Raw genomic sequence first — 65,455 nt, 5'->3', positions numbered from 1 at the left:
ATCCCCATGCCAGAGCAAATACCCCTGACCTCATGCCAGTATAGACAGCCTGCTGTACCCATACCAGTGTAGACCACCCCGTTGATCTCTAGGGCCATGTTGATACTGCTGATACCACTGCCTGCCAGACTGAGAGGCCCATCCAGCCGCTCTTCTGTCCAGGAGGGGCAGGGAGTCACATTTCGGAGAATCAGACTTCAGACTTATAAGCTCCCCCCTCCATCCTTATAGACAGCCCCCATTCCACTTCAGCCCGATACCTATAATCACACAGTTGTCTATTGAGGGATCTTCCTGCCCCACCTCCAACATTTATGTCCTCCCTCAGTGCACAGGTCCGAAGCCCTCTCAGCAACAAGCCCCTCCTCACCCCTCAGGGGAACCTTGCCACGGGGCAGGAAACTGGGGGGAGCTCCAGGTTGAGGTGGATCCATGTGCCCCATCAGCACAGCCCTCTTCTCTGGGGGCTCCTCTGGTGCCAACTTCTCCCTTGCAGGTCCCAAAGCCAAGCCCACAGGCAGTGCCAGTCGAGGGGCTGGAATTCCGCTTTCCTCTGGAAGAACAGGTCATTAGACTCTCCTAGACCAACCAACTCTGCCTCTGCATTTGGTTCTCCCCCCAGGCCTGGGACCAGTGGAGGTCACCCAAGCTGAAGCACCAATTTTGATCCGCCCACCCCCCATCCAAAGTCTCAGCCTCGAAGCTCTGAAGCTGGAGAGCCCAAAGGGCCAATATATATGTCTAGGTTGGTCCAAGATGATGTGGGTCCTTTCCTTGTTCTCAGTTATTAAATAATACAGGTCACAGGAGGCAAAAACTACATGCAAACAGGAGCCCTAGGTGGACAGGTGTGGAATGGAGCTCTTCTAGATAAAGGACCTTTTTCTGAGCTTCAGGTCCACACAGCAGGAACCCGTACCCCAGACCTCCCACGGCTTCACTGACCCCAAACCTCAGTACCCCTAAACCTTAGCGGTCAGCAAACCCCAGTGCCCTGTCAGTCCTTGCTGCCCTCAGACCTCAATGCTTCCCAGACTTCAGAGTCGCCACATTTTAATGTTCTCTATATCTCAGCGCACCCTCTAAGGTCTCAGAGACGCCCAAACCTCAACCTCTCTCCCCTCACACCTTTCTTAATGGGGCTCGGGCTCAGCTGCGCGCAGGCGTGCGCCGGCAGGCCGGAGGCGGAGCCTTGGGCAGGACAGGGGCTGGGCGTGGGCGTGGGCGTGGGCGTGGGCGTGGCGGCGCCAGAACCCGAGATTTGGCCCGGAGTTCCCCGAGGGGTAGGCCCAGCTAAGCCGTAGAGCGGGGCGGCGGTATAAGCCTGACGACGGCCTTCGCGCCGGTTGCTGTCGATGGCTGCCTGGAGCTCCCCCGGGGAGCTGAGCGCCCGCGTCTCGCACTCGTACGGGTACAGGTACTTCATGTACCTAGGGGCGGACGAACGAGGAGGGGTGGGTGGGAGGCTGGACCCAACTGATCAAGCCCACAACGGAACGTCCGCCCCTGGGCCCTCCACGCCCTGTGGCCCCCTTCCCAAGCCTTCCCCCCTCCGCTCGCGCGCCTGGCCTCACTGGGTGCGTAGAGTGAAGGCTGCCGACGTGATGGTGGTGGGCAGGCTGAGGCCGCGCGTGACCTCCCGCCACACCTTGCGGTTGATGACTTCCACCAGGCCGCCTTTGGCTGTCACCAGGCGAAAGAGCGCGTACAGGTCCAGCACCTGCTTTGCCATGATGGGCACACGGTTCACTGGCGTCCCTGGTGGGAGGTGGACAGAGAGTGAGGACACTAAGACTAAGACCCTGTCTGCGGACATCCTCAAGGACTGAAGGAGTCGGTTGCCTGGACGAGGCCAGGGTACAGGGCGGGACCTCTGAGAAAAGGGAAGAGGGAGGGATGGGGAGGTGGGATTCCAGGCAGAGCCCACAGAGCCCCCAAGCCCTGCACTGTAGCAGGAAGGACAGGAAGCTAGATCAGGGGTCGGTAAACTTCTGTAAAAGTCCAGACGGTAAATATTAAAGGCTTTGAGGGCCAAACCGCCTCTGTCCGAACTACTCCACTCTGCCGTTGTAGCTTGAAAGCAGGTATGGAGGATATCTAGAGGAATGGGCCCGGCTGTGTTACAATAAAAACTTTATTTACAGACCCTGAAATTCGAATTTCACACGTCCTGAAATGTTACTGAAATGTTATTCGTCTTTTAATTTTTTCCACTATTTAAAAATGTAAAAACCATTCTTATCTCGCAGGCAGCTAGATTTGGCCAGCCGGCTTTAGTTTGCCGACCCCTGGGGTAGACCGTAGTAAGGACTTCCGGACAGTGCTGAAGAGCTGGACTCCCCTAAGCAGCGGCCGGGGGATGGCTGCCCGAGACCGGCGGATGGCGGATGGAAGGAGAAGCAGCCCCCGCCTCGGCTCGCCAACTCCGCAGCTCACACCGCCCCCGCCGGCCAGTCCTGACAAAGGGGCCTGTCTGCGCTGAGCGATGGGCCCCAGTTAATTCCTTACCGATCCCGTCCCCTTCCGCCGCCGCCTTTGGACCCGAACAATTAGCTGCGGCCTGATTAATGGGGGGAAATTATCGGTCCCGCGGGACCTCCTCCCCCAGCAGAGGGAGCGGAGGGAGGCAGGGACCGGAGGGAGGCAGAGCTCCCGGCCTGAGGGTGATGGAGGAAACGCTGGGACCTGCTCAGACCACCCTACCCCACTTCCCCAGTGGAGGGGAGACCTTGAGGAAGGGGAGGGAGGGGACATTGGGACCAGAATGACTGGGCCTCCCTGGGAAGCAAAAAAGACCTGGGGCCCCACTGAGGGTCCCTGGCTAGAAAGGATCCCAAAAGGGATGCTGGTCCTACAGTGGGAGCCTGGGGGACTTTGACCAGCAGCTGCACTAAGGGAGGGGGGTGCAGTGCAGCTAGTTAATTAGTGGCTTATCAGGCCAAGCTCCGAGTGAGTTAATTAGCTTTGTAGAGAGAGATAATGAGTCAGTCTTCGGACCCATGAATCTGGGGAGAAGCCTAAGTGATGGACTGCCGCTCACCCTGATCTCCTCCTGGACCCTTGCATTTTCTTCTAGCTCTGAGATTCCTGGAAAAGAATTCCCCCTCCTCCACAACCCCAACTCGCATGGTCCCCAGCCTATCCCTTGAGAAGTCCTTCCTTCAGTCTAATCCCAGTCCTTCCTGCTGTGGAGCACATTGGGTGTCCCCTGCCTAAAGCAAGGGGAAACTGAGGAGAGACAAGGCTGGACAAAGGGCCACTGAAAGAGGAACAAGGCATTCCCAGCCCCCCAATCCTGGGGACCCCCCCCAGGCCAACCCCCTACCAATTCCCCCTCCACCCTCCCAATTGATCCCACACTCATTAACCTGCCAGTGGGCTGGCCACTAATTAATCCCTGGGTGGAGGAGGGGGGCAGGGTCAGAGGTTAAAGACGCTATTGAGGGCCCAAAGGATAGGTGTTGCCAAGCTCAGGCCTCTGCAGAGAGGACCCAACCTAGGGACTAAACCCTGGGATCTCCCTTCCTCAAAACTGGTAGGTGGGGGTCCTTCCCTTACATCACCCCACTCACCCCTCTTCTGCATGAAGCTAAACAGGTCATCCAGAAATTCCTTCCTCTTGGGGTCTCCATCAAGCTCGTACAGCTGGGGAAGGACTGAGGTCATTTTTCAGCTCCACTGACTGCCCCCCTCCCCCTGGGACCCCAACTCAGGTTATACCCTGAATAAGGGTTCTCAGCTGAAAGGGTGGGTTGGGTCTGAAATGTGGACTCCCTGGCATTAGACTCTCTCCCCATGAGGGTAGGTAGGGCACTTTTTTCTGATATACACGCAGACCCTCCACTGGCCAGGGGGGCCCTGGGAAGCTCAAACCATCCCTCTGGGGAATAGGGGATGAGAGGAGGCTTAGGAGGCTCAGCCTGCCCTCCAGGGCATACACAGAGCCCCAGGGAGGAAGTCAGGCTAGGATAGTGCGTCATACTGAGGAAACTGACAGCTGTTTTTGAGGCACTCATTCACTCTTGTTCATTCCTGCAAAGGCTTCTTGCTTTTCACATCCCCATGTACCAGAGCTGGGGACGAAGGGCAGAGATACCTCTAACCCATTCCTTGGGCAGAGTGGATACTCAGAAGCTTCTGGATTGAAACCTGGGGCCCCTCAGCCTACCTTCTGGTCTCTTTCCAGGGACAGTGACCTACCCACTACAGAGGCTGCCACAGAGGTAATGGCCCTGCACCACCCAGGACCTGTGGGGTCAGAACTTGAAAGGCCCAGAGGTCATCCCACGCATTTCCAGTCACCTGGAGCCCCATCTCCAGTATCACCTCCCCAATACCACCCAGGAGAAACAATCCCTAGAGTAACACTCATTTACCCAGAATAACAGTCCCTGAGTAACACCAATAGGTAACACTCCATTCCCCCAATAAGAACTCTCAGAATAAAAAAAAACACCCATGAGTAACAAACCCCAGAGATCCACTTTAGACCTACACTCCCAAAAGAACTGAGCCCAAAGTCTTAGATGGATACCCACAAATAACAAACATGCTCTCCAAGTAATAATCCCCAGAATTATACTCAGGAGAAACAGTCACAGAGCCACAGAGCTCTGAATAACTCTCCCAGTTTGACACTAATGCCACAGAGTACTAGCCACAGATGAACACTTCTGGAAAATACCCAAGACCAACATCCTACAAGTAACATCACCAGAACAGCACACCTAGAGTCAGAGCCCTTCATAATACCTTCATAGTGACAGCCTGAAGCAGTGCCTTAGAATAACATTCAGATGGGTTCCACGGAGAGGAAGAACCCCAAATTAAGGCTCTATGAGTAAGATCTGGTCATTCCCAGCTGTACAGGAGCCCTTTAGTCACACCACGGCTGTAGTGGCCATCACAGACTAGGAACTGTCACCCACAGAACTCAGGCCAGGGAGAGGATTTGGATGAGGGCAATGCAAGAGGGAAGAGATGAGGGGGGTATCAGCTTGCCAAAGGAGTGGCAACCTCCAGCCTGCTTCCAAAGACAGAAATAGGCAGCCCAGGAAACCCCCACTGGTTGCTGGAATATGACCTTGCGACTTGATGTGTGAGAAGGTAGGGTAAGATGGTTCTGGCACTGCAATCCCCATTCCTCAGATCCCACTCCCTCAAAAGAATTCTTGAAGCTCCTCACCCCTCCCACCTTTCCTTCCAGCCTCACCAAGAGCCTCCAGTCTGTCATGCCTCCTCCATGTTTCTGGGCGTCTCCTGCACCTTTCAGCCTATGCACTTCTTTCCATGTCTCTGGGTGTCCGGTTCTCCCTCCCTGTCACCATCTATCTTTCAGTCTTCCCCCCTGTCTCTCTCCAGGTCTCTGTGCCTCTGTCTTTCCATCCTGCAGAGGGCAGTGGGGGTGGGTGGGCTAAGAATCACCTGGCTTTGCTTTTCCCAGAGAGGAGAAAGGGGAGAGGGCCTGATATGGAGGGGGTCTTACCTGCTTGAACTGTTCCTCATAGGTCCATTCATGGGGATGAGGTCCAGGGGGTTGGCTGGAAGGTGAGCTGGGGCCCTGTGTCCCTGGACGGCTCTCCTCGGCTGCCTCCTCCTCTGCCCCGGCTTCCTCCCCTTCCTCATCCTCTTCAGCATCCTCCTCTTCTTCAGTCCCAACCTCCCCCAAAGCCCCCTCAGGGGCCTGAAGGGTCCGGGGGCCAGGCAAGGGAGGTAGTGGTGGTGGCAGTGAGTGTGGAGGGGCCAAAGGCCCCACCCCTTGGGCCAGGCGGGCTGCCTGCTGCCTCTGCAGGGCCTCCATTACAGCTTCCAGGCGCAGTCCCCCCGCTGGTGGGGGGGGCTGGCACCAGGCGGGGCCGGGAGGAAAGGGCCGCCTGTGGGGGTGGGAATTATGAGTGTTGTGCCCTGCTGCCCCCACAACCCCCAGCACAAGAGGAGGTGGTCATTGATTCAGGGAAGTGTGGGGGGCCATAAGAAAAAAGGAGAAAGATAGCTTTCCCAGAGATCCACAGAGACAGAGGTAGAAAGAGCAGGAGAGACAAGAAACCAGACCCAAAAGGACAGAAATGGACATTGACAGAGGACAGGTAGAGACAGCAGATCAGAGAGGGTGACAAGGACCAAGAAAGGGGGGGGGGGGGAGAGAGAGAGAGAGAGAGCGAGAGCACAAGCGAGAGCCAAGCAAGAGACAATGACAGGAGAGATATGGAAATAGAAATAGAGATGGGACTGAGAGACAACGAGAGACAGAGGTGGGGAGAGACAGAGATATCAGGCAGAGACAAGAACAGAGAGACAGAAGTGGGGAGAGATGAGATTGATAGAGATACTGGGTAGAGAGGGAAGGTAAGAGACATAGAGGAGCAAGAGATAAATAACAAGACCTGAGTGACAGGCAGTCCAGAGAGAGGGACAGAGACAGAGGGGGAGAGAGAGACAAATAGTGAGACAGTGGTTGACAGAGACAGGGAAAGACCGACGCAGCGGGAGACAGAGACTGAAGAGAAAAAAGATTAGAAAGAAACAGGGTGAGACAGTAAATAGAGGGAAACAGGGACAGAGGCAGGGAAAAACAGACGGAGGGACGGGGCAGAGACGCAGAGGACCAGCACTGAGGAGGCGCGGGAACAGAGGGCGGCGGGGGCAGAGCCCGGGACCGGGCGGGCTGGGGACCGCGACCGCGGGGTCTCGACGCCCACTCTCTGGCTCCCCACGCCCCGCGGCGCACTCACCAGCCTGGCGCGGCCCGGTGCCCCCGGCGTCTCCACGGCGCTCCCTCTGCTCCGCCCGCCTCTCGGGCACCCCCTTGCTCGGCTCGCTTCCCTGCGCGGGGTCCCCCGCCGTGCGCTCCTGCAGCCGTGCGCTCTTCTGGCTGCCGTGCGCTCTTCTGGCCGCCGTGCGCTCACGCGCCGCTCTGCCGGCGGCGGCCGCGGGGGCGGGACCCGAGAGGGGCCGGGCGGGCGGGGGCGCCGGGGGAGAGGCCCCGGGGGGCTCTGCTGCTCCCAGCCCCCCAACAGGTGTTTCCCCCCTCCGTACTGCCGGGTTGGGGGAAGGGGGTGCTGGAGAGCCGCAGGGAATCGTTTAAAGGAGAGTGAGGAGTCTAACACCCTTGGACTCTGGACCAGGGCCCCGTCACACCCACAAGGCGTGCCCCCCAAATCCACACTCAGTGCCCGGCATTCACACACAAATAGCCGTGTTCACACCCTGTCACAAGCTCAGGCACACAGCTGCCCTGTCTCACATATTTGGTTACACGGACATTATAGCGCCAATGGCCTGGGCAGGTTGTGATCATGAGGGGAGTCACTCTGCAAGATGCTGAGGTGAATGTGGAGGGCCTGCACAGAGAGAAAGCTTCTCCCCCTGCCCTGCCCAAGTGCTGTCCCCAACAGCACGCACGCTGCAGATTGCGCAGTACGTGCCCATGGTGGTGGACTCATACATCTGCACTCACACACTCAGGTCTCTGAACTGATTCCACATCCACAGCAGCAGGCTACACACACCACAAGCAGATACATAGTCACTCTTTCTTTTTTCTTTCTTTTTCTTTTTCTTTCTTTCTTTCTTTCTTTTTCTTTTCTTTCTTTCTCCCTTCCTTCCTTCCTTTTTCTTTTTCTTTTTTTTTTAAGCTCTTGTAACCTTCTGTTATGGACATTTTCAAACATATACCCAAGAAGAGTGCATAGTATTATGAACCTCTGGTATCCATCCCACATTTCAACTGTCATTATTACCATTTTGCCAATCTTCACACACATCCTCAACCCTTTTGTATGAGACTCCACAGTGTGTATCTCCAGACCCCTTCAGCCAACTGTTCCAGGCCCACTCTACCCCCAGTAATCCCCCAGATGCTGAGATGCTGTATCTTATTTGGGGGCCCTGAGTGGCAGGCCACAACTTTTCCTCTGAGAAGACTGGACCCCACTTCTCCCAGGCACTCTCATGCCTTCTCCAGTTTCTTCCTGTGCCCAATACGATGGACTTACTAAAAGCATGAGGGCCATCCAGGAGTGATTCCAAGTGTGTGAGTAAACAACCTGTATCTGTTGATTTGACACCTGGCATGAGCGTGAAACTCACTATGTCAGATCCAGCACCAGGGACCATCCCCTGACCTCATACCCAGTGAGGCACACTGTTCCCAGGGCCAAGATTCCTCTAGGAGGCAGAAATTCAGGTGTGACTTTGCCTCCTTCCTCCTCCTCCACCCTCTCCCAATCAGTCCCCTCCTCTCAGACCCAGCTTGCCCTGGCCTGGATCACTAGCTCTTCTCACTTCTCTTCTTGTGCTGGGTGACACCTTGCTGCTCTTCTTGTCCTCTATCCTCCACCCTTGTCCCCTGTCCAGATTCCACTGCAGCACTAAGTCCTTGTTCTCTTTAGCCCATCTCTGGCCATACTAAAACTCAGTACTGCTCACACCTTTGGCTCACTCCAGTGTCCTCCTGCTCAGATTTCAGACCTGAGAGCCAGCCAAACCCCAACCTCTCAAGGATCCTTGGTGATCCAACTGCCCTCAGTATTGATGCCTGCTCCCCCATAGCTTTGTGTGGTGTGAGTTCTCCTGGGGAGAGTCCTGCTCCCTCCTCTGGGCCCAGAGGGGAGAATCTGACTGTGCAGAAGCAGACATACTCTAGGGGCTCCTGGGGAACTCGGACAGAGGGTGGAGCTCTGCAGAACCCCTGTGCCCAGTTTGCTCCCCTTATACCCCACCCCTCACGCCCCCCAACCACCTGCTCAGAGAAGAGTTAGGTGCCTGGAGAGAAATAGATGGTAAGATTTTTCTTGGAAAGATAGGAACTGGCTTAGGGAAATTCCAGTTCTGAGAGTTTGGAGATTGCTTTGCAGAGGGCGGAGGAGGACAGGGGCAAGGGATTGGGCAACTACTCCCAAAAGAAAGGAAATCAATCATCAATCAAGCATAGTAAACCTGTCTTTGGGGTCTGGGCCAGGGGGCTACAACTGGGAAGGGCTGAGAGGAAGCAATAAGCTTCACTGGGACCTGGTTTCTCTCTCTCTTCATCTGTGAAGAGGAAAGGCTGTCTCTTACACCCTCACTTAGCTCCCATCTGATCCTAAACCTCAAAGAGACAAAGACAGACAGACGTAGACCTCCATTCATCCAACACATTTACTGAGCACCTACTTTATGCTAGACACTGTTGGAAATGGGAATAAATAAAACAAAGTCCTTATTATAATGGTATAATTCCACTGGGGGAAATACATAGTATATCAGAGGGCAATAATTAAAATGGGGAAAAATAAAACTGGGTTGAGGGGAATAGAAAGGGAAGGATACATGTTACCTATTACTTTGTAACAAATTACACTTACACTTAGCAAGCTTAAAACAACATTTATTTTCTCGCAATTCTGTGGATCAGGAATTCCAGAGTGGTATGGCTGGGTGGTTCTGGCTCACCACTTCTCATGAGGTTGTAGTAAAAATGTTGGCTGTAGCTACAGCTACATGAAGGCTTGACTGGGATTGGAGGATCCCACTTCCAGGATGGCTCACTCACATGGCTGTTGGTAGGAAGCTGTTCTCCCCAGATGGACCTCTCCATAGGATAGGACCTGTGCCTGAGTGTCTTCCCAACATGGCAGCTGGTTTCCCCCAGAGTGACCCAAGAGAGACTAAAGAGGCAGCAATGCTTTTTATGGTCTAGTCTTGGAAATCACACAGTCACTTCTGCCATGTATTTGTTAAAATTACATAACTAAATCCAGCCCATATTCAAGAGGAAGGGAATTAGTCTTCACCTCTTAAAGGGAGGAGTATCAAAAATTTTATGGAGGCATTTTAAAACCACCACAGAGGGGTGCCTGGGTGGCTCAGATGGTTAAGCATCTGCCCTGCATTGGGCTCCCAGCTCAGCGGGAAGTCTGCTTCTCCCCCTGCTTGCTCTTTCAAATGAATAAATAAGAAATCTTAAAAAAATAAAATAAAATAGGGGCGCCTGGGTGGCTCAGTCGTTGGGCGTCTGCCTTCGGCTCAGGTCATGATCCCAGGGTCCTGGGATCAAGCCCCACATCGGGCTCCCTGCTTGGCGAGCCTGCTGCTCCCCCTGCTGTGCTCTTTCTCTGTCAAATAAGTAAAATCTTTAATAAATAAATAATAAGATAAAATAAAATAAAGTAAAATAAAACCACCACAGAACAGGGAAGGGGACGGTGCCTGGCTGGCTCAGTCGGCAGAGCATGCGACTCTTTTTTTTTTTTTTTTTAAGATTTATTTTATTTATTTTAGAGAGAGTGAGTGAGCAGGGGGAGGGACAGAGAGAGAGACAGAGACTCTCAAGCTGACTCCCCGCTGAGCGTAGAGCCCAATACAGGCCTCAGTCTCACGACCATGAGATCATGGCCCGAGCCAAAATAGTCGGAAGCTTAACCGACTGAGCCACCTAGGCACCCCAGAGCATGCAACTCATGATCTCAGGATTGTGAGTTTGATCCCCATATTGAGTGTGGGGCCTACTTAAATAAATAATAAATTCAAACAAACAAACAAACAAACACCCTTCTGTGTTTACAAAATGTTAAGGGAAGAACCAAGTATTGAAAGAGCGGAGGAAGAGAGCCATAGGTATATCTAGGGAAGAGCACTGCAGCTAGAATAGCAGGTACAAATATCCTGCGGTGGAAGTTTGCTTGGTGTGTCAGAGGAAAGCAAGTAAGCCACTGTGCTAGAGTAAGGTAGCCAGGGTAAACGGTCAGACATTTGGTCATAGCTAACATGGGCCTTGGAGTAGGTCCTGGAGGCAGTGAAAGGACTAAATGAGATGGAAGCCATTAGAAATGTCTGAGCAGAAGAAAAAAACAAAGAAATGTCTGAGCAGAGAGTAGAAGTCTGACTATGGTTATTGTGTGGAGAATCGTCCACACAGGATACAAACATGAGGATTAATTAAGAGTCTGTTGCAGTAATCCAGGCAAGAATACTCCAGGTCCAAGATGGCTTGGACCAGGTAGTAACAGTGAAAGTGGCAAGATGTGGGTAGATTCTGGATATGTTTTACAGATAAAACTGACAGGATCTGTTGATGGCTTGGATATCAGATGTGAGAATGAAAGGTATCCAAGATGGGGTGCCTGGCTGGCTCAGTCAGTACAGTATGTGACTCTTCATCTTGGGGTTGTGAGTTCAAGCCTCACATTGTGTGTAGAGATTACATAAAAATAGAATCTTTTTTTTTGAAAGATTTTATTCATTTATTCATTAGAGAGAGAAAGCGCGCACGAGTATGGGGAAGAGCAGAGGGAGAGGGACAAGCTGACTCTGTGCTGGGCAGAGTCTGGCATGGGGCTTGATCCAACGACCCTGATATCACCACCCAAGCCGAAACCAAGGGCCAGCCATTCAACCCACTGAGCCATCCAGGTGCCTCTAAAAATAAAATCTTTTTTTTTTTTTTTTTAGATTTTATTTATTTGTCAGAGAGAGAGAGAGCACAAGTGGGGTGGGAGAGGCAGGCAGAGGTAGAAGCAGGCTCCTTGCTTGGTGCGGGAATCAAACCCAGGACCGTGGGATCATGACCTGAGCCAAAGGCAGACGCTTAACCAACTGAGCCACCTAGGCATCCAAAAATAAAATCTTTAAAAAAAAAAAGGTATCCAAGATGACTCCAAGGTTCTTGGCAGCTGGGTAAATGTAGGTACTCTGAACTCAGACAGACAGTTAAGAGTGTAAGAGGTGCTGGGTTGGGAGAGAAATCAGTTTGTGCTGCCATTTTATTTTGTTTTATTTTTTAAAGTTTTATTTTTTTGAGAGAGAGAGCACAAGTAGGCAGAACGGCAGGCAGAGGGAGTGGGAGAAGCAGACTCCCCACTGAGCAGGGAGCCCAATGAGGGGCTCAGTCCCAGGACCCTGAGATCATGACCTGAGCCAAAAGCAGATGCTTAACCGACTGAACTACCCGGGCGCCCCTGCGCTGCCATTTTAAGTTTGAGATGCAATGAGACAATCAAGTAGAGATGGAGGCAGTCAGATATCTGAACCTAGAGCTCAGAAGTTTAGGTTAAGACAAAAAAAAAATAGGAGTCAAGACATAGACGGTCCTTAAGATCCATCCACGTTGTTATAAATGGCAGGGTTTCCTTTTTATGGCTGAATAATATTCCATTGTATGTATATACGGACATTCATACATATATGCCATTTTCTTTATCCATTCAGCCTTGCAGGCATTATGCTAAGTGAAGTAAGTCAGATGAAGACAAATACCGTATGTTCTCACTTCTATGTGAACTCTACAAAAATCCAAACTCAGAAACAGAGAACAGATTGATAGCTGCCAGGAGCAGGGGGTGGGTGGGCATGGGGGCAGGGTGGGGGGGTAGTGGAGGAATGAGGAAAGGTGGTCAAAAGGCACAAACTTCCAGTTATAAGATAAATAAGTCCTGCAGATGTAATGTGGAGCTTAGAGCTCTAATACATTATTTAACAGTACATTAGTGTATTAAATACTATATATAGAATTGGAAAGTTGCTGAGAGTAGATACTTAAAGTTCTCACCTCAAGAAAAAAAGAACTTGTAACTATGTGAGGTGATGGATGTTAACTTACTGTAGTTATCATTTCACCATACATATGGGCGTGAATCATTATATTGCACACCTTACACTAACAGAATGTTATATGTCAATTATATTTTGATGAAAGTGTAAAAAAAAAAAAAAAGACATAGATGGTTGAGAACACCTGGGAGGGGTGTAGATAGAGAAGTTTGAGGATTAAGTCTTGGGGAGTCAAAGGAGCCAATTTAGGAGTTAAGGAGATAAGAAAGATAGAGCGAAGGAGCCAGTTTAGGAAGAGTAGTGTACTGGAAGCTGAGTGTTTTAAGAGTGATTAACTGTGTCAAATGAAAGTTAAGACAGAACCATTGGACCTAGCAACTGAGATAGGGAGGAGTCAGGAGCCTACTCCTATGAGGAATTAAGAGAGGACAAGGGGAGCTAGGGCATTCCTAATAGATGTAGTCTCTGAGCCTAGAGGCAGAGCTGGGTTACAGGGTGGGAGAAATCCTTAGAGGCTTGGCTTTGCAACCCAGTGGAGAAGCCCCAGCCAGGACCTGTCATGGCCAACATGGTGGTAGTAGTGAAATGTCGGAATGGCCATCTTGCCTGGCCTCACATTCACTCAGAGCCACAAATTGAAACTTTTGATGTTGTTTCCAAATGGTTATACATGTAGTCTTTTGTGTTGTTGTTCATTAGAATGTTGAGTTTGGGGATGCCTGGGTGGCTCAGTCAGTTGGGCATCTGCCTTCAGCTTGGGTCATAATCCCAGGGTCCTGGGATCTAGTTCCGCATTGGGTTCCTTGCTCAGCGGGGACCCTGCTTCTCTCCCTGCTTGTGCTCTTCTAATAAATAAATAACTTCAGAGAATGTTGAGTTTGTATATAAAAACTGTGTATTTTTGGGGCGCCTGGGTGGCTTAGTTGGTTAAGCGTCTGCCTTGGGCTCAGGTCATGATCTCAGCGTCCTGGGATCAAGCCCCATGTTGGGCTCCTTGCTCAGCAGGGAGTCTGCTTCTCCCTCTCCCTCAAATAAATAAAATCTTAAAAAATAAATTGTATATTTTCATAACCAATTTCGTTCTGTTCTTAATATACCAGGAAGCTTAAGAAGTGACAGTGGCCTGGGTCTTACTCAACCTCAGAACAGGGCCAGGAGGAAGGTGAGGCAAGTGAGGTGCCAGGGTGCAAAATTTAAGAAGGTAAATGCAGTGTCCCTGGGAGTGAGTGCACCTTAGGCCCCTCTTTTCCTTCATTCTAGTGCCAGCCCCACCTACCTCAGACACCACCAGGTAGTGTCCCTGCTCTCCACCCCTGGGGGCTCCTACAAGTCAGGTGTCCTGGAGAAGGAAAACTGGAGAGGAAGAACTTCTCTGGGTAGGGGTGGGCATGATATCCTGGAAACAGACAAAACGATTATTGTGCCTCCTTCAGCTCAAAAGTGAGTATATACTGCCACCCCGTGGCCATCCAGGATCGGATTCCCAGGACTACTTCCAGAATGGCACTGGCAAGAGTAGGCAAGATCAAAACACACACCATCTCCCAGCCCTTAATTTCTTCACATTAGCAGGTTTTCCTACTGTTCCGACACACGAAGAAATGAAACTGTTCAAAAGGTCTTTATTAACAGAGACAGATGGACAGACAGTGCATCAAAGGCAGTGTCTGAAAGCTGTGATGGGGGTGTATGTGTGCAGAAAAGGCCTTCTGTAGGCCAGGGATGGCTCCCTGGACCTAGGCTAACCCCTCTAGGTCCCCTGCCCAGCAGTGGGCCCTGAGCTGAGGCCAGCCTCCCCACCATACTCCTGAGGGATGAATGGGGTTGGGGGCAGGGGTCTTTCAGGATAGGACCCTGACCTCAGCATTCTCCATTCTTATGGTTCCCCAGTTGACTAAGTTGCTGAGCGGGTGGGGGACAGGCCTTGAGAGCACTTGCATAGCAGGGGAAGAGAATGGGGGTAAGGCATATGGTGAGGACAGGGAGATGAAGGGGGCCTCCACAGGCAACCCTTCATCTTCCTCCCCCCTCAACTGCTGCTGGATCGAGGGGTCAGGCCCAGACAGAGGATAATACCCACACCCATCCTTAACTCCCGAGCCCTGACTGGTGGAGGGAAGCTCTGGAAAGGCCTGAGTTAGTGAGTCAAGCCTGTAGTATGTGTGTCTGAATGTGACTGGCTCCCTTGGTATATGTGGGGTTCCCTCTCTGGATGGGTGTGAATGCATGATGCTGCTGTACACATGGGATTCTATCTGCATGTATGTCCCATATGTTCCCATGAGTCTCTCTGTTTGCTTGTATAAGCATGTATGTCCCTGCTCGTACACCAGGAACTTAGTAGTTGCATGTTGTGAATATGTCCCTGTCTTTTCATGTGGGCTCCAGAAAGTGGATGTATGCGGGCCTGCCCGCTCCTGTCTATCCACAGGTCCTCCTTCAGGCCTGGCTGGTCAGGGGTCCTGGCCAAAGAGGTAGGTGGTGAACTCAAGCCTGAGGCCCCGGGCATAGGCGCGAAGAGTATAGAAGAGTGTGAGGAAGTCCTGGGTGCTGAAGACTGTGTCAGCCAGTGCGAAGGCCAGGGTAGATGGGATGACACCCCGGCCATACTCCACCATCCATGTGTTTGGCCCCCATTCCACAGCCGTTGCCTCACCAGGCCCATGCACCACGGTCTCTCCTGGGGAACAGGGAGCACCCACATAAGAAGTCTAGCCCTGCCCTTCCATTGCTGCCACCTCCCTAACCCATGGGCTATCTAGGGGTAGGGAACAGAGCAGGAGCTTCAGGAAAGGAAAAAGCCTTACCTCACTGGCCTCGTCGCCCATCTGGAAGAGTAAGGAGCCAAGATAGCCACTCCTAAGTTTTCTTCTGTGCCATCACCTGGCTCACATCCTCTTTGGGGGGGGGGGGGGGAGCCAGGGAGGGCCACCTCACCTGGCCATGGGCCACTGTATGGGAGTCCTGGAAGTCTGCATTCCCAAGCCTCACTCATGTCAGGCAGAAATTTAGCTAAACTTGGGCTGGGCCTGTTAGATAGGGAGGGGTGATAATAAGACTTGTTTGGTTCTCTGAGAAATGTAGCTGTTCAATTATAATGCCTGTCATGCCTGTAACACTCAACCTCAAACTTATGTGGAAGTCCAAAGCTCTACTTTTTATGTAAAATGTTTCACCATAGAAACAAGGAAGACGATGGTCTGTCTTGTCTTTGGGGATATGACAACCTATCTGATTACCCAACTGTCTCCCCAACAACTGCTGGAATGTTGGATGAATAGAACAGTGTCTTGGTAGATAAAAATTAGACAGGGTTAACAGGAAGCTGTTATGTTTTGTTTCCTTTTGACAGTAGAAAGCAACTGGGGTCCTTGGACCTGCTTCAATGAACGACCTGTGGCTTATCTGCGGGGATAAGGGAACCAGGGAAGAGCTCCCAACGACCTCCATTCCATGCTATGGCTCTCCTCCAACTATGGGCACCCCAGAACGAAGCGACCCACCTCTCTGACTGAGTCCCCCTACCCACCTGGGTAGAAGACCTCACTTTTGGTAGTGCCCTCTCTCCACTGGTGGAAAGTGCCAGAGATGATGGTGTCCGAGATCTCAGCCCAATAGCGCCCTGAGGGACAATCAGATGGACACCGAGTATCAGGGTATCAGCGCCAATACATGGCTTGGCCAAACATCAGAAAGGAGGGCATAAGCCCTTGTACAGCCCCAGCCTCCCAGTTCGGCCCGCCGCCAGCACTGACCCGAGTGGCCGCGAGAGCCCAGGGCGGTGCCGAAGAGCAGCACGTACTCGGACAGTGAGGCGTGCAGAAGGCACATGGCGCCCATCCAGCCGCCCGCGTTCACGAACACCCACTGCAGCTCCTCGTCGGGCAACACGTGGCCTGGGTGCAGCCGCCGTAGTTCCACGATCAGCCGAGAGAAGGCCAGCTCGTGGTCCAGCCCTGGCGGGGGCAGAGAAACAACACAGTCAGAGCCAGCACCACTCCGAACTCGGGAAAGGCGCCTCTGAAACTCCCAGCTCGGCTCGGGCCTCCCCAGGTCCCTGCCCTCCACCCATTCACTCGCCCGGTCATCCGTCGGCTCACCCGCATACTGCCGGGCCAGCTGCGCTATCTCTTCGTGCTGGAAGACGAAGCTTTGCGTGCCCAGCCAGAGCCAGACCACCTGGGCCAGCACAGCTGCAACAGCCAGGAGCAACGCGGCCCACACCCACCGCCGGCCCACTGCCCACTGCATCCCGGCGGGCGGCCTGGCAGAGAAGCGAAGGAACAACCTGGGGCCTGGACCTGTGACTCCCACTGCCTCCAAACCTGCGGCACGCAGACCACTACCGTTCCCCCGCCACAGCCGTGGTACGGCTCGCCCTGACCAATCAGAACAGTCCGGGCACCCGGGCACCGCCCCTCGGGTTGAACCATTTCCTCTCGGGGAGCGGGGAGCGCCAAGGGGTGGGGCGGAGCCTCGCGCGTGATGCGAGGGGGCGGGGCTAAGCCATCCCAGCTCTTCCCTTTAGGGCCTACAGGCGGGGTCTCTCCGAGTGCCATACCACGTGCGGGTGTGAGTGTGGGTGGGGCTAGGTGGCCGTGACACTCAGAATGGACTGGCCCGCTTGGGCTCACAGGTGAAGCAGGCGAGCCCGGAAGCAGAGCCTTTCGGGACTTGTGATCGTTTCCTTTGCTAGCACAGAAAGTGGGAGGAGGCGCTTCTGCCTAGGAACGTTACGGAAGGCTTTCTGGAGGCGGTGACGCCTGAGCAATGTGTTTAAGGGAACTGCGGAGGGCATTCTAGCAAATGAGGCCTCTTCCAAGAGCAAAGGCACCGTGATGAGACAACATGGGGTCTTTTTGGAGCCTACGATTCATTCTTTGTTTTGAAGCACAAAATGTTGGGCGCCTGGGTGGCTCAGTCCTTAAGTGGCTGTCTTTGGCTCAGGTCATGATCCCAGAGTTCTGGGATCGAGCCCCACATCGGGCTCCCTGCTCAGCGGGAAGCTTGCTTCTCCCTCTCCCACTCCCCCTGCTTGTGTTCCTGCTCTCGCTGTCTCTGTCTCTGTCAAATAAATAAATAAAATCTTAAAAAAAAAAATCTTTGAAGCACGAAATGTGAGAGGAGGGCATTGTAAGCCAACAGGGTTACGGGGAGGGAGATGATAAAGGAAGAGAAGCAAAGGAGAAAAGAGGCAGCAAAGTGCAGGGATTAAGAAAGAAATTCTGGAGCTGGACTGGATTAAAAGCCTGGCTCCTGCCACCTACTAGTTGTATGATCTTGGGTAAGTTAGTTAAACCCTGTGACTCAATTTTCTCATCTGTGAAATGGGATGAATAAAAGTACCTACCTCATAGTACATACCTTCATTGTGATGAAGATTAAATGAGTTAATATTTATAAAGCAATTAGTAACTCACAAATGGTGACATATGTGTTTGCTATATAAATAAAACACAAAGGAGAAGAGAACAGGAAGAGCATAGCATCACACATGATAGTGATGGAATGAAGGGTCAACACAGTCAAATGTAATTGAGAGTTCCGATAAAATGATAGGAAATGGTCATTAGGTTTCTCAGTAGGGGCATATAGCAGAGATGATGCTATACATTCACAAATCTATTTCCTTTTGTTCTCGGGCAACCAGATTACATTCCACAGTATACTCTGTAGTTAGATGAGGCCTTATGATTGTGTTCTGGCCAATGAAGTATAACCAGAAATTACGTATGCCACTTCGAGGCAGGTCTGGCTCCTAAAACCTGTGAAATTCTTTACATTCTCACTCTTCCCTCATCTATTATCTTAGTTACAGAGAATTAAGTAGTGGAGAATTCTGAATGCTGCTTCCCCCCCCCCCCCAAATGGACTGTGTTGCTAAGCCACTGAGTTTGGGGGGTGGGGTATCATTTGCTACAGCAACTAAGATTACTTAACCTAATACAGGCCACTAGACATGTTACAGTGTATTGTGCCGGTAAGAGTAGAGGCTGGGAAGATGGACTATTTTTTGAGAAACTTGGCCAAGAAAGGAAAGATAAAGAAGGGATTATCTAGAGGAGACTGCATCACGGAGGGAACGTTTTTGTATTGGCTCTGGCTCCTGCGACACTCCTGAGCTGACCATTCTCTTAACCCTGAGGACCAGGGACTAACCCCAAAATCTGGCCTCTATGCCCCTGTTTAGGCAGAACTCTCTGGGACTGTCTGGGTCTGCAGTTCCCCTGGTCTTTCAGAAGGCTTCTCTAGCACACACTGTTTCTTAAAAAAAATTGATCACAGCCATATTCTCTAGATGTTAAGAAACAAAATTGAACCAAGTAAATTTGAAGATCTAATTGGCTTTATTAAACAATTCATGAATCAGGCAGCACACCATCTAGCAAGTAGAGGGGAGCTCCAAGGAGGAGGTATGCAAAATGGAAGGTTTTTATTTTTATTTTTTTAAAGATTTATTTATTTATTTAGAGTGCCCACGCATGGGAGGGGGAGGGGCAGAGGAAGAGGGAGAGACTCTCCAGCAGACTCCCCGCTGAGTGTGGAGCTGACTTGGGGCTCGATCTCAAGACCCTGAGATTGTGACCTGAGCCAAAATCAAGAGTCAGACGCTTAAGGTGCCCCTGAAGTGGAAGGTTTTTATAGAAGAAGTAGGGGATAAGAAAGTTACTAGAAAAGGATTGATCCAGGCAAGTTCCTTTTGCCTTAGGGGGGAAAGCACGGGATCTTATTATGCAGATTCCCTCGTCTTCCTTTGGGGAAGAGGGCCCAGGAAGGGACTCATTGGTGCTAATCGGAAAATTCCTGACTAACCAGACTACATTTCTGGGGAAGTTGAAACCACAGATTAGGCATTAAGCCCCGGTTTGAAAACTTGACATATGTGACACCAGTTTGGGCCTATAGTTTTCTTTTTAACAAGGTTGTAGAAGAGACCTTGGAGGGGAAGGGCTCGGTAGGCCCCATCTCAGTCATTGTACTCTTCCCCGAAAAAGTGATCTTGGGAGACAGAGGAGAGGTTTGGAAATGTTCCTGAGGAGATGTTTCTGAAGGGCGTGAGGAGTTAGCTAGCACTGATGAGGGAGCAGAAGACAAGCTGAGGACAAAGCACAAGCTGACACCCTGCAAGCCCCCCCCCCCCCGTGGGACATGTAGGACATTCCTCAGACACTGTTGGCTGCCCTAAAGCTAAGGGAAGGAAAAACAAATAGTTAACTTATAGAGATCACAATCCTGCAAGACATGAGTCTCCCTCAATTTACAAATATTTTAGTGACATTTGTAAGAAAAAACATTCTTATCAATAACCTATTTTCCAGAAGGAAGCTCCCAACTGTCTTAATGTTAATGCTTTACTAGAGGAAAAAAACAATCTTAACTTGACAATGGCAAGGCGTCCGGTATCTTGCAGGTCCTCTTTAGCATATGAAAGTTTTTTTAAAAACCTCCCTTTTTCCTTACCCCCAACTCCCAAGTATATAATCAGCCACCCCTCACAACCCCGGTGCAGCAGCTCTTTCTGCCCAGGGTCCTGTCCCCCTGCTTTAATAAAATCACCTTTTTGCACCAAAGATGTCTCAAGAATTCTGGCCGTCGGCTCTGGACCTCACCTACATTCAAAACTACATCAGCATGATCCAAGGAGTGGCACTGAAGCACTGGTGTTCTTGGGAAAATGGGGCTGCCTCCAAAATCCAGTCACTCCAACAACAAAGATGGCTGAGAGAGGAGGAAAACAAATCTTCCATCCCAGCTCCCCTCACCCCCACTCCAAAGAACGAAAAGCCAGTGGTATAGGTAAAATCCTCATTTCTCAGTTCCCTGCCCCCTGCCCCCTACCTAGTAGCCTCTTCAGATTCCAGTCTGAGGACCTAGGGCAGAGATTAGGTAAATGACCAATGACCCAGTTTTTGCATCTGAGCTGCAAAACACCTGGGTTGGCCTGGCCTGGGTTGGGGGAAGGGGCTTTCCTGCTACTGTGGAGCTCCTAGCTCACTAGGTTTCTGTCTTGAGTCTCTAAAATGAGCAGCGAGAAGAGCCTGGAAACTTGGGTTCAAATCTTAGCTAGGCCACTACTCCTCTGGGTGACCTTAGGCTTCTGTTCTTCACTGTGGAATGAGGAGGAGGTTCAAACAATATTTAGATGTCTTTTTAAAAGTGCCAGGGGAGGAATTAATTTGAATTTTATCCTAGTGTAAAGGAAACACCCCTGAACCCACCTAGATGGTGGCTGGAGCTACCTGCAGTTGGGTCCTGTCCACACTTTCAGATTTCTTCTTCTTTTAATAAGAAGGTGTGCTTTCTTTTCTTTCCCTCCTTTTTTTAAAAGATTTTATTTACTGGGCGCCTGGGTGGCTCAGTCAGTTAAGCATCTGCCTTCAGTTCGGGTCATGATCCCAGGGTCCTGGGATCGAGCCCCATGTCAGGCTCCCTGCCTGCTTCTCTCTCTACCTGCCACTCTCCCTGCTTGTGCTCTCTCTCTCACTTTCTCTCTCTCTCTCAAATAAATAAAATCTTTATTTAAAAAACTTTTTTAAAAAATTTTATTTACTTATTTGACAGAGAGTGCAAGCAAGGGGAGCCAGAGGGAGAGGGAGAAGCAGACTCTGCTGAGCAAGGAGCCCAATGCAGGGCTTGATCCCAGGACCCTGGGATCATGATCTGAGCTTAACAGACTGAGCCACCCAGGCGCCCCATACACTTTCAGATTTCTTATAGCCCTCTTACACTGCTCACTTCTTGTGCTTTCAGTGTGAGCATATAAGAGAGAGAATATGGTTACTTAGCCTTTTTTTCCTAAACCTGTTTCTCCTGCCTGGAGGGGACGGGGTATGATTTTGGTGAACTATCCACTCCTCCAGGTAATAACTGGAGGCCAGGGTTCAGCTGAAGCAGATCACTCCCACCCTCACCCCCATGCCATTTTGCTTTTCCTCCACTATAGCCATTGAGGAAGTAAGTGAGGTAATTGTGGATCCAGGGTTATACCCCTACTTGGCCCTAGAGTGTAAGCTGCGGGAGCAGAGACCATGCCTGACTTGTGCAGGGGCATCCATTTGCCCCATATGGAGACTAGGTGTCTGGCACACAGATATTCAGTAAATATTTGCTGAATGAATGACAGAATGAACTACTGAATACAGCAAAGAAATCTTGTAAGCGTCATGGAGCTGAAGGATCTGCAATAAGCGGCTTTTACAGAGATTCTTTTAGGGTAGTGACTTGGCCCAGGGGTGTACTGGGATGACCAAAGTCGCCCCCCAAATTGGTAGGCTTTCCTGAGCCCTGCCCGCGATTGGGCGGGCGGGCCCTTAGGCAGTCACGTGCGGCGGCTGACCAATCATCGGGGGTGGGCGAGGCAGACCCGGAGATGGGTGAGAATCCGCTTTGTCGCGTTCCAGAAGATCCCCACCCACGCAAGTGGCCTAATGTCGCGCAGCGGATCAACCCCTGAGCAGCGCCAGCAGGCGCCAGAGGCAGACGCCACGGCCACAACCTTCCGGGCGAGCGGTAACTACAGGGCGTCTGGGACTTGCTGGAACGCGGAGCCGAGCCCTCCCTTTGCTTAGAAAGTTATCGTCCCTTCCCCCAGATCGGCGCGCCCACCCCGCCAAGCTGGCGCGCCTGAGTTGGGACCCCAGGCTAATATGAGCTGGGAAAGCTCAAGCCTGGGCCTTTGGCTCCTGAGCAGGCAGGGCTGAGAAGGTGCTTCCGAGCTTGGGCCTGCTGGTGGGTGAGACCCAGGGCAGAGAGGGTCAGAGAGTTTTGCTGACCGATCTTGCCTCTCTGTCCCCAGAACATCAGCATATCCGCTACAACCCGCTACAAGATGAGTGGGTGCTGGTGTCAGCTCACCGCATGAAGCGGCCCTGGCAGGGGCAAGTAGAGCCCCCGCTCCTGAAGACAGTTCCCCGCCATGACCCCCACAACCCTCTGTGTCCCGGGGCCACACGGGCCAATGGAGAGGTAAGCCTTTAGAACCTACATCTGCAACTAGGCCAGGAGTACTACTCCCTCTTAGAGCTGCCCCTCACCCACAAGGGGGTGGGCCTCCTGTGTTATGTCCCACCAAGTCTTTCTGACCCCACAGCGGGTCTTCCACACCCTCTTTGTAGCCTGTCCAGCCCCTGAAGCCCGCCACATGACTCGTGGGTAGGGAGCAGCAAATGCTTCTAGCCAATCCTTGTCAGTAGGTGAATCCCTACTATGATGGCACCTTCCTGTTTGACAACGACTTCCCAGCTCTGCAGCCTGATGCCCCCAATCCAGGTAACCTGGCTCTAGCTGCTGTTGGGGGGGACGAGAGGCTGGACCTCTTGGAGGACTTCTGTTACAGAGAGTGACACTCCTTTATCTCAGGACCCAGTGATCATCCCCTTTTCCAAACAGAGGCTGCTCGAGGAGTTTGGTAACTATGGAATTCCTCTCTTACCTTCAGCCCTGGGTTGGACTGAGCACTAGGGTTGAGCCCTGCCCCTAGCACAGCCAAGCCCTATATCTCTGTCATTTCTCCCTTCCCCACCACCCAGTAAGGTCATGTGCTTCCACCCCTGGTCGGATGTAACGCTGCCACTCATGTCAGTCCCTGAGATCCGAACTGTCATCGATGCATGGGCTGCAGTGACAGAGGAGCTGGGAGCCCGGTACCCTTGGGTGCAGGTCTGTGAGGTTGCCCCCCTACCCTGGATGGGCAGGGAGCGGGTGGTGCAGCTTTGGTGCTGGGAAGTGGTATTCCTGTTTTCACAGGGTGTGGTTGGGAGAGGCTGATCTGGTGTCTCTCTGGCTACTAAAGCCCTGTACCTCTACCTGATAGATCTTTGAAAACAAAGGAGCCATGATGGGCTGTTCCAACCCCCATCCCCACTGCCAGGTAAGTGTGTCAGGGGCTCCAGTGGATTTCTGGGGTGAGTCCAAGGCAGTACTGTGGGGAAGGGAAGTGGAGGGACAGAATAAGTAATGTGGAGGCTTGGGGGTGAAGGATCTGCCAGTTTTCTGCTCCTGCCCCTTGACAGGTCTGGGCCAGTAGTTTTTTGCCAGATATTGCCCAGCGTGAGGAGCGATCTCAGCAGGCCTATCAGAGTCAACATGGAGAACCCCTGCTAATGGAATATGGCCACCAGGAGCTGCTCAGAAAGGTGGGAAAAAGCCAGACCCTGCTTTCCCAAGGAACTCCTAACCTCACCCCAGAAGAGAAAGGTGTGTGAAGGAGAAGGGTAGAAGGGAAATAGCAGAGAGACTTGATGGGAAGCCATAGCAATAATCTAAAGGAAAGACGATGGTGGCTTACATTAGGGTGGTAGTGGTGGAGGTGATGAGAAGCCATCAGATTCTGGGTACATTTTTTCTCCTTCTCCTGCCTATTTGCTGACAACAACCCCCTCCCCCCCTTGATGACTTCATCTCCACTCGGTCTGCCCAGGAACGTCTGGTCTTAACCAGTGAGCACTGGTTAGTACTGGTCCCCTTTTGGGCAGTGTGGCCCTTCCAGACACTGCTGCTGCCCCGGAGGCATGTGCGACGCCTTCCTGAGCTGACCCCTGCTGAGCGTGATGGTGAGTCTCCCAGCTGGGGCCCAGGGGCCATGTATAGGATGGGGATGGCTCTGGTAGGGCTACCATCTTGGCCCCAGGCTGAGTCAGGCTCTGGTTCCAGATCTAGCCTCTATCATGAAGAAGCTCTTGACCAAGTATGACAACCTATTTGAGACATCCTTTCCCTACTCCATGGGCTGGCACGGTAAGGCTTTTTGAGCATCCATACCTAGCCCCAACACCATTTCTGAGGTCCTGAGGCCGAGCTCAGTGGACTGCAACCCCAGCAGGCTTTGAAATACTTGTTGGGGGCCGGGGGAGTGTCCCGAGTAGGGATGCTGGGACTGAAGGTGGAACAACAAACTTGGTGAAACTATGTCTCCCAGTGTTTTCATGCCTGGTCTACTCACTGGCAAGGAATGCTGGGAGATGTAGTTTTCAGATACCTAGCCTGGTTTGGGGGTAGGGGCTAAGCTGAAGAGCTAAAAAATGGCCCTCCCCAGTTATGTCTTCTTCCTGTCAGGGGCTCCCACGGGATCAGAGGCTGGCGCCAACTGGGATCACTGGCAGCTGCATGCTCATTACTACCCTCCACTCCTGCGCTCTGCCACCGTCCGGAAATTCATGGTTGGCTATGAAATGCTTGCCCAGGCTCAGAGGGACCTCACCCCTGAGCAGGTCAGATTTCAGAGCACCCTGGGTCCTTGGGTTCCTTTTGTCTCCCATTTCCCCAAGGGAGCCCAATAATCATGACCCGGAAAACCTCTATAACCTAGGCAGGCATTCCTAAGGACTCAGAAGCTGCTCAGCTCTATCCTCTGGTTATTCTGGGGTCCTTATTGCCAGCCTCCTGGTCCGACAAGCTTTCCCCCCAGTGTCTCCTAGGCACTTGTTACTACTGTTCCACTCATACCGCTCCATACCACCATTCTGGGCAGCGCTTATTCTCCCTGATTGCTCCCTGTTCCCTTACAGGCTGCGGAGAGACTAAGGACCGTTCCTGAGGTTCATTACCGCCTGGGGCAGAAGGATAGGGAGACAGCAACCATCGCCTGACCACATTGACCACAGGGCCTTCTGCTTGAGGGAACCAGGGCCTAGGGTTGGGAAGATGTGGGATCAATAAAACTAAACTGTGTTTCTCAAACTTTAATCACATATTCCAATGACAGAGAAGTATGAACTATAATCCTCAGGGATCTCGGTTAAAGGCTGATGGCACAGCACCAGCCGCAACTTTTCTTTGCCTGCAGATGTGCAAAAACTTAAGAGTACAAAAATTACACCCCAAATCTCTGAACAAAATGAATACTCAATGCTGTGTCTGGCCTATAGATTCTCTTATTCCTGGAGTAACAAAGGCATCACAGTTAAAGAAATTTTTTAAAATCCTGAGTTCTTGTCTGTGGCTAAGACTTTGGGAAGGCCAGAGCCCTCTTCACCACCACCCCTAGGATGATATGTCAGCTCAACAAGCCTAGGCCTGAGGGTTTGGTGGGGAGCGGGTGAGCAGGATCCTGGTCCCAGTGGTCAGTGGCCAGACACTGGGCTGCTGGCCAGAACCCTGGCTTTGTGAGTGGCTGCAGCTTGGCTCTGCTCCAGCCCACGGGCTGAAGGGGTGGGTAGGGAACATGTACATGGCTTTGTGTCCTTGACTTCTCTAGACTCTCACATGCAGCATATATGGGCAGGCTCTGCACGCCTGTGTTGCCCATGTGCGCCAATCATTGCAGGGGAAGAAAGGAAGAAAACAGCTCTGGCAGGGAAGGGGCTATCAGAGTTAGGAGCACCAGCCCTTTAAGGAGGGCAGCTTGAGTCTGCCCCCTCCCCTCTGGACCTGTTTCCTTTGGAAGATTGTATGACTGTGTGGCAATAATAGGGCATGCAACCCAGAAGACCTGATGCCACCTAGGGCCTTCCAAACTTTTAGGTGAGGATAGGGCTTGTGAGCAAAGCATGGATGGCCTGAGGCTTTTTATCTTCCATTCTTCTCTCAAGGCATCTGAGTTTGGGAGGGGCTATCATGCCAAGACTAGACAGTGATGACTTGGCCCAGGAGAAGCTTGGCTGCCTGCCTTCTAGTCAAGGGTTTTTTCTTCCTTGAGACTCTGAAGGGGTAGGGTCTAGGACTTGGAGTGTCTGGAAGGAACTCAGACAGACATGGTACACATCTCCCTTGAGACCCCACTGACTGGGGAGTAGATGTGAACCCTGAATGGGGGTGGCTGGTTTCTTAAGGCATACACCTACACAAACGCCTGACCCTACAGTCTTGATTTGGCTGCATTTTGGAATCATTTGGGAGTTTTAAACACTGATGCCAAGGCCAGCTTCCAGAGATTCGGATGTAATTGGTTTGGAGTGTGGCTTGGCAGTTTTATAACCACAATGTCCAGCAAAGTTTGAGAACTGCTGCCCCACACAAGTCCTCCTTATCTGAAGTCAGGGGCACCTTCAGCTTCTCCAGTCACCTGCCCAATGGCTCCTGAGCCACTGAACTTGAGGCTTTGTTTTTGGACAAAGCTGGAAGGAGGAGGGGCCTGAAAACTTCCAGTCCTGCTGTCCCAGGAGGGCAGGGCTGTAGGGAGGACCCAGGAATCCAGCTCCAGACTCTGTCCCCCAGCAGTCTCCTCAGTCCCGGACGGGACAGGAAGTGTCCGGCAGAGGTGGGGTGGAGGTGATTGGCAGTTGGAGGCTCCAATGGGCCCAGACCCCCTCCCTTTTCACCCCAGTCCTTCCATTGGTGCCTGGGCGGAGCCGCCCCCTCTGCGGGGGGCCCCGGGGCGGGAGGGTGTAGAGGCCGGGGCAGAGGGCGAGGGCGGAGGGCGCAGGCGGCGGAGGCCGCAGAAGGTGAGGCCTGGTGGGGCCGGCGGGAGTCCCCGAGAAGGCTTGCCAGGAGAGGGCGGGGCAGGGTGGTGTACGATCTGAAGGGCCTGGACTGGCGCACGGACTGTCAGTGTGTGCGTGTGACTGGTAGGCTGTGGGTGACGGCGTCGGTGTGTGGACCTGAAACTGAGGATCACTTGGGGCAGCTGTCAGTTAATATGACTGCGTGTGTCGGCGCGCATGTGGTTGAGTCTGCGTGTGGCTGTGCAAGTGTGGGATTCTGTGTTTCCCTCAATGTGCAGTTTTTGGTAAGAGACTGGGTTGCGTGCTTGTGTGTGAGAGGGCCTGTGACCATATGGGGACTGGGTTTGGGGAAGGTGTCTGTGGGGTTTAAGACTGTGTGTGCCTGTGTGAGAGTGGGTGCCTGGGTTTGCGTGTGCCATTGTGTGACTTCAGCGTGGCAGGGCGAGAGTGAGAGACTTGTGTTACGTGCGTGTCCTGTGTCCTGTGTCCTGTGTCAGACTGTGTGAGAGTGGAGCTGTGTTGTATCTCAGGGACCAACTTCAGTAGTCAGTGGGACTGACCTTTCTACTTAATGTCCAGCAAAGACAGACCCACCCCAACACACTTGTCTTCCCTTCCTTTCTGTACTCTAGCATCCCTGTCATTGGTCTACTGCTTATTTTCTGTTTCCCTGTCTCAGTTTCCTTTTATTTCTTTTTCTCTCCCTACTACTGTCTTCCTAGAGCTGTCAGTCATCTGTGTCTCCCACAGTTTTGTCTCCCCAGGTATCTCTGTGTATCTGCCTCTCACATCCTCTACATCTCTGTCTCTCTCTGTACCCCTGTGCCTAGCTCCCCTGTTCACCTTTGTCTCTTTGGCTACATGGGGGCCTGGAGCAGTGACGAGATGTGGGATCTGCCATTCTAAGAGCACCCTGGAAGAGGTGACTTAAACCATTATGAGGATTTGCTTTTGGGGAATGCTGCGACCCCATCCGAGGGGCAGAGTGCTAAGTGTCTGTGTGTCTGTGTGTGGTGTGAGGGTATGGGTATGAGTCTGAGTGAGGATGTCTGAGTGTATCCGTGTGACTGTGAGTGGCTATATCTGAGAGTGTGTGTCTGAGGGTAAGTGTGGGTCTTGTATGTCTGGCACCAAGGGACCAAAGGCATTTCCTGATGCTGGGGCCCAAAGAGTGGAGGGGGAGGTGAGAAATGGCTGGAACGTCCAGGGGCGGAGGGACTGGACTCCGGATTTTCTTTATACCCCCCAACCTGGGGCCTCCCTTCCCCTCAAAAAACGGCTAGCTATGCCCTAAGGAAATATTTGCTGGGGAGTGAAAAGAGTGGGGGCATGAGTCTGTGTCTGATTTTTCATTTGGTTATGTCCACGTGTGTTCAAGGGAGTGTCTTTTTGTTGACTGTGCTTAGTGAGTCCAGGCATGAATGTGGCTGGGTGAAAACATAGGGAATCTCTCCCTGACAGGGACATGAGCAGCCCTCCTTTCCCTCTTGCTGGCCGTGGCTGTGCCTGTGGCTTCCCTTCCAGACTGGGGGGAGGCCTCTTCCCTTCCCAGGGCCTCGGGTGGGAGGGGGGCGAAAGGGGAGGAAGGAGGAGGAAAGAGGGAGGTGGGGGCCTAGCTCAGGGCGGCTGAGCTCTAGGGCCCAGAGGGGCGGAGGAGGGAAGGGGAAGGAGGGGATGATTCTGGGGTCCCAGAACTGAGTGGAGCTGAGACGGGTGCTGTAGCTGGTGGAAGTCCTGGAGGCCATGGACACTCAGCCACTGGGATCACCGAGGTAGGGCGGGGCTGAGCAGGGTAAATGTGGCTGGGGTGGGGGTTGGGGGGTGTGTGAGCCACGAGACACATTCAGAGAGATACACAGACACATGGAGGCCCTTGTTCTGCTCTACTTGGGAGGGGTCTGTGCTCTTCCTCTTTTGGAGCCCTTGCCTGCCTGGGCCCTCTCCCTATCTGCTCCTTCTCCTATCCCCATGGCCACTTCCCCACTGCCTTTCTCATCCTGCTCTTCTCCTATCCAGAATCCCTCTCTCCCAGCACTCCCACAAGTGGTGATTACCATACACAAGCGGTGGTTACCTCCTTTGCCTTTCTGGTTCCTGCTGCCATAGCCCAGCCCTTGCCTCCCTGAACTCCCACTACCTCCCAGTCTTGATCTCGGAGCATCTCTTGGTCCTGTGGCCTCTACCCCAGGCCCCTTTCCCTGCAGGCTCCTTGCTCCTCTCAGCTTTCTCTCCACTCCCCGACACCCTGTCTCCATCCCCTGGCTCCTTGCCCACCCCCAGCCTCTGGCAGCAGCCAAGGCATCTGGATCTGCTTAACTCTGCAGCCTCAGCCTGCACCCTAGCCCCATCCAGCCTCACAGGCTCGAGACCAACAAGATTCCAGAGTCAGGCCCAGATGAGTGGCCCAAGGAGCCAGGCCCAGGAGAGAAGAGGCCTGGTAGCCAGAGCAGGGCTAGGCCTCATGGTAGGAAAACAGCGTGGGCTGCGACCCACCTTGTCAGCCCCCCACCCAAGGTTGATGAAGGCTGTCTCAGGTTAACCAGAGGCAATGACTGGCCCTGGGCCAGGTGGAGTGGACACTGGAATTCCCAACAGCTGGGTTGGAGGAGTTAATGGGAATGACTGACTGGTGCCAGCACTTGGTGCCAGGGGTGGGCGCCAAGGGTGGTGTGTGTGTGTGTGGAGGGGGGGGGACTGCTGGCGCAGTCTGTCGCCTCCGGCTTTTGTTCTGGGCCCTAGGCCCAGGACTTTGATGGAGGGTGTGTGTGTGTGTGTGTGTGTGTGTGTTTGCATGTATGCACATGCAGCACTGAGTGTATGGTGGAAAGGGGAACCTTAGATCAGATCCCCAGATATTTTCTGATATCCTTACCCCATTTGGTACCAGTTTTCTTCCTAGAAAGTCCCAGTTTAGAAGAGGAGGAGGCAGGCTTTAGCCTCCCATCTGGGAATGGGGGATTGCTGACCCTGCCTCTCTCCCCACAGATGAGCAGCAGCTGCTCAGGGTTGAGCAGGGTCCTGCTGGCCGTGGCTATAGCCCTAGTGTCCGCCGCCTCTCCCTGTCCCCAGGCCTGGGGCCCCCCAGGTGAGAAGAATCCTGCTATATGACTCTAACTCTGACTTGTGACTTGCCACCCTCACTGTGGACCCTTTCCATGCCTAATCTGTGACCCCCAACCCCTGACATCCAACCTGGCAAGATTCCTTCTCTACCCTGTCTTCTGACCTCTGTCTCTAGATTATAACATGATGCTTTGACCCAATGACCCCACCCAGGGCTTGAAAGTTTGCCACTTACCCTGTTGTGCTGAGTGGGGGCTGGGATGGGAGAAAAGGAAAGGGAGAGCCTTTCCTCAGAAGTGCCCTCCACAGGGTTCCAGTATGGGCAGCCTGGCAGGTCCATGACACTGTGTTGCCCTGGAGTGACTGCTGGGTAAGTGCCCCACCTGCCCATTGGGCTGACACTCATGACCCTTTCTTGACTTGGTCCAGTCCTCGTGCCCCTCCCATCCTTGCCCCCTGTGTCTCTAATCCTCATCTCTCTAGCTATCCTAACCCTCAAACCATCCTTATTCAACAGAAAATTTTAACCAACACGTATTGAGCACCTGCTAAGTCCCTGGTCTATCCTAGGCTTTGGGATCTAGCAGGGCATAAGCCTGGCAAGATGCCTGCCCTTGCAGAGGTTACATTCTAATAGGGCAGACAGATAGTGAGCAAATATGAATCTTGCCAGGGAGTGGTACCTGCAGGGCAGAAAATCAAAAGAAAGTGATGTGGAAGAGGATAACTGATTGGTTACCTTTTCTTGGTAATCAGGGAAGGCTTCTCTGAGGAGGTGACATTGAAGCTAATTTCTAAAGGTCAGGAAAGAGGCAGCCATGCACAGGTTGGGGTACAGGCATTCCTGACAGAGGGAACAGCTAGTGCAAATGCCCTGAGGTGTGAATGAGCTCAGTACTCTTGAACAGAAAGAAGACCAATGTGACTGGAGTGTAGTGGGTGAGGGGGAGAGAGGGAGGAGCTGAAGAAGGAAAGGAAGGCAAGGGCTAGATCACCAGGGGCTTTGTAAGCCCCTGGACTTAAAGGACTTAAAGGACTCTGGGTTTTATTGCAAGCACAGTGAGAAGCCAGTGGAGAGCTGTGGCATGGCTTACACTTTACATCTTCCCTCTATCATCACCTCATCTCACCCCCAGGGCCCCGGTGTCCTGGTTTCGGGACGGGGAGACAAGGCTGCTCCAGGGACCTGACTCTGGGCTAGGGCATGAGCTGGTCTTGGCCCGGGCAGACAGCACTGACGAAGGCACCTACATCTGCCGGACCCTGGATGGTGTACTCGGGGGCATTGTGACCCTACAGCTGGGCTGTGAGTTGGGGAGGGAGTATTGGGTGGCAGTGATGAGGCAAGGGGCTCCTGAGGAAATCCAGGCCCTGAGTAAGCCCTCTAGGATGGGAAGGACCTGGGACTTCTCAGACTCCAGTTGCACCTTCTTCCTCTAGACCCCCCAGCCCGCCCTGTTGTCTCCTGCCAAGCAGCTGACTATGAGAACTTTTCCTGCACTTGGAGTCCCAGTCAGGTCAGCGGTTTACCCACCCGCTACCTCACCTCCTACAGGTGTGTGCATAATTGGGTGTGTATGCCTATACATTTGGGTGTGTAGGCACAATGTGGGAGTGGGAGGCAGTGAAGGAGGTCCTGAGGAAGGCCTCAGAGAGAGGGAGGATCCTCTTTTCCTTCCTGACCTCAGATGGCCCCCTCCCTGCCAGGAAGAAGACTGTACCAGGAGCTGATGGCCTGAGGTAGGACATAAGGGAGAGGCTGGGGGCTCCAGCTAGATCCCACAATGAGCATTTCCAAAGCCCAAGACCACATCCTCCCTCCTAGGATGAGTCCATCCACAGGACCCTGGCCATGCCCCCAGGATCCCCCAGGGGCTGCCCGCTGTGTAGTCCATGGGGCCGAGTTCTGGAGCCAGTACCGAATAAATGTGACTGAGGTGAACCCCCTGGGGGCCAGCACACGCTTGCTGGACGTGAGCTTGCAGAGCATCTGTGAGTACCTGTTCCTACTGCTCCCTCAGCTCCCCACCTCAGAGACCCCGAATGGACTCCGGGGTACAGATATCCCAACACGGAACCTCCACCTGCCAAACAGTTCCCTTCTGACATAGACCTCATTTTAGCACACAGATAGCTACCGTGGAGACTAAGAAGCCAAAGAGATCAGAGCCTAGGAGGCAGGGTTACCTCAGCCTCTGGAGGCTACGGCCACTACCCCTTCCTGGGTGCCTAGCCCACAAGTCCTTCCTGGGTGCCTAGCCCACAAGTCCTTCCTGGGTGCCTAGCCCCAGAGCTGCCCCTGCTTCTAGGGCCTGTGCTGAAGGCAGCCGTGTCTCATGTCCTTCCTGCCCAGTGTAAGCCCTTGCTGGCCCCTCTTTCCTTTTGATCCGTATGTGGGAGGGGGGAACTAAAGCTCTAGCTAAGGGCTAGAGAGGGACAAGCAGACTCCATGCTGAGCACAGAGCCCAACGTGGGCCCAATCCCACGACCCTGAGATCATGACCCGAGCCGAAACCAAGAGTGGGACGCCCAACTCTGACGCCCAACGGCTGAGCCACCCAGGCGCCCTAGCTCATTTTATAATAAGGTTGACAGACAAGTCCTGAGGATCCAAAGGATGATCCAAAGGATGATCCAAAGGATGATCTTTGATTCAAGCTTAAGATTTCCGCAAACCCCTTGGAAGTGCCTCCCTCAGGTACCTTTAGGCATATACCCACCTTCCCTTGGGAGGTGGTGGGGAAGAGATGGGTACCTGTCGCCTGTCCTGACTTTGTGTCTCCACCACCCTCAGTGCGCCCTGACCCTCCCCAAGGGCTTCGCGTCGAGTCGGTTCCTGGCTATCCCCGCCGCCTGCATGCCAGCTGGACGTACCCTGCCTCCTGGCCCCGCCAGCCCCACTTTCTGCTCAAGTTCCGACTGCAGTACCGTCCAGCGCAGCATCCAGCCTGGTCCACGGTGAGGCCTGGAATGTGTCCCAATCTGGGGCTATGGCTTCTGCCTCTGGTTTCATGTTCCTGGTTATTCTGCCTGGCTTTCTGGCACGCTGGCAGGTCACCAAAGCCCTGTCACCTCCTCCAGTAGAGTGCTCTCCATGGGCGAGTCTCTGTGCTGGGTGCTGGGGTTGCAGCAGGGCCTGGGAGGCCTAGCCTCTGCCCTGTGGGGCTGTAACTCTGATGTCTGCCCATCTGTGGGAAGACAGGAGTGGCTTTTTACAAATGACTTTTCTAGGAAAAGGAGTACCTTTCACCCAGAGGCACATTCTCATGGAAACATTCATATACCCAGATGAGGACAGTAGTGAATTTCTACCTCTGAAGATGTTAAAGATTGGCTAGCATCAAGTCTGGGGAGCAGCTGCCTCAGATAATGCCCGATATTTATTGAGCACCACCTGCCTGCCAGGCACCGTCCTACACATTTTACCTGCATTATCTTATTCAGGTATCATCACAAATGAAGAGACCAAGGCACAGAGTGGCCCAAGGTCACTCAGTAAGTGTTACAGCAAAGATGTGAACCCAGGCAGTCTGATGGCACAGCCTGTCTGTGTAACCGTCGTGCACTTTTGTCTTCCAAACACTAGGTGTACACCGGACACCACCAGCCTCCCGATGTGAGGCCCAGACAGCTCCAGCAGTCTGACAGGGACGGGACTGGGAGGAAGGGGTGCTCTCTGCTAACGAAGGTGGGGGGCAGGTAGGCTTGGCATTTACAACCTGGATAACGGGCCAAGGAACCATCTTCATTCCCAGGTGGAGCCGGCTGGATTGGAGGAGGTGATCACGGATGCTGTGGCTGGGCTGCCCCACGCTGTACGGGTCAGTGCCCGGGACTTTCTGGACGCTGGCACCTGGAGTGCCTGGAGTCCTGAGGCCTGGGGGACTCCGAGCACCGGTGAGAGACTGAGCCCAGGGCACGGGCAGTGGGCCCGCCCACCGCATCTGTCGGCCGGATGGGTGTGCGAGTGGGCTGCATGCACATGTCCTGCCACACAGGCGTGGCCGTTGAGGTCCCAGTCTTCAGCCTTGGTTGTCCGCAGCCCCGCCCCAGCTTAAGCCCTGCCCCTCGGCCTCCACCTCCATTAGGCCCCCAGAAGCTGGCTCCACCGTTTCAGCTTCCACCTCCTGGGCACCCCGTGTCCAAGCCAGGCCCTGGTGTCCCCTGGCAGGCCCCGTCTTCCGCCCCCACCCCATGTGGACAGGTCTCCTCAGGTCTCGCCTCCCTTCAGGGCCCCTACCGGAGGAGATACCGGCTGGCGGACAGCCACAGAAGCAGCTGGAGGAGGAGCCTCAGGCAGACAGCCCCGCTCCCCCCAGGCCCTCCCTCCTGCCAGACCCACGGCCACTTGGTAAGCTTGGGCAGGTGAACAAAGGTTGTATAGGATGGGAAAGCCCCGGAGAGAAAGGGTTTGGTCAGGCAGCCTCGCTCTCACAGTGGCATGCGACCCTTTCCCTCAGACCACAGAGACCCCCTGGAGCAGGTAGCAGTGCTGGCATCTTTGGGGATCTTCTCTTTCCTGGGACTGGCAGCTGGGGCCCTGGCACTGGGGCTCTGGTAAGTAACTGCCAATGGCCCCTCAAATTCTGATCCCACACAGATGTTCTGATACCCACAGACCACACCCATTCCCACCCTTCATGATTTCCCAGTGAAACTTTCTGATTCTGGAACAACTCCCCCCTTCTCCCTCCAATCCCCACTTCATTATTTTCACCGATTTCTCTCCTGACCGTTTACTAATAACACTGTTTTGGAGGAGACAGAGATGTACAAATTGTCAGGGAGACAGCTACCTTTTTGTGCTCCAGGCTGAGACTGAGACCAGCTGGGAAGGATGGACCCCAAAAGCCTGGGTTCTTGGCTCCAGTGATTCCAGTGGACAAGCTTCCAGGTGAGTAGGACATCTAGGAGGTTTGGACTCAGGATGTGTACCCTCGTTTTGAGTGTCTGGATTAAGAGCCAGATGCTCTAGTCATTGTAAGGGTGTTGGGAATCAGAGTTGGGTCACCTCATTCATATGATGTCTGAGCTCAGGGATGGACCTTTCATTCTTGAGTCCTTGGGCTCAGAGTTGGGTCTCTTTTCCTTCTCTCACGTGGTATTGGGGTTCCTAGATGGGCCCCCCTCATTTTTAGGGTGTTAAGCTCAGAGCTGGATGTCTGTCCTGATTCTGGGGCTGTCTTGGATCAGAGTTGGGTCCCCTCCCTTACTCTTGATGTATCTGGGCCCAGAACTAGGAATACTTCATCTTCAGGGTGTTGGGGTTCAATCAGAGCTGGGCTCCTCTATTCATTCCTGGTGTTGGGCTCAGAGCTGGGTCCCCTCACTCATTATCAGGGTGTCTGGGCCAAAATCTAGTCCTATTATCTCCCTTGATTTGCCTCCTGCTTCTTCTAGGAGCCCCAAACCTGTAGATGACCCAGGAGGGCTTCAGCTGATTCACCTATAATTCTGTCTTGCTGGTGTGGATGGACAGACAGATAGAACCCAGGCAGGCTAGTAGATCCCCATGGAGGCAGGAGGGCGGGGAGTGGTCTCAGCTGGAGGTTCTGTTTGGAGCCCAGTTCTGTCAGACTCTGTTCCAAACTTGCCAGCTGAAAGGTGCTGGACCTCTCATTTCATCTCAGAATTGGAGGTCCACCTGAGGAATGTGTGTAGATATGTATGTTTGTGTCCATGTGTGCCCATGTGTATGTGAGGTAGGGAACATGTGTTCTCTAAATGTATGCATGTAGGTGCCTGGGGAGTATTTGTGGCTCCTTGGCGCTTGGCCTTGCCCCTGGAGGGGTTTGTGAAGATGTGAATAAAGAGAATGAGGAGGTTCTTCTGTTTATTGACATGTCTCCCAGCTTCAGATTCAGGGCTCACAGGAGAATGCATAGAACTTGGAAACCACAGTCAGAGACTGTTGTCCAATGCTGCTTTATTGTTTCGGCTACTGGGGGCCCTGGTCCATTTTCCCCGTCAGCCCCAAATTCAGGTTAGGCAGAGTCCCCTGGAGCCTCCTCCCTTGGCGCTCAAACCACCGAGCCAGGCTGCGGTTCTGAGGGTGGATGCAGACACTGCGTCGAGACAGGTGAAGCCTGGGAAAGGAAAGGTCCAAAGCCATAGTCCAAGGTCCAAGCCATAGCTTGGGGATGAGGTTAGGGTCCAGGGGTTAGGGTCCAAAGCCATAGTCCAAGGTCCAAGCCATAGCTTGGGGATGAGGTTAGGGTCCAGGGGTTAGGGCAGAGGCTAGATGAAAACCTGAGTCAGCCTCAGAATTAGCAATTGGGGTTGGGGTTGGGATCAGCATCAGGGGTTAAGACTGAGGTCAGACTCAGGGGTCAGTATGAGGGGGAGGGTCAGAGCTCACACGAAGGCCTGGAGGTGACAGTCCCCATCAGCTTCCTGCACCTCCACCCGGATGACCCTCCTCAGGAGCTTGTTCGAGAGCGGCTGGCGGTAGAGCTGAGTACAGCAGGTAATGCTGGTTGGCAGTGGCAGTGCTAGGGGACAGTGGGGCCATGTGTTCAGAGGGCTCCTGGCCCCAAACCCTTCCATCAGACAGCTGGAGGATGGACTTCCTGGGTCCCTTTCCCTCCATCCCATTCACCCAAATCCCTGACCTTCTAGACCCCCAAGCACTCACCTGCTCCAGGGTCTGGGCTCAGCAGCAACAGTAGCAGCAGGAGGCTGCTTGTGGATGAGGGCCCCTTCATGCTGCTCAGCCTGGATACTTCTCTCTCCTCCTCCTCCCCTACCTTTTATCTGGGTGCCTTTTACCTGGGGCACCAGGTGAGTCAGAGGCAGGTGAAGACGTATTGCTCATCCTGTGACATTCCTGGGCCCTAATTGCCACAGACCCCTTCCTCTTCTAGGGCTGCCATTTCCCATGGCTTCTAAGCCCTGGACAGAGAAGCTGGAGAGAGGGGTAGTGCACGATGTGAAGACTGATGGTACAGTGACTGAGTAAGGGCACCTGAGTATCCACAGTGGCATCCAGTGATGGACATTCACACTCACATACCCACAGTCACATTTAGTCACACCTCAATCACTCAGTCAACCTTACACAGTCAGACAACCAAAGTCAGAATCACATAGCCCCAGTTGTACTCAAAGTCCCATTCCCACATAGTTGAGTCTTCACAATCACTCAATCACACAATCATATGAGCACACACAAATTCTGATAGGGGAATTGTGGGCGGGGTGGGAGCAGAGGGAAGGCCAGCACCAACTTGCCTTCATCTTCCCCTCTTTACTTCCTGCCCTAGCCTGCCTGTCTTATCAGGAAAAACTGATGAGTATGGATCCCTAAAGCAAGCTCTTCTGGCCGAGGATGAGTCTTGGCTGGGACAGTAACAACCAGAGTGAGAAGCTCGGTGCTATTGGGGTACCTCTGGGATGCTGAGGTGGGGGCTGCTTTCCCCAGGGAGATGAGACAGGGAGGAAGGATGGGGTGGATAAGGTGGGAAGATGAAAGAAGATAAAGTTCTTTGGTGCCAGGTTGCTGCTGTCAAACAGGAAAAAGACCCAAGAAATCTTACCTTCCTGTTTTTGCCTGGTCCTGTCCCAGAAATGCCAGCCTCTTGCCAGCAGGGGCCTGGGGCTTCCAGAATCAATCCTGGCTTATTGAGACATCAGACTCAAGAGCTCAATTACCTCTCTTTTGTTCAAATTCCAGCCTTTCCCTGCTGCCCACCCAGGTCCGGTAATACACCCCCCACCCCCCACCCAACCCTTATACATTCTGCATCCCATCCTCTTGGTAAAGCCCCAACCTCTCCTCTCCTTCTTGTCTCTTGTCTCCTAATCCCATTCCCAGCCCCCACTCCCTTCTTCCCCTTACCCCCTAAAGCAAAAATCCTCCTCCTCCTCTTGTCCTTTCCAGGAAGCTGGGGACTGCCTATGGTGGGGGCAAGCCGCTAAGTTTACTGCCTCTGGCACCTTGAAGAATTTCCCACTCCTGGTCTGGGGATTTCAATCCTCAAGTCTTGCTCTGTATTTGAAACACAAACTGAGCCATAACCCAGTAATCCAGACCTTATCTGGTTGTTGTAAGGGTGCCTTCTGCAGCCTTCTGCTCTGTGGCCAGCTATTCTCTAAGGGGCAGGCCTTCTCTTGGGATAGGGACTCAAACCTGTCCTGGGCATCTTTCTGCTGCAGGGCTGCTGAAACAATCAGAGGGACCATCAGTTCCAAGAGTAAGAACTCGTCCCCCTCCCATGCTGAACAACTCAAGCTTCTCCTCCTTCCTGTCCAGGGTGAGGCTTGAAGGCCCTTTCCTGGAGTTTGTCTTGTGGATACTCAGGAATTCTGACAGTATCCTGCTGAGGTGTAGGCCCAGGGCTGGACAGGGCACTCCACTTTTGACAGGGTTCTTGATATAGACATTCTGAGGAAATGGCTCAGGAGCCTGGGTCCGTTCTTGAAGGTGGCCACAACCCAGAGGTCACCCATCTTGACTGCTAGTACCAGAGGCCTTGGGTCTCTCTCCCACCCTCCAGTTTGGACTTGTGCCCCAGAGCTTGGGTGCAGCTCTTGGGGTGCCATTTACTTATCACAGATCTCCATCAGCTGGTTGTCTGCCACATACTTTGTGGGCTTTCCTGGACCAATTGGTCTAGATACCTGGAAAGGCAAGAAATGAATTCTTCCAGGTATGCACCCATCTCTCCCCTTTGGCTATTCCAAAGATAGGGCCAAGTCTTCTCCCCAGCCACAATCTGCTGTGGCGGGGGCAGCCCCAGGCTGAAAGTTAGCTTTGCCCCGACCCATAAATTGGGTTGTCTCTTTAACTTAATCTTCGGGTAATTTTTCTGGTGCTGGGCCTAGTCCTTTACTGAAAGCAGGCCCACCAGGAGTCCCTCACCCTCAGTACTTCAGGAGCTAGAGGGTTTCAGGTCAACTAGGGGAACAAGACAGGGGTGGCAGGGAGCCGTGGCCTTTGGGTTCTCCTAGGGACAGAGCAAGAACTGCTAGGTAAGCTGATGCCAAGTATCTTTAAACCTGAGAAAAGACTGGGGGAGCCAGAAGTTGTGGTATTAATTGTAGGAAAGATCTCCAACAGTCCCAAGTAACTCCCCTGTGGCAGGCTGCGGGAGTCAGCGTCTAGGAATCTTCCCCTCCTCTCACAGCCTACTTCCTACAACTCTGGGCTTACAATAGTTTAGATTCACTCTCAGAAGAAGAGGATTCTCCAGATACCTGGCAAAGTCCTGTCTAGGAGGAAGGTGGAACACATCAATGTGGAGATAGGCTGGGAGGAAGACCCGGACAGGGCTACTTAGTTCCTGGCATATAGGCTATTTACAGCGAAGTGGGGGGGGGGGGGGGGTGGGGGGGCGGGGGGCAGTCAATGACAGTAATGGGAGGCCTGACACTGAGGAGGGATCCTTAGTAATAACGGGGGCCTGGATATGGAAGGGCACCCTATCAGGGAGGGAGGCCCTGTCAGTAACGAAAAGCAGGCGTGTAGAGGGGCTCCCAGCCCGAATGGCGGCAGCGGCGGCAGAGTCAGGAGGGCAGCACGGTGGCTTCGGTTTAAATCTTTAATGCACCGGCTGGCTGGGCAGTGGCGGTGGGGGTGCGGCGGGGGAGGCCGCGACCCGAGCGCTGGGGGGCAGGGCCCAGGCCGCTTGACAGACAGCTCATCAGGCCTCGTAGAGGCTCCAGCTTCTGCTCCCGGGGATGCGCCGAGCTGTGGGGCAACCCGACAGTGGCATGAGGCAGGGAGGGGACTCCCGGATTCCCCCCATCCATCCTCCTGAGGCTGAGCCTCGTGTGCCCCGGGCGGGTCCGCGGTGTCGCAGCCCCCTCACCTCCTGTCCCTCCGCCACATGCGCAGCCAGGGGAAAAAGTAGAAGCAACCCCAGTAGATCCTGCGGAGAGAAGGCCGAGCCGGGCCGGGCGGGGCGGGGCTGACCCCACAGACTCCGCCGCTCAGACGCCTCGCCCCTCTCTTGAAGGCTCCGCCCCGCCCTTTAGAGGCGGTTCCCTCCGCAGCCCACGCCCCCTGAGGGGCCCCACGCCTCCCGCCCGCAGAGAACTCGCGCCCTCCCCCCACCCCCGAGCGGCTAGGTTCCTCCTCCGCAGAACCCGCCTCCACTCACTCCTCCTCCGCCTCCAGCGCCACCTCGTATCTCCTCAATCCCGACATGTCCTGGGTTCCGAACGTCTCCTGGGGAGCGGCATGATTGGATCAAGGATACCCCAACCCTAGGTCCCCTTTTTTGTCATTCTCGGGGCCAGTCTGGCCTGTTCTCAGGTAATCTGAGGCAGGTGCCCCCGGGAAGCCTCAGTTGCCACATTGGGACAGGGTAGGATTGAAGAATTGGGAGGCACCAGACGTTAAGGATATAGGAGGTCGGTCACCTCGGGGGCCTGGGGCATTCAGGGGGTCAAGGCGAAAGGCTTTGCGGTCATGGACCTGGGATATTTGGGGCCCTGGGTGAGGATTTCGGGGGTTGGGATCACCTGGAGGGGGGCTGAGGGGTCGGTGCAGCCTAAACTCCCGCCCTCTCTGGCTCCACCCCGGAAACAGACCGTTACCGTTACGTCATAGGGACTCCGTCGCGCTCCAGGGGTGGGGCTTGCCTATTACCCGGAAGAGGCGAAGTCTGAGCGTTTCTTCAGAGGAGGAGGAGTCAAAGTGTCACGCTGGAGGTGGAGCCAGGGTCCATCTGTCACTAAAGGGGCGGAGTCAGGCCCTATTAACTAGGATGCGGACGGAGCACGGGACCCTCTTTTGTGGGGGTAGAGTCAGATTTTGGAGCTCTCTCCCTGGAGACCTCAGCCCCAGGCAGCAAGATAGGAGCTTTGGGACGCTATCCAGTACTGTTTTCCCAGTCTACTTTTCTTTGCCCTCTGCCCTGCTGCCACTTGTATGACTCTGGTCTGGGGAGGACTAGGTCTCCAGAGCGGTCCTAGCCTAGATGGAACAGACTACAGAAGTACTTGATGTGTGAGTGGCTTTGGCCAAGTCACTTAATGGCCAGAGGGTCACAGCCCTTCCTCTCTGAGCTGAAATTTATTTTCCTGTGATTTTTGTTCCCACAGTCATTCAATCAGCAAATATATCAGGCTAGGAATGGGTATACAGCAGTAGAGAAGCCAGATTATTACAGTAAACACAGCACACTGGTTGGAGGCAGTAGAGGGTGCTGCAGTAGAGCCTAGAAAGCGCAATTAACCCAGTGCTGGAGGTTGGAAATAGCTGCCCCAGTTAGTCTGGGGAGGGAGGAAGAGAGCCTTCTGGCTGGATTGTAGGGGAGTGACCAGAAATAAGTGAAGTGAAAGTTCCCTCAGGCTGAAGTGTGGCAAATGGGTACACTACTCTTTCCCCCCATCCCACCTTCTTTCTCCCTCTCATACCTCTCTTCCCCTGCCTGGGCCACAAACAAGATTGCAGACAGATCTGTGGGTACCAGTTGAGCTTTATTGGAAGCATTGTGGTCTGGATGTGGAGGAGAAGCTGCACTCCTGCTACGCCACACTCACCCCTGCTCACACTCACACTCACACTCACACTCCAGGCCCCGTCCCGGCTGGGTCAGGTCTGGTGCAGAGTCGCTGGAGGCCTGGTCCTCCCTTCTGATCCTTGGTTCCCCAGGGCTGCAGTGAGTCACATCCCTTCACTCAGACACAGGGCTCCCTCCAGGGCTGTCAGGGGCTAACTGCCGTGGCGCTTGTTCTAGGGGAGGAAGGAGAGGCAGGGTCATGGGTTAGGGTCTGGGGCAGGGGCTCTGAGGGAGGAGACAGGGCTGGGGAGGGCCGGGCTTGCCTTTGCAGAGTTCTTCTGCAGTCTCCGGATGATGCGGTCCACCCAGGGCTGGTCTGGAGGTGCATAGAACTGGTTACCTCTCAGCACAGTGAACCTGGAATCAGAAGGAATGGAACAGTCCTGGAACCCAGCTTCCTGGCAGGCCTTGGTGTGAGGAGCAGAAACTGAGGACCACATCTGGAAACCTGTTTCAGGGGCTTCCTTGTGGGGAGGAGCTTGGCAAGGAAAAGGGAAGTAAGATGATGAAGCCCAGGTGACAGAGGAGGTGATTGGGAGAGGAAGAGTCTGGTTACTCTTCACCCTCCCCCACAAGACAACAGTACCCTACAGCCATCAATGAGAAGGAGATAGGAACAAAAAGGCACCAAAAATGTTCCTGGGAATTGGGTGTTGGTTCACCAAGAGACAAAGTCCTCAGAGTTGTTGGCATCACTCAGAGGTGGGGATGGGGTGGGTATAAGGGTTAGGGCTTGAGGGACTTTTAGGTGGGAAGACCACAGCCCTGACTAGAATTCAGGATGCCTATCCCCAGTGTCATAGCTCTAGTGTTCCTTTCTTTTCCATCCACGTGCACTGTCCTCTTCTTCCTCTGGAAACCCAGGCTAAAGGAGATAGAGGCTCTAGAGAGAAGGGCAGCCAGAGGCCCCAGGACCCATCCGGGTACTGGCACATTCAGGAACAGCAGGGGCACAGGCACATCTATATCACACGGGTCGCACCGGGGACGTGGCCACACCCACAGCACACAAGTCCATGTACAGATTGCACAGGAATGTGCACGACGCACGGGTATACCGACGGTACACAGGAACACAGTCACAAGGGCACACCCGTGTGGCACATGTACACTCTCGGACCTGGGTGTTGACCTGAACTCACAGTCTCCTGCACAGACTCCCTGATCCCTCTGCCCCTCATCTTACCATTTTACCCCTTCCCCTTTCCAGGGGAGACCACGAAATCAGTATGCTGAGAAGAGGAGTGGTGCTGTGCAGGAGGCCATGGAAGACGGAGAGAGATGGACAAATGGGTAGAATCTTTGGAAGCAGCAAGTGTGTGGGTTGCAGAAGTCCTGCTTGTGTGGAGTCTGCAGGAGACTGTGAGGCTGGATGGCAGAGACTGAGCGGAAGAGTGAGGATGAGGGGGAGGGAGTCCATGGTGGTTCTGTGATGTGTATGTGAGCCTGTGTGAGGCTGTAGCTGTCTCTTGTTTATGGCCACCTGAAGCCTTCATTTTTTATATCCAGAAATTTCTTCCTTTCTGTTGTGTAATAAAGAATTTGACTGGTTTTTGTCCCTGATTTCTGAAAAGGAGACTTTAAATCTTTGAATTTCCCAAGTAATAGGAATGTCTTTGTTATTTATGAGCCCCTTGGATGGTCACACCTGAGTTTATGCTAAGAGATGAGATGACTTAGGATCATCTCGGGGATGGTCACAAGAAAAACCAACCATGTCACTGAATTGTCAGGGCTTTGAGCCTGCCCATCCTCTGGGAGTGGGAGGGGCACAGGAGATTGAGTTCAGCCAATTCAGGCATGCCTACATAATGAAATTTCAATAAAAACTCTGGACACCAGAGCTTGTAGAACTTCCTGGTTGGTGAACACATTGATGTGCCAGGAGGGTGATGTGCCCAATGGGGTTTAGAGCATGAAGCTCTACATTTGAGACCTTCCCAGACTTTGCCCTCTGTGTCTTCATTAGGCTGTTCCTGATTTATATCCTTTATAAAAAAAAACTGTAGGTATAGCACTCCTGACTCTCATGAGTCTTTCTAGTGAAATATTGAAGCTGAGGGGTCTTGGGAACTCCCTGGGCTTGTAGCCAGTTGGTCAGAAATGCACATGGCCTGGGAACCCCACAAATGGGGGCAGACATGTTGGGGACTGTGCCCTTAAACTTGTGGAGTCTGATGCTGAATGGTTAGTGTCTGAATTGAATTGGAGTACATGAGTTGGTAGGATACCTTTCCAATGAATTTTTTTTTTTTTAGATTTTATTTATTTGACAGCGATAGAGCTAGAGAGCACATTAAGCGGGCGGGGGGGGGGAGGGGCAGAATGGCAGAGAGGGAGAAGCAGACTCCTCGCTGAGCAGGGAGCCCGACGTGGGGCTCGATCCCAAGACCCTGGAATCATGACCTGAGCCAAAGGCAGTTGCCCACAACTGAGCCACCCAGGCGTCCCTCCATTGAATATTTTACCCACTGTCTATAGAAGATCCCTTTCATAACTCCTTAGTAGCCTTCCCACCCCCATTTCCCATTCTTTATCTTTTAGCTCTGAGAATCTTAGTAAATCAGCAGTTTGGACAAGGCAAGGTGTGTGTGTAGGGGGGGTGTCAGCACTGTCACCCTTAGGGGAACGTTTACAGTGTCCTTTCCTGGAGGAATTTGAACAATCAGTCTCAAGGCTCGGGGTCAAGTCTTGGTTCCAGATTAGAGGTCAGAGTAAGGAATACCTCTCTTTCCGAGGCTTCTCCTCACCTCAACTCTTCTTTGTGGTTCTAAGATACCTGGGAATGGGGGGGGGGGGCGCCTGGGTGGCTCAGTCAGTTAAGCATCTGCCTTCGGCTTAGGTCATGGTCCCAGAGTCCTGGGATCGAGTCCCATGTCAGGCTCCCTGCTCAGTGGGAAGCCTGCTTCTCCCTCTGCCTATTGCTCCCCCTGCTTGTGCTCTCTCTGTCAAATAAATAAATAAAATCTTTTTTTAAAAAGAAGATTTTATTTATTTATTTGACAGAGAGAGAGATAGCTAGAGCAGGAACACAAGCATGGGGAGTGGGAGAGGGAGAAGCAGGCTTCCTGCCGAGCAGGGAGCCCGATGCGGGACTCGATCCCAGGACCCTGGGATCATGACCTGAGCCGAAGGCAGACGCTTAACGACTGAGCCACCCAGGTGCCCTAAATAAATAAAATCTTAAAAAAAAAAAAGATACCCGGGGATGGGAGGAGTGGGAAAAGTGGGAGCCAGCTGGTTCCCCAGATTCCCTAGAACAATGACAAGTAGCAAGAAAACTGGAGAAGGTGGGGGCGCCTGGGTGGCTCAGTTAAGCATGTGCCTTAGGCTCAGGTCATGATCCCGGGGTCCTGGAATTGAGTCCCGGATGGGTCGGGCTCCCTGCTTGTTGGGGAGTCTGTTCCCTCTGCCTCTGCTTCTACTCCTGCTCGTGTGCACGCTCTCTCTTTCTCACTCACTCAAGAAAAAGTCTTTAAAAAACAAAAAACTGGAGAAGTTCCCTTATCAGGTTCACCAAGTCTCCCTAGGCCCATGACAGTGCCTATGTATCTGTCATTTGAGACCTGGTCTTCCCTCAGACAAGTATCGCTAAAGGGAAAGTTTTTTGGAAGCAGATCCAATTCCTGTATCTCACATCTGAGGATCTAGGGCTTCACCCTCCTGACCCAGCCAGCACTGACCCTTTCCCCTGTTGACCCATTTTCCTATGCCCCAAGCTGAGTCAGAGGAATAGCTTGAGGGGAACCTGGCCTAGAATACCCCTTCTACCATGCTTTCCCTATCGTGGTGATGGAGAGAGAGTTTCTGAGCAGAAGGGCTGGTCAGCTTACAGAGACAAGGAAACTAGGTAGGAGGGAGGGGAGCAAGTGCTTTCCTCACCCGATAAGAGGCCCAAGAGACAGACCAGAGGAGGAGACCTCTCCTAAGAGACTAATTGTAGAGTGCTCCTCTGTTTCCTTTTCCAGCCCTAGAGCATATGATGTGACAAACTTAACTGTGGACCCAGTGTTTTCTGCCTTCTCTATCACCCATCCATGTGTCCATGTCCACCCATCTTTGTCTATGGGTCAAAGCTTATATAAATAAGCTGTCCCTTATTTATATATATTTTTAAGACTTTTTGGGGTGCCTGGGTGGCTCAGTCGTTAAGTGTCTGCCTTTGGCCCAGATCATGATCCCAGGGTCCTGGGATCGAGTTCCATGTCGGGCTCCCTGCTCCGCGGGAAGTGTGCTTCTCCCTCTCCCACTCCCCCTGCTTGTGTTCCCTCTCTCGCTGTGTCTCTCTCTGTCAAATAAATAAATAAAATCTTTAAAAAAAAAAAGACTTTTAAAAAACTATTTATTTATTTGAGAGAGCGTGAGAGAGAGAGATCACAAGCAGGGGGGAGGGTTAGAGGGAGAAGCAGACTCCCCATTGAGCAAGGAGCCCGACTCGGGACTCAATCCCAGGACCCTGGGATCATGACTTGAGCCAAAGGCAGACACTTAACCTAGGTGCCCCTATTTTTTAAAATATTTTATTCTTAAGTAATCTCTACACCCAACAAAAGGCTCGAACTCACAACTACGAGATCAAGAGTCACCTGCTCTACCACCTGAGCCAGCCAGGCACCCCAGAGGGCCTCTGTTTTAGATCGCTTACTATAAAAATGTAGACTTGAGGCTTCCAGGGTCCATATTTCCTGCTATGTACAAGAGGAATGAAACTCCCTAAAAAGAATTATAAGTTAAAAGATGGAGTTAACATCATTTGGACACCTAGGGCAGAAGTAGACTAAAATCTATTAAAAAATTTTTTTTTGAGAGAGAGGGAGAGAGAACGTGGCTGGGGGGCTGGGCAGAGGGAGCGGGAGAGAGAGACTCCCAAGCACGCTCCATGCCCAGCTGTGGAGTCCAATGTGGGGCTCGATCTCACAGTCCTGAGATCGTGACCTGAGCCAACATCAGGAGTCAGATGCTTACCCGACTGAGTCATGCAGGTGCCCCTAAAATCTATTTTTAATGGACCTATTTATGTGATACAATTTTAATTTTTTGCTTAAGCTACTTTAAGTTGGGTTTTGTCATTTACGATGGGAAGAGCTCTGAATAATAATTACTATTATTCCCATTTTACAGATGAGGAACCTAAGACCCAGAGATTTTTCCAAAGTTTCCCAGCTTATAAATGGCAGAACATTGGTATTTGGAGCAAACTCTGATACACTACCTATAATATCCATCCACCTGTTCATTCATCTGTGCTCTATCCCATTCATTTATTTACTTGACTACCCTTCAGGGCTAAGACTCTGAAGGCAATAAGCCTTGTCTCACTTGCTAACTCCAGTTCTGAGGCCGAGTTTGAATCAGGGGTTGGCAAACTTTTTCTGTAAGGGGCCAGATAGTAAATATTTAGGGTTTTCCTGGCTATACTGTCTCTATAGTGACTACTCATCTTTGCTGTTGTAGCCCCAAAACAACCACAGACAATATATAAATGAACAGGCATGGCTGCCTTCCAATAAAACTTTATTTACAAAAACAGGTGGCAGGCTGGATCTCTCCCATGGGCCATAGTTTGCCAATCCTTGGTCTGGATCAATATTTTTGGGAACATGAGTTGGGAGTGGGAGCATGTATGCCTTGCATTTGTCATTACCAATGAAGGAAAACAACAAGATTTTAATATTCAAACTCTTGTGTTTGAATCTGGCTTTACGACCTTGGCCAAATGAGGGAAGAGATGAGAGTTTCTTCACCTGTAAAATAGAAATAATGTATATCCTGTGAGTAGTACATGTGCCTCACTGACAGTGGGAACTCCATGAAGGTTAGGTCCAGCCCTGTTCTCATTTATCACCCACCTTGTGTTGCCATATCAGGAGACTTCTCTTTATGGTATCCTGGATGCAGTGAGGACAGTTCAACCCAGCTTGCTGAGTTCAAGAGTCCAGCTTCTAAGAATGAGCTTTCATACAAATTATATAGATTAAGCTCTTGCAAACTCCAAATTTCTCTTTTTAATAGCTATACCCCAACTCTTATCTGCGCTGTTCCAAACCTAAAACCATTCTAGTACCCGGCAAAACAAAGGGCTCTCCAGTCAACAAGCACTATTAGACCTAGAAGCAGTTCAGCCTCCTTTTATATCACTCAGGATGTCACCCTGTTCCCCAGGTGGCTTTTCAACCTATTTCTTCCAAACAAATACTCCTCTCTAGGACAAAAGATTGTGTCCATGTGTGTTTGTGTGTCTGTGTGTCCATGACACGTGCATGAATCATGTGTGTCTGATATGCCCTTGTGTCCATATTGTGATTATAAGATTAAATGTCTGTGGTGTGTCCTTTGATGTATATGAGCGATTGACTGTGTATGTGTATGTGGGTAGGACATATGTAAGTGGGTGAGGGTGTCAGCACTTGTTTGTATGTGGGTGTGTATTCTGGTTGCTGTTCAGTCCATCCATTTGTGATCCTCAACCTTACAGGGCCTGCAGGGAGCATCTATTGCATAAGGAAAAGGGGATATGAGGCTTCCGGCTTGGGCTCTCAACCTCATGGGGCCTATAGAGGGCGTCTAGTATATGCAGAAAGTGAAAATGTGTGGCTCCTGGCCTGTGAAGTGGGGGCTTTGGCCTGGGGAGGCTGGGCTGTCTTCTTCCAGAAAGGAGCTGGAAATGAGCAAGAAACCAAATGACTCAACCCCTGAAAGTCCCTGATCGTAGGAAGGGGTCTGCTTCACACCCCATCCTTTTCTAAACCTTCTGTCCATATCCAGAGGGTCCTGGCCCAGCCAGAGGGGCAGAGCTTGGCCCTTCAGTCTCAGGGTGTAGGTAGAACATTGCATAGGACTTCCAGGATGACAGGACATCAGGATGGGGAGAAGTCTTGAGCAATAGTACACCCCCCTTTCCTGCCTCCTGCCCTCTGAGCTTGAAATAACACCACTGCCAGGATTTTCTGAACATCCCCTCTCCATTTCCTGCAATTTGGGCTACTCCAGGCCCCAGGGTTCCTTGCTGGGAGAAGTGCAGGAAACAAGGGCCCCTGAATCCAAAATAGAAAGTGATTTATGTGGCTGGAGATGAAGAATGCTGGGGGGTCAGAGAGAAGGCAGAGGAGGCTACATGGAGGAGGGATCTCTGCAGAGCCTCAAGGATGGGTGAGGCAGGAGAGAGGACATTCCAGGTAGAATGAACAGTAAGCACAGAGGCTCAGAGGAAGGACAGGGGTTTGGGATTAATCCCAATGTGGGTGAGGAAGGGGAAGGGCAAGTGGTGAGAGAGGCTATATGTTTGTGGGTAATACCTGTGTACTTGGGGCACTTCCTCCTGGTGATGCCATGCTTAGTGGTCAAAGTTAATGGAAAATCCTTGTGACCTTAATCAGGCAGGACCACTAGGGTCTAGTATCCCTTGGGTGTGAAGGGTTGAGTCTCTTTGCAGTTACAGAATGTCAACCAGGTGAAGTGCCAGTTGGAGGTAGAGGGAATGAGTCACAGGGGAAGTGTGGTGAACATAATTCTAAAATTCCTGCCCCTGGTGTGTATGCGCTGTATCTCCTTGATTTGAGATCACCTTAACCTCTTGACCTGTAAATATGATGGAATATCCTTCATGGGATTAGGTTATGATAAATGACAAAATAGAGGGATTTTGCAGATGTGATTAAGGTCCCTAATCAGTTGACTTTGAGTTCATCAAAAAGGAGATGACCTTGGATGGGCCTGACCTAATCAGGTGAGCCCTTTAAAAAAGTGTTTAGAGATAAGAAATAAGCAGCAGCCTTAAAAAAAAGAAAACTTAAAAAGGGGGTGCTTTGGGGCACCTGGTGGCTCAGTTGGTTAAGCATCCGACTCTTGATTTCAGCTCAAGTCATGATTTCAGGGTTGTTAGATAGAGCCCTGCAGCCGGGCTCCATGCTGAAGCTTGCTTAGGATACTCTCTCTCCCTCTGTTCCTCCCCCCACCGCCCCCCGCCAACTCATGTGCTCAATCTCTCTCTCTCTTAAAAAAAGGGGGGGGGGGTGCCTGGCTGACTCAGGAGAGCATGTGACTCTTTTTTTTAAAAATATTTTTTTAATTATTTGACAGAACGAGAGCACAAGTGGGGGAGCGGCAGGCAGAGGGAGAAGCAGACTCCCCGCAGAGCAGAGAAGCCGGATGCCGGACTCGATCCCACGACTCTGGGATCATGACCTGAGCGGAAGGCAGACCCTTAACTGACTGAGCCGCCCACGCATCCCGAGCACGTGACTCTTGATCTTGGAGTCGTGAGTTCAAGCGCCATGTGTGGCGTAGAGTTTACTTAAAAAAAAAAAGAAAGGAATAAAGAAAGAGAAAGAAGCAGCAGCAGATGCTCTCATGCTGGCTTTGAAGAAGCAAACCGCCATGTTGTAGAGAGGGCCACGTGGCAGGCAGCTATAGGAGCTCAGGGCCTCAGTCCTGCAAGCACAACTGCCAACACCCAGTGAGTCTGAAAGAGGACGCTGACTCTGAAATGAAACTGCAGCCCTGGCTGAGGCCTAAGTTCAGCCTGGTGAGACCCTGAGCAGAGAAGACCCAGTCAACATGGACCTGGACCCTTGACCCACAGAAACTGTGAAATAATAAATTTGGATTTTTCGAAGCTCCTAAATGTGTGGTGATTTGTTATATAGCAATAGAAAACCAGTATGAGAAGGAAGTACCTAATAAATGCTAGTTAAGCCCCAGGGCTAATTTCTTAACTCCAGACTATAGCTTCTAACCATATTTTCCTCCTGGTTTTGAAATGGCCCTCTTTCTTTAACTGACTCCCCTTTTCTTTCATCCTCCTTTATTCCATCTTCTTTTTTTTTTAAAGATTGTAGTTATTTATTTGAGAGAGAGCACATGCACATGATTGGGGGGAGGGGCAGAGGGAGAGGGAGAAGCAGACTCCCTGCTGGGCCAGGGGTGAAAAGGGGGTGGCGCTTGGTCCCAGTACCCTGGGATCATGACCTGAGCCAAAGGCAGACGCTTAACCGACGGAGTCACCCAGGTGTCCCTATTCCGTTCTTGAAGATAGATTTTTGTGGTGGTATTATTACTACTCACCAAGATGCTGATTTACTTCTCCTCCTGGCAGTCACTCCCTTAAAGTTAAGTATGATTGGGGGCACCTGGGTGGCTGAGTTGGTTAAGCATCTGCCTTCGGCTCAGGTCATGATCCCAGGGGTCCTGGGATCAAGCCCTGAGTCAGGCTGCCTGCTCAGCAGGGAGTCTGCTTGTCCCTTTCCCTCTGCCCATCCCCCCTGCTCATGCTCTCTTGCACGCTCTCTCTCTCAAATAAATAAAAATAAAATCTTTTTAAAATAGGATTATTATTATTTTTTAAAGATTTTATTTATTTTTTGACAGAGAGAGAGACAGCAAGGGAGGGAACACAAGCAGGGGGAGTGGGAGAGGGAGAAGCAGGCTTCCCCCTGAGCAGGGAGCCGGACATGGGGCTCGATCCCAGCACCCTGGGATCATGACCTGAGTGGATAGCAGATGCTTAACGACTGAGCCACCCAGGCGCCCCCAAAATAAAATCTTTTTAATAAAAGTTAAGTATGGTTGTATGACACACTTTGGCCAATGAAATGCGTATGGAAATGGCATGTGTCGTTTATGGATAGAAGTGTTTAAACAAGAGATCCCCTGACTGTCTTTCCTGGCTGCAGTGATCATGGAAACATGTGTTGAGATGAAGGAGCATGCCAAAAGATCAAGGCAGCCTAGAATGTTGAGCCGCCACATGGAAACCAGCTGTGCTAAGGACCCGCCTAGACCCATAGCAGGCTCGGTATACATGGGGAATAGAGTTTTGTTGTGTTAAGGTACTCAGATTGGTGTCATCTGTTATTGCAACATAACCTAGCCTATCCTGACCCATCAGGTGTGTTGGTGGTGGTAACCAGGTATTGTAGAATAGAGATGAGATTATAACAAACTAGAAGAAGAATGGATGTCACCCTGAGATCTTGGATTTAGAATTGGATTTTGCTGTGGGCCAAATTGGTTCTGTGTGACTGTATCTGGAGATAGGGTCTTTAGGAAGGAATTTAGATTAAATGAAGTCAGAAAGGTAGGGCCCTAATCTGATAGGACTGTGGCCTTAGAAGAAGAGAAAGAGAGAGAGATCTCTTTCTCTCTGTCATGGGACATAGTGAGAAGGTGGTCATCTGCAAGACAGGTAGAGAGCTCTCGCCAGAAACTGACCATACTGGCACCTTGATCTTGAGCTTGTAAGACCTTGATCTTGAACTTGTAATCTATAGAATTATAAGAAAATAAATGTCTGTTTTTTAAGCCACCCAGACTATGGTATTTTATTTTGGCAGCCCAAGCTGACTAAGACAGATGTGGTAATTGCTAAAATTCTGAATAGTTTCTCTTTGAGGAGTAGTGAAGTTTTTTTGGTTGTATAAGCAAAAGTGATATTATATTTGGTGATGCCTTTAAATTTTTAAGAAGCCTAGGGTTTGGGACAAAGGGTGTATTTTGATGTTGGATAGCCAGAGGGTAGACTATGGAGGTATTTATCGTTTTCACTGCCTACAACCTTAACCCCTTTCTATATTTGAGGAATTTCCTATTAGTCTTAGTTACCAATAGTTATGTTCCATCATAAAATACCCAAAGGTCACATACTAATTCTCCCCCCTTTTGCTGTTAGGCCTTGGGCACATGACTTAGGTTTAACCCATCAGAAACACGTTCCAAGGATTGTGAATAGGAAGAGAGTAGTGATGCAAAGGAGCAGGATTAGTAGAGAATCTATTTTGATGGTGATAGGAGTGGTGGCAGAAGTGATGTGTGTTTTCCAGGGGCACTGTAGTTGTGATTCCAGAGGTAAAACCTGGCGAGCTGATCACCTAACATTTGTGGGGCTTGGAGCAACAGTGCAAATGAAGGACAACATACCACGTATCTAAATATTTAAAAGTTATGGGGTACCTGGGTGGCTCAGCCGGTTAAGCGTCTGCCTTCGGCTCAGGTCATGATCTCGGGGTCCTGGGATCGAGCCCTATGTTGGGCTCCCTTCTCCATGGGGAGTCTGCTTCTCCCTCTCTCTGTACCAACCCCCACCCCCCAGCCCCGCTCATGCTCTCTGTCTCCCTCTCAAATAAATAAATAAAATCTTTACCGACTGAGCCACCCAGGCATCCCAGTAAGTAAAATCTTAAAAAAAAAAAAAATACTTTATTTTTATTTTTTTAAAAAGATTTTATTCATTTATTTGACAGAGAGAGAGACAGCGAGAGGGGGAAAACAAGCAGGGGGAGCAGCAGAGGGAGAGGGAGAAGCAGGCTTCCTGCAGAGCAGGGAGCCCGATGCGGGGCTCGATCCTAGGACCCTGGGACCATGACCCGAGCCAAAGGCAGACGCTTAACAACTGAGCCACCCAGGCACCCCCAAAAATAAATATTTTAAAGTTATAAATCAAGCTAACACATTGTCAAATAAAAATATCTCTCTCTTACTGTCTTGAAAAATATGCATTTAGAGCAATTCAAAGGCCAGGTTCAAATTTAGAATTTTTGGACTACTTGGAGTTCTATGATGGAATGAAGTGGTAAAGGGAGAGCCAAGCTCCAGTGCTCTACTTGTACCCCTTCTCTTCCCACGCCCACCTCTTCTACCCTCAGTTCCATCATGAACCATGAAGGGCCTCATGTGCCTGGTGTAGGCAGTCTGGCCCCATACATACAAGATCCTTCACTGTTCCCTGGAAATAGCTACCTCTTGGCAACCCTCCAGATGCAGGGAGTGATGCAGACCATTCTAGGAAGGATGGCTCTGAGGAAGAGGCCTGCACGGACTCTGGAAGCTGCTTGGGGCCACTTGGGCAGAGAGTTCTCGAGTTTTCAGTTCCTGAAATGTGCTCTAGAAGGAGAAGCACAAGTTCCAGGTGGGCATGTCCCCTTAGCCCTGTGCCCAGAGATGTGACTGGAGGAGAGCCGGAGCAGAGCCCTCTGAAACATGGAATGCAGGCCAGGGGCTCCAGCTGTCTGGACATAAGCGTGCTATTGGCATTTGGCTTCCCTTCTGGGGTTGCTGCCTGGGGGGACATCTGGACTGTCCTGGCTCTACTGCAAGATGTGGAAGTGGTTCCAGCTGCTCGGGCTCTCTTACTCCTCCATTTTCTACAATTTCCCAGGGTCTTTTTAATAAATTACTTTTCTGTTTAAATCAGCTAATGAATTTTAGTAGCTTGCAAGTAAGAATCCTTATTAATACATTTGTCTATTTGCCTTTTCGTGTGTGGAGGTGGGTAATGAAACCTTCATTAGAGGGTTTCATTCAGCTTCATGAGGCCCAAGACCGTATCTGTCTTGTTCACTATCGTATCCCCAGCACCTAGAACAGTGCCTGGTAAGAATAAATGTTCTGGGTTCCAGTGATGTGGCATCACTTTAGACACAAGGATTTGCCAGGGTTAGGACCCTATATCATGGCAGCCCTGAGACTACTGGGGGCCCTACACTAACAGATATTCTGACACTTAGGGTTGCCATGCCAAGAGGAGCCATTTACATAGACTACAGGGAAAACGGTGTCCCTGGAGTTATACAATGTTGATGTCTTGCCTGACAAGCATGGTGTTCCTGACAGTGGTAAGATTTCCTGAGAGGAATGGTAACCTGATAGTAATGGGGGACCTTGACATTAATGGGGGTCCTGTCAGCAATGGGGACATCATTAGGTATTAGGATGTCCTGTCAGTCAGTGTTTGTGAATTGATGGAGGGCTTTTAAAGTGTTGGGCCCCTGGTAGGAAGGTGTGGCTTCTTCTTGGAGGAGATTTCTTGAAATAATAATCTGACAGGTATGAGATCACAAAGTGACTGAGGTTTTGATGGTGATGGGTCCAGATTTCCAGGGACTGTGACTCTGAGATCCAGAGCCCTGGGGGATCAGGTTGTCCTGGTAGGACAAGGTGGAAGCTGCTGGGGTTAAAGCCATCCCACTTCCACTGGGTTGGAGCCCAGGGCAGTTCATGTCTTCTGCCTCCCTACAGGACCCATGGAAGGCTAGAAGGTCCTAGGGACAGGAGCAGGGCAAAGAGGTCTGACTCCCCCATTTACTCTGATCCTCGGAGGTTTTACCCTCGTTCTTGTTCTACTCCCCTGTCCTGCTTGATCCTGGGCCCTCAGGAGATGGACATGGCCCTCAGAAGCCGGTCCTTCAGGAGTCTTATCCCACCTCTGTGATCCCCAGATTCTCTGCCCTGTGAAGGTACCACCCACCCTCCCTGACTCTAAAGGCTGGCCCCACCCCTTCCAGAATCCTTGCCCACACGACCCCCTTGTCCTGCCCCTACTTTTCAGGATCCCAAGCCCTACCCCTCATTCCTCCTGTCCTTTTAACATCACCTGGTCCTGGCCTCTGATACTCCCCTGGGAATGGAGGTAAGGATGTGAGCATATTTGTGGCCTGATCTCCATCTCCACTGCTCCTCCTTGGGAATACTGAGACTTGAATAGCCTTGGAGAACTGTGCCTATTTCCTCTCAGCAATGCCACTTACTAGTTTAGTGGACTTGGGAGCTCACACTACCTCTCTGTGCCTCGATTTCCTGATCTATAAAATGGGACTAGTGATCTCCACCTCATAGGGTTGTTAGAGGATGCAGTGATATAATGCACATAAAGGACTCTGCTTGGAGCCTGGCACATGGTTAGCACCCCAAAGTTAATGGCTTTCCCTATTCCTTGAGAGCCACTTCCTCAGACCTGGTCCTGCTGTATTGTTTCCCATTTTTATTTAGGAGATGGGTCAACTCACGAGGTGGTATGTGTGGTAACTTAGAGTACAGATTCTGGAGCCAAACTGCCCAGCTGGGATGCCCCCAGCTCTGCCACTTTACCGTCTGTCCAGCCTGGGCAAGTTACTTAATCTCTGCACCTCAGTTTCCTTAGCTGTAACGTAAGAATGATACTAGTACTTAAAGCAGTGCCCAGCACTCGTGGTGAACTAGCTAGTGCAACAGTGCTTGTCTTTCCATGGGGACAAGTCTCAGGAGCCACCTGAGGAAGTCCTCTGACCAGAGGAGTGCCGGCTTATTCTTACAGAGGGGTTCTTGAGGAAATTCCCCACTTGGGAGTCCTGCTCCGTTGTGAGACTGTTATTTCCAAGATTTTTCTGGCTGTTTCTGAGTTTCCCGGAGGCCAGAAAAGGGGAGCGTGGGGGTGGGGGCTTACCGAGAAATCGAACATGAGCTGATGAAAATATGATCAAAACCGTATGGGGCTGGCTCTTACCAAACACTTACCCATGCAACAGAGGCAGTCCCAATGTCTTGAGAACTGGATGTGCTCCAGGTATGAGTTGGGCGGGGCATCGTGGGAAAGGGCCATTTTCAGTTACATTTTTTGTTAATCAGATGAGTTCTGGGGCTTGTTTTGTGCCAACCCCAGAGCGGAGCAGGGTTGGCAATGGAGACGAACAGGTCCAATCCCTTTCTCTGAGAACTCTATCAGTAGACAGGACAGGGAGTTTGTTGTCCATCCTGTAGATGGGAGCCGGGAGCTCTCTGAGCAGCGATGTCAGGTCCCTTTAGGGAGAGGTTGGCTGCTGGGGCCTTAGGCCTTCAGGGTAGGGAGTTTTCACTCAGCTGTTGGCCTTAAACCGGTAGCAGGCGCTGTGTGCCCTAGACAGGGTGTCTTCTCAGAGGCGGGCAGCAAGGCCCCTGTATTCTGGTTGGGGAGCCAGAAGTCCATACTGTCCCTTGGAGAAGGTGGCAGCCTCATCATCGTCAGGTAGGCAGGTCGGCTTCTGGCCGCCAGAACTCAGGATAGTGACACAACCCTTGTCAGTAAATCATAGTAAGACAGGGAGCAGGTGTGATTACATAAAGTCACAGTGCTGAGAATGTTTAAGTGGGTAGGGACAAGTCACAGATTGCTGGGCTAAGCCCTCATGTATGTGACAGGGAGAGAAGAGGCTAGGACCCAGTGCCCAGGAGGGGTTGGTGGCTGGGGACGGGAAGGCACGGGCTGGAGAAGGGGTAGGGAGGGCTAAATGCCTGCTCTCTATGGTACTCGGGTGTCCACCTCCTCAGACTTTCTTGAAATTCTTTATTCCCCAGGCCTCCAGGGTCTGGCCAGAGGCTGTTCGATCCAAGCCCCTTCACTAGCTCCTGAATTATTTTCTCTCTTCCTGAGTCTCAGTTCTTGCTTTGTTCCCAGAGGGTGGTCCCTGAGGCCCCAAGAAGTAGGGACATTTCTGAAGGTGCATGACTTTGGGGAGCCTGTGTGAATGTTGGGGGTTTCGCCTGAGACCCAAAGATTCATGAGTCAAATCTTTGGAGGGACTCTTAAAAATTAAGCACCTCTCCCCGTACGCCTGACTGATGGGGAACTAAGGTTTTGGAGATGGGGAGTAAGGAAGAGACTTGCCTGGAGCGGCTCAGTGAAGTGCCGAAGCAGGGCTGAGGGCTGGGCACTGAGGTCAGGACTTGTTCCTGTAGCCCCCTCAGCGGCGTGGCAGGGAGGTAGCGTCCAGGGCCTCTGTCATGGTAGCATCTTCCTCAGGGCTCCTGCCCTCGCTCCCCTACTCTGTCTGGGGTTTTCCCCCAAGAGTCCGAAGGGAGGTTTTCTGTCTTCCTCTGTGGCAGGCTGACTTCCACTTGGCTTCCCTGGGAACTGAGAAGGAGTTGAAGCAATGTGCCCCTCACACCTGTGTTTGTCCTCTGCCTGCTGGGGCACCCTGGGCACAGGATCCCGGAGACACCTGTCTGTAGCTGGGCCCCCGGGGGCTCCATGGTTGGCTGCCTTAATGGATGAATTAATGGATGGATGAGTAGATGGGTGGAGGAGCAGATGGATGGATGGCAGTCTAATGGGTGCAGAGATGGCTAAATGGATGGGTGCACAGGGGCACGAGTCAGATGGCTCATTTCCTCCAGGCAGCAGGGCCACACTTCCCAGCTGTAACAGTTGTTCTTGCATCCCACCCACTCCTGGGGCTCTAGGAGATGGGATATCTGAGATTTTGAATACCTTACTTCTGGGAGCAGAGGGGAGAAGGAAGCTGCTATGCACTCAGCTCCGTGAGGAGGGGCTGACCCAACCCCTCACCACTGCTCCCCTTCCCAGACTGCCCAGGCCTGGCTTTGTTATCAGATGAGGTATAGCTGGTAAATGATGACCCCCTCCCTTCCCAGGTAACAATGCTCAGTCCGCTGTCATAGCTGTCATCCAACCCCAGTGCCACAGTCTTGCTGCTCTCAATGGGACAGGCCCTTAGAGGCCCAAGTGGGAGACCAGCAGCTTCCCCAGGGGACTTCCCAGGCGTGAGGAGTTCACTCCTTCCAGAGCAGCCCTGTGGTATGCTCCACGAGTCACAGCGCTTTCATCTCCCGAAGAGGAGACTCCTTCTCTGTAACTCCCTGATCTTAGTGTTGCCTTGGCCCAGGTGCCCACAGGGGCTGCAGGGCTGGTGGTGGGGTTCCTCCATGCTAAATCTCCCTAGCTCCCTGGCCGCTCCTTCTTCCACCCTCCGGGCCCTCTTCCATTCTGCCTTCTGGCTCCCAGGTCTATCTGTCAGTATCTCTGACAAGTGTGGCCCCAGGATTGCTCAGATGGGGCTGGACCTGGCCCAGCCTGACTGAGAGAGAGAGGAAGGCTAGCCTGAAGGTCAGATTCTGTGTGGACAGATGGGCCCTCACCACTGGCTACTGAGCCTTTCCTCACATATGTACTTATTTTCTATTTTTTTAAAAAATATTTTATTTATTTATTTGACAGAGAAAGAACACAAGCAGGGGGAGTGGGGGAGGGAGAAGCAGGCTTCCCGCTGAGCGGGGAACCTGACGCGGGGCTCAATCCCAGGACCCGGGATCATGACCTGAGCCGAAGGCAGCCGCTTAACCGACTGAGCCACCCAAGCGCCCCGCATCTTTGCATTTTTTAGTATCTTTTCCATGTCTCTGCTTGTATCTTCTCCTCATTCCTTTTATTTTTTTTAAAGATTTTTTTTTTAAAGATTTTATTTATTTATTTGACAGAGGGAGACACAGCGAGAGAGGGAACACAAGCAGGGGGAGTGGGAGAGGGAGAAGCAGGCCTCCCATGGAGCAGGGAGCCCGATGCGGGACTCGATCCCAGGACCCCGGGATCATGACCTGAGCCGAAGGCAGACGCCCAACGACTGAGCCACCCAGGCGCCCCTGTACTCATTTTCTAGACAAATATTTATTGAGTGACTACTTTGTGCCAGGCAGTGAGACCACCAGGGAGACAGTGGAAACCAAAACAGACATGATCCCTCTTGAGGAAGGCTGACAAACTATCAGTTATAACTCAGTGTGATGAGAGCTGCAAGGGGAGAGGGGCAAGGGCCCTGGGAGTTTGGGAGGGAGGGAGGCTACTTAATCTAGCCTTGAGTCAGGGGAGGCTTCCTGGAGAAAGAGTCATCAAGACCCAGATGGGAAGGCAGGTGAGCCGGTGAGAGAGAAGAGTGTTCCAGACAGAGGGAATGGCGGGGGTGGATGGGTACTTTCCCCGCTCCTGGCAGTAGAGCTGGGTCTCTTCTTGCCCCCAGCCAGGAAAGCTGGTTCTTGACAACTCCCTTCCCCCTGGTGATACCTGATCCCTGAGACACCTGGATACCTTGCCTTGGAGAAGAAAGACTGGGAGGCATGAAAGAGTTTGGCTCAATCAGAGAACAGGCACAGGTTTGGTGTCGCTGAACCGTGGAGAGTGAGAGGGCTATGAGGAGACCAGGTGGGGCTCCGATCATGGGAACTGGTCCTGAGAACGCAGGGCGTTAAGTAGGGGTCCATGAGGAGGTTGCTCAGGTTGCAGAGGGAAAATGAGATCTGCCATTCCATCTCCCCATTTCCTATTCTGGTCCTCCCGGACAGACAACAAAGAGCAGACAGACAGATCTGTGGGTACCAGTCGGGCTTTATTGGAAGCATTGTGGTCTGGGTGTGGAGGAGAAGCTGCACTCCTGCTACGCCACACTCACCCCTGCTCACACTCACACTCACACTCACACTCCAGGCCCCGTCCCGGCTGGGTCAGGTCTGGTGCAGAGTCGCTGGAGGCCTGGTCCTCCCTTCTGATCCTTGGTTCCCCAGGGCTGCAGTGAGTCACATCCCTTCACTCAGACACAGGGCTCCCTCCAGGGCTGTCAGGGGCTAACTGCCGTGGCGCTTGTTCTAGGGGAGGAAGGAGAGGCAGGGTCATGGGTTAGGGTCTGGGGCAGGGGCTCTGAGGGAGGAGGCAGGGCTGGGGAGGGCCGGGCTTGCCTTTGCAGAGTTCTTCAGCAGTCTCCGGATGATGCGGTCCACCCAGGGCTGGTCTGGAGGTGCACAGAGCTGGTGACCCCGCAGTGTGGTGAACCTGGAGTCAGAGGTCAGAGGTCAGAGAGAATGTAGCCCTGGAACCCAGCCTCCTGGCAGGCTCTTGGTGTGAGGGGCAGAGGCTGGGGACCACATCTGGGACTTCCTTGAAGAGGCTGGGCTTGGCAAGGGGAAGGCAGATAGGAAGGTGGGGTATCAGCGGTGGCTGATGGGGGAGATGAGGCTAGACGAGGTCCTCCCACGACTCACACAACAGCAGGCAGTCTACAGCCGTCCTTGATGAGGAGGTGGCGAAAGGCTCTGACGATGTTCCCTGGGATGGGGCGCTGGGTTACAGACAGGCAGCAGTCTTCAGCGTCGTTGGCACCACCCAGAGCTGGGGTGCGGGTGGGAGAAAGAAGGTAGTGTCAGGACACAGGGACCCTGAGGAGGGGAGGCCACGGCCCTATGGCCCTAAGTGGGATTAAGGACAAGTGTGTGTGTGTGGGGTTGGGGGGGGGGGTGTTAAACCTGTTAGTCAGCCGGTATGTTTGCTAAATATATTGAAGTACTTCTAAGCTGTTTGGTAAACAGCCGCTGCCCTGGTCACCCCAACCTCTCCCCTAGGACCTCTCAACTGCTGCATAAATGAAGAGTTGATGCGGCTCACAGCATGGGGTTGGGGAGGAGAGGTGAGGAGTGAGGGGTAGGGTAATAGGAGACTGGGGTTAGAGAAGTTATGAATTGTTAAATATTTGGACTATTAGCCCTGTCTCAGCATCTCCCTTTTTCCCCACCATAAACAAATACATACTGTTCTCTCCCGTCTGGGAAACTGAGGCAGCAGGAAAGAGAGGCTGCAGAGAGAAGGCTGGCCATCGGCCCCGGGACACCCCAAGAGACTGACAAACATTGAATTCAGGGGCCCAGTCATACCCACACTCACAGGGCTCAGGGAACCCTCAGGTTCACCCAAACATGCAGACCTAACTCCGTGTCCCTCACATCCAGCGCCAAGGAGTCTGAGATTTAGACGCCCCCTCCCCCATGCCCACCATAAGCCTTCCCTCAGCCTTACCCGGGGCGGTCTGGAGAATCAGCAGGCTGAGGGCCAGCACTGCAGCTGCTTGCGATGCCATGGAGGGCGGACAGAGGCAGACAGACCGTGAGACAGTGGGCGCGGGCCGGAGTCTTGTGAGGCTGGAGCTCGGCTGGCCGCGGGAGGGAGCGATGGGACACGCACAGGCGTCCCTGCGGGCAGCGAGGGCTCTGGGAATGTGTGTGAAAGCCTGTGCGAAGCTGCAACTGCCTCTTATTTATGGCTCAGAACTTTCACTTTCCCTGCTCAGAAATTCCCCTCCGCTTCCATTCCGTGGATTCCCCTTTGTCCCCCTCTTTCTGACGGAACCTGACCCAGCCCCCCCTTCTTCCTGCCTCAGTAGCTTCCCTGCTCTTCTGCTTTTTTTGGCTTCATCTCTGAGAATCTAAGCAGTCGGCACTCTGGCCAAGAGAAGGGACGTCGCCATGTCAGCCAAAGATGCAGGCTCTGCAGTCTCGCCTTCTTGGTGGCGTTTGCATCATGAACCATAGGGCTGGCTCTCAGAGGTGATGGTTAGGTTTGGGGCGTCAGAGTGAGGGGTTGCATCCCCTTCCCTAAGTTTATCCCTCATTCTCGTTCTTGTCTCTGTGGTTCTTCTCTTCTCTCTGGTGCGGGTGGTGGTGAAGAAGGCTCTCTGGTCCTCTCAGAACAATCACGAAGCCTGGGGTAACCTCCCTATGCTGCCCATCCGTTATCTGGGAACCAGTCCCTTCCTTGGGACAAGCAGAGTCGAAAGGGAATGTTCCTGGGGAAGAGGCCCGGCACCCATCTCAGGCCTCTGGGATTCAACCTCTTGGCTCAGCCAGCACTGCCCCTTTCTCTATTTGCCATGTTTGTATGTCCAACACTTGGGTCAGCAGAACAGCTGGAGGGAGGCTGGCCTCGAATAGCTCCCTTCGTCTTTCCCCCGCTCTCAATCCTGGGAACCAAGAGGGGATTTTTAAGGAGAGGGGCTGGTCAGCTCATACTCAGACAATCCCCAAATTTCAAGGAATCGACCGATGGAGGAAGGGACAACTGATTTCCCATCCTTATGAGAAAGACCAGGACTCAAAAGGGAAATTAATATGTGGAACACCCTTTCAACCATCCCACCCAAGCTCTGGACGCTCTTTTGGATGGGGTGGTGTTTCTCTCATAAATTTCTGACTTATCTTTCTTTCCATCCATTAATAATAATAATAGTAATCGTATTTCTTATTGTTTACTCTGTTAGGCTCTGTATCAAGGACTCCACTTTACTAACTTTCCCAACAAAACTACGAAGTAATTTTTATTTATTTATTTATTCATTCATTCATTCATTCATTTATTTATTTATGAGAGAGAGTGAGAGAGAGAACGTGAGTGGGGGAGAGGGACAGAGGGAGAAGCAGACTCCCTGCTGAGCAGGGAGCCCAATGTGAGATTCGATCCCAGGACCCTGGGATCATGACCTGAGCCGAAGGCAGACGCTTAACCGACTGAGCCACCCAGGCGCCCATAATTTTTATTATTAACATATTATTGTTTCTATTTTACACATAAAGAAAATGAGGTTCAGAGCCCAAGACCCTATGGCAAGTAAGTGTCTTGTACCTAGGTCTCTTTTGCTGTAAGGGTCACACCCTTTACCACTCTCCCATGCTGCCTGTCTGCCAACTGTCCATTGATCATAGAACAGTGACAGATAGAATGCCTTGCTTGGGATTCAAATTCCACCACTTGCTAGCTGTGTCACCATGTGCAAGTTACCCAATTCCTGTGTCTTAATACCCTTATCTATAAAGTAGGAATGGTACTAGATCTACTTGTTAGGATTAAGGGAGATAATCCGAGTAAAGTCCTTAGTTTAGAGGCTGGCACATAATAAACACTCATCAAATATTGACCATTGTTATTGTTCTATCCTTTCATTCGGATATATGTCAGTTCATCTATCAATCCATTTTTCATTGATCTATGCATCCCCCTGCTTCTGGTGGTTCTGATTATTCCCTGTTGTCCCACCCTCATCCATGCTCCCACTCTTCTCTACCCTGCTCTGTTTTCTGGAAGGCTGACCTCTCTAGACTGAATTACGCAGGATCCTTGCCCTCCAGCTTCTGTTTGAGTTTGGTCCATAGGAGGCAGCAGCAGGAGATCAGTGGGTGATAGGAGAGAGAGGTTAAGTCCCCAGATCCTTCATCTTGCTGCAGTCCTGGAAATGAATAATTTTCTTTTTGGTAGTTGTTTTCAAAGACAGTTCTTCAGACAGCAGCAGCAGCAGCATCACCTGGGAGCTTGTCAGTTTACTGATATTGGTGCCCTCACCCAGGAACTGTATTAGCTCAGCACCTGGGAGTGATGTTAATAGTCTGTTGGGTTGGTTACTGGAAGTGTAGACTCAACAGTGGCTTTTGATCAATGAGATTGAAATGTTAGAACCTCACTGACATATTGTAGAACAATGCTTCTTAAACTTTGATGCGCATGTGATTTACATGGGAGTCTTGTTAAACTCTAGATTCTCATTCACTAAGTCTGGGGTGAAACCCAAGATGTTGCATTTCTAACAAACTTCTAAGTGATGCTGATGCTGCTGGTTCTCAGACTATATGAGGAGCAAAGTAGAGGAAGGAGTGCAAAGTTGAGAGAGATGGGAATGTTGGAGTGTCCCTGTGATGTGCAATCACTAACTGTACACCTCTGAAGGGCCCAAAAAGATGCTTCCTTCTCCAAGGCAACAAGAAAAGTATTAATGAGGGGAATGGTAGCTTCTTTGAAAAGCACTGTAGAGGCTTCTTTAGGAGGCAAGAGATGGGGATAGGAGATGCCTTCTTGGGACTGGGCAATCAAGGGGGATAATGGAATCCATGAGTGGTAGAGGTCAGATGTTGGCACCTAACCATGAGCAATAAGGTAAATGAGATTACTATATAAACTGTAGGGACAAGTGGTAATTTATGTGCTTTGCCCACAGGGATCTGTGGTGTTATCTAATTGATCATAGTGTTCCTAGCAATGAAATAGATGGACAGCTTACTGATGTGCTACTTGACCTGTGCAAGTGGAAACATCTAGCCCTGGTGGGCAGAAATTTGATCCAAATTGTATTGTACAGTCTTTTACCCAGTTCCTCTACTTAAGTCATTTTCCTAGACTCAAAGGCCTTTGGTCAGGTGGGAGGTGGGAGGGTGTGAGTCTCTTTCATGGGTGGATTCTATAAATCTTTCTCCCAGTGAGCGGTTTTCCTAGTGCATCTCCAACAGCAGCTGCATCACCTAAGAACTTGCCAGAAATGCAAATTATTGGGCTCTGCCCCAGCTTCGCTGGATCGGAAACTCTGCAAGTGGTCCAGCAATCTGTACCTTAACAAGCCTTTCTTGTGATCCTGATGTATGCTAAAATTTGAGAATGACTACTCCAAGCCTTCTCTACAGAGAGATCTGTAGCCATTTGCGAGGTTGAGTCTGAATGTGGAACAGGACGTACTCAGACCTTTGGGGTGTTATTAGCTACAGTCTGTCTTATGTTAATACTAGTCTTGGGGACCCAAAATCCCACTGTGGTCCACCAGTCAGAGTAAGGCTTAATAGAGGTCAAGTGACAGAAGGATCTTGATCCAGATCCATCTCACAGTGGGTCTGTAATACCTGTTCACTGGTTATTTCTCTAGGTTCAGAATGTATAGTGGGAATGGGTATACTTAGTTATTATTCAAATCTTCACACTGGTTCCTTGACCATGGAGTAAGGAAAAGTATGGTAGGAAGGGCCAAGTGGAACTGTGCTTGCCCTACCACATTCCCTGCTACATCAGGAAACATAAAATTAATGCTACATTCCTAGAGAAATTGCATAGATTAGAGCACCTTCAAAGACTTAAAAGATGTCATAGCCCTTGGCACTGGGCAATCTTATTTCAAGGGGAATAATGGAACCCATGAGGGCTAATAATCTAGCACATGCCTTTTTTCTATATCAGTCAATTAAAGACCATTGAAATCGGTTTCTTTTTTTCTTTTTCTTTCTTTTCTTTTCTTTTCTTTCTTTCTTTCTTTCTTTCTTTCTTTCTTTCTTTCTTTCTTTCTTTTTTTTTTGAGAGATTATGAGTGTACAGAGTCAGGAGAATGAGGTGGGGAGGGACAGAGGAAAAATAGAGAGAGAGTCTCAAGCAGGCTCCATACCAAATGTGGAACCCAATTTGGGGATTGATCTCATGACTCTGAGATCATGACCTGAACTAAAATCAAGAGTCAGATGCTTAGCTTACTGAGCCACCCAGGTGCCCCAGAAATCAGTTTCTTTTCGATTGGAATGACAGGTGTACACTGTCACTGTCTTACCACAGGGATATATCAATGTTCCTGCTCTTTGTCATAAGATAATCTTGACATCCCACAGAATATCAACTGACAACATTATGCTTACTGCCTCTGGTGCACAAGAAATAGTAATCACACTCCTAAAGCCAATATTATACTATATGTTAACTAACTAGAATTTAAATAAAAATTTGAAGAAAAAAAGAGCAATCACCCTAAATGCCTTAGTAAGACCCATATATGCCAGAGAGAGAGAGAGAGAGAGAGAGAAAGAAATCCTACAAATATCCAGGACCCTGCCACATAGGTA

At 51.8% G+C, this 65,455-nt stretch overlaps 7 protein-coding genes across 14 annotated transcripts in view; 2 read left to right on the top strand and 5 right to left on the bottom strand.

Annotated features, from left to right (window-relative positions):
* ARID3C (AT-rich interaction domain 3C) overlaps nt 1-5,800 on the bottom strand; it is a 6,297-nt gene extending 497 nt beyond the window's left edge. Inside the window, exons 1-6 of one of the 2 annotated variants that reach the window (XM_032396732.1) lie at nt 5,486-5,800; nt 3,573-3,645; nt 1,575-1,758; nt 1,129-1,430; nt 371-553; nt 65-154 (exon numbers count right to left, since the gene is read on the bottom strand). In XM_032396732.1, the coding sequence (XP_032252623.1) occupies nt 65-154; nt 371-553; nt 1,129-1,430; nt 1,575-1,758; nt 3,573-3,645; nt 5,486-5,800 (1,147 nt within the window). The remainder of the gene's footprint in view (nt 1-64; nt 155-370; nt 554-1,128; nt 1,431-1,574; nt 1,759-3,572; nt 3,646-5,485) is intronic. The other variant, XM_032396733.1, reaches the window with a different exon arrangement.
* A 4,272-nt stretch (nt 5,801-10,072) lies between these two features.
* SIGMAR1 (sigma non-opioid intracellular receptor 1) lies at nt 10,073-16,889 on the bottom strand. 2 transcript variants are annotated; one of them, XM_032396924.1, is made up of 5 exons: nt 16,629-16,889; nt 16,284-16,484; nt 16,058-16,150; nt 13,805-13,924; nt 10,073-10,094 (listed from the first exon to the last, which is right to left on the bottom strand). In XM_032396924.1, the coding sequence occupies exons 1-4, from the start codon at nt 16,777-16,779 to the stop codon at nt 13,806-13,808; spliced, it is 564 nt and encodes a 187-aa protein (XP_032252815.1). In that variant the 5' UTR covers nt 16,780-16,889; the 3' UTR covers nt 10,073-10,094; nt 13,805. The 2 variants fall into 2 exon arrangements, with proteins under 2 accessions (XP_032252815.1, XP_032252814.1); XM_032396923.1 differs by lacking the exons at nt 10,073-10,094; nt 13,805-13,924 and adding an exon at nt 13,938-15,208.
* A 4,992-nt stretch (nt 16,890-21,881) lies between these two features.
* On the top strand, nt 21,882-26,017 carry GALT (galactose-1-phosphate uridylyltransferase). 3 transcript variants are annotated; one of them, XM_032396811.1, is made up of 11 exons: nt 21,882-22,038; nt 22,325-22,494; nt 22,722-22,797; nt 22,888-22,936; nt 23,058-23,187; nt 23,342-23,398; nt 23,541-23,663; nt 23,948-24,080; nt 24,181-24,264; nt 24,583-24,737; nt 25,035-25,206. In XM_032396811.1, exons 1-11 carry the CDS (start codon nt 21,957-21,959, stop codon nt 25,113-25,115), a joined length of 1,140 nt encoding a protein of 379 aa, XP_032252702.1. In that variant the 5' UTR covers nt 21,882-21,956; the 3' UTR covers nt 25,116-25,206. The 3 variants fall into 3 exon arrangements, with proteins under 3 accessions (XP_032252702.1, XP_032252703.1, XP_032252704.1); XM_032396812.1 differs by lacking the exon at nt 24,181-24,264 and having other exon boundaries at nt 25,035-26,017; XM_032396813.1 differs by lacking the exons at nt 21,882-22,038; nt 22,722-22,797; nt 22,888-22,936 and having other exon boundaries at nt 22,346-22,494.
* Nucleotides 26,018-26,851: 834 nt separating this feature from the next.
* IL11RA (interleukin 11 receptor subunit alpha) lies at nt 26,852-43,020 on the top strand. Of its 3 annotated transcripts, XM_032396889.1 has the most exons (14): nt 26,877-26,909; nt 28,602-28,681; nt 29,895-29,994; nt 30,282-30,342; nt 31,109-31,278; nt 31,413-31,527; nt 31,680-31,712; nt 31,798-31,964; nt 32,767-32,930; nt 33,728-33,869; nt 34,204-34,323; nt 34,433-34,529; nt 34,784-34,866; nt 42,690-43,020. In XM_032396889.1, exons 3-14 carry the CDS (start codon nt 29,895-29,897, stop codon nt 42,713-42,715), a joined length of 1,278 nt encoding a protein of 425 aa, XP_032252780.1. In that variant the 5' UTR covers nt 26,877-26,909; nt 28,602-28,681; the 3' UTR covers nt 42,716-43,020. The 3 variants fall into 3 exon arrangements, with proteins under 3 accessions (XP_032252779.1, XP_032252781.1, XP_032252780.1); XM_032396888.1 differs by lacking the exon at nt 28,602-28,681 and having other exon boundaries at nt 26,852-26,909; XM_032396890.1 differs by lacking the exons at nt 28,602-28,681; nt 42,690-43,020 and adding an exon at nt 35,373-35,802 and having other exon boundaries at nt 26,852-26,909.
* Nucleotides 35,883-37,658, bottom strand: CCL27 (C-C motif chemokine ligand 27). Its single transcript, XM_032396891.1, has 3 exons — nt 36,607-37,658; nt 36,331-36,463; nt 35,883-36,058 (listed from the first exon to the last, which is right to left on the bottom strand). The coding sequence occupies exons 1-3, from the start codon at nt 36,674-36,676 to the stop codon at nt 35,911-35,913; spliced, it is 351 nt and encodes a 116-aa protein (XP_032252782.1). The 5' UTR covers nt 36,677-37,658; the 3' UTR covers nt 35,883-35,910.
* LOC116627180 lies at nt 39,311-40,613 on the bottom strand. 2 transcript variants are annotated; one of them, XM_032396893.1, is made up of 4 exons: nt 40,512-40,613; nt 40,073-40,140; nt 39,782-39,841; nt 39,311-39,660 (listed from the first exon to the last, which is right to left on the bottom strand). In XM_032396893.1, the coding sequence occupies exons 2-4, from the start codon at nt 40,117-40,119 to the stop codon at nt 39,504-39,506; spliced, it is 264 nt and encodes an 87-aa protein (XP_032252784.1). In that variant the 5' UTR covers nt 40,120-40,140; nt 40,512-40,613; the 3' UTR covers nt 39,311-39,503. The 2 variants fall into 2 exon arrangements, with proteins under 2 accessions (XP_032252784.1, XP_032252783.1); XM_032396892.1 differs by lacking the exon at nt 40,512-40,613 and adding an exon at nt 40,437-40,499 and having other exon boundaries at nt 39,313-39,660.
* Nucleotides 43,021-59,370: 16,350 nt separating the features above from the next.
* Nucleotides 59,371-61,311, bottom strand: CCL19 (C-C motif chemokine ligand 19). The gene is made up of 4 exons (XM_032396905.1): nt 60,840-61,311; nt 60,032-60,158; nt 59,729-59,822; nt 59,371-59,638 (listed from the first exon to the last, which is right to left on the bottom strand). Exons 1-4 carry the CDS (start codon nt 60,898-60,900, stop codon nt 59,618-59,620), a joined length of 303 nt encoding a protein of 100 aa, XP_032252796.1. The 5' UTR covers nt 60,901-61,311; the 3' UTR covers nt 59,371-59,617.
* Between the last annotated feature and the right edge of the window lie 4,144 nt (nt 61,312-65,455).

The sequence above is a fragment of the Phoca vitulina genome, unplaced genomic scaffold (genome assembly GCF_004348235.1).
Source record: "Phoca vitulina isolate PV1807 unplaced genomic scaffold, GSC_HSeal_1.0 scaffold94, whole genome shotgun sequence".
Classification (NCBI taxonomy): domain Eukaryota; kingdom Metazoa; phylum Chordata; class Mammalia; order Carnivora; family Phocidae; genus Phoca; species Phoca vitulina.
This window is presented reverse-complemented; position numbering and strand designations above follow the sequence as displayed.

Coding starts and splice junctions, on each gene's coding strand:
- SIGMAR1 (XM_032396923.1), bottom strand. CDS start 16,779: ATGCAGTGGGCAGTGGGCCGGCGGTGGGTGTGGGCCGCGTTGCTCCTG. Junction 16,151..16,283: donor GGGCTCTCGCGGCCACTCGG/GTCAGTGCTGGC, acceptor ATTGTCCCTCAG/GGCGCTATTGGGCTGAGATC. Junction 15,209..16,057: donor AAGTGAGGTCTTCTACCCAG/GTGGGTAGGGGG, acceptor CCTGTTCCCCAG/GAGAGACCGTGGTGCATGGG.
- GALT (XM_032396811.1), top strand. CDS start 21,957: ATGTCGCGCAGCGGATCAACCCCTGAGCAGCGCCAGCAGGCGCCAGAG. Junction 22,039..22,324: donor CACAACCTTCCGGGCGAGCG/GTAACTACAGGG, acceptor CTCTGTCCCCAG/AACATCAGCATATCCGCTAC. Junction 23,399..23,540: donor ACCCCCATCCCCACTGCCAG/GTAAGTGTGTCA, acceptor GCCCCTTGACAG/GTCTGGGCCAGTAGTTTTTT.
- IL11RA (XM_032396888.1), top strand. CDS start 29,895: ATGAGCAGCAGCTGCTCAGGGTTGAGCAGGGTCCTGCTGGCCGTGGCT. Junction 32,931..33,727: donor AGCATCCAGCCTGGTCCACG/GTGAGGCCTGGA, acceptor CTTCATTCCCAG/GTGGAGCCGGCTGGATTGGA. Junction 33,870..34,203: donor CTGGGGGACTCCGAGCACCG/GTGAGAGACTGA, acceptor GCCTCCCTTCAG/GGCCCCTACCGGAGGAGATA.
- CCL27 (XM_032396891.1), bottom strand. CDS start 36,676: ATGAAGGGGCCCTCATCCACAAGCAGCCTCCTGCTGCTACTGTTGCTG. Junction 36,464..36,606: donor GAGCCCAGACCCTGGAGCAG/GTGAGTGCTTGG, acceptor ACTGTCCCCTAG/CACTGCCACTGCCAACCAGC. Junction 36,059..36,330: donor TGTCACCTCCAGGCCTTCGT/GTGAGCTCTGAC, acceptor TTCCTTTCCCAG/GCTTCACCTGTCTCGACGCA.
- LOC116627180 (XM_032396893.1), bottom strand. CDS start 40,119: ATGTCGGGATTGAGGAGATACGAGGTGGCGCTGGAGGCGGAGGAGGA. Junction 39,842..40,072: donor GCGCTGGAGGCGGAGGAGGA/GTGAGTGGAGGC, acceptor TTCTCTCCGCAG/GATCTACTGGGGTTGCTTCT. Junction 39,661..39,781: donor ATGTGGCGGAGGGACAGGAG/GTGAGGGGGCTG, acceptor GTTGCCCCACAG/CTCGGCGCATCCCCGGGAGC.
- CCL19 (XM_032396905.1), bottom strand. CDS start 60,900: ATGGCATCGCAAGCAGCTGCAGTGCTGGCCCTCAGCCTGCTGATTCTC. Junction 59,823..60,031: donor TGTAGACTGCCTGCTGTTGT/GTGAGTCGTGGG, acceptor CTCTGACTCCAG/GTTCACCACACTGCGGGGTC. Junction 59,639..59,728: donor TGCTGAAGAACTCTGCAAAG/GCAAGCCCGGCC, acceptor TTCCTCCCCTAG/AACAAGCGCCACGGCAGTTA.